General features: G+C 45.3%; 1 protein-coding gene and 1 non-coding gene across 5 annotated transcripts; one reads left to right on the top strand and one right to left on the bottom strand.

The window, feature by feature from the left end:
- Positions 1 to 33,418: 33,418 nt before the first annotated feature.
- Znhit6 (zinc finger, HIT-type containing 6) lies at positions 33,419 to 64,684 on the bottom strand. Of its 4 annotated transcripts, XM_039101879.2 has the most exons (11): positions 64,457 to 64,683; positions 63,879 to 64,024; positions 62,855 to 62,920; positions 62,662 to 62,768; positions 62,488 to 62,573; positions 58,069 to 58,172; positions 48,167 to 48,235; positions 46,914 to 46,994; positions 45,365 to 45,442; positions 37,164 to 37,288; positions 33,419 to 33,606 (listed from the first exon to the last, which is right to left on the bottom strand). In XM_039101879.2, exons 1-11 carry the CDS (start codon positions 64,505 to 64,507, stop codon positions 33,566 to 33,568), a joined length of 954 nt encoding a protein of 317 aa, XP_038957807.1. In that variant the 5' UTR covers positions 64,508 to 64,683; the 3' UTR covers positions 33,419 to 33,565. The 4 variants fall into 4 exon arrangements, with proteins under 4 accessions (XP_038957807.1, XP_038957808.1, NP_001099673.1 ...); XM_039101880.2 differs by lacking the exon at positions 63,879 to 64,024 and having other exon boundaries at positions 64,457 to 64,684; NM_001106203.2 differs by having other exon boundaries at positions 33,423 to 33,606; positions 63,879 to 64,540.
- On the top strand, positions 51,216 to 51,322 carry LOC120101145 (U6 spliceosomal RNA). The gene has a single exon (XR_005501542.1). It is a non-coding gene; the product is annotated as a U6 spliceosomal RNA (small nuclear RNA).
- Positions 64,685 to 71,905: the final 7,221 nt, after the last annotated feature.

Here is a 71,905-nt window from a genome sequence, read left to right as displayed (position 1 = left end):
GCCATCCTTGTAAGATCTGTCTGAGAAGTCCTCATCTTGACCTCTGAGATCTGTTCTCTACAAACTTCTGAGCCTGGACTGTTCTCTCTAGCCCCCAGGGTATTGGTGAAGTTGTATCCCACACACACACACACAACCCCTCCCCAGGCAGGGAACAGTGCCCAAAGCTCTTAAAAAGACCGTGTTGCTTTGTGGGTCACAGGGTGAGGCTGAGGAGGACTTCAGTCAGGAGCACAGGGTTCCTGGGCAGGGCTGCATTGTCTGACTGAAACGTCTGCTGACTTCCTTGCTTAATCTTACATCCCGGGTCCCTCATCATCCCTGGTTCCAGTATCCCTGGTCCCCCGGCTGCTCCTGGTTCAGGTCTGAGAATTAGAACTGAACAGTGTCTTCAGCCATGGAAAGTTCTCCCAGTCTCATTTGCCACACTTGTAAGACTAAAGGTCAGCAGAGGGGGAGGTCAGCTGTGGAGGTAGTGGTTGTGTGCAAGCATGGGGATAGGACTGATCTCTAGTAGCAGGTAAAACCCTGGGTGTGATGGCCCACACACATAATTTCAGTGCTGGCCAAAAAGAGTCAGATCTTGGCAGCTTGGTGTCCAGCCTAGTCTACCTGGTGATTCCAGGCTAATTATAGATCCTGTCCTGAAAAGAAAGGGGTCAGTGTTTGATGAAGGTCATATGAAGTTGTCCTCTGGCATGCACTCTCTCTCTCTCTCTCTCTCTCTCTCTCTCTCTCTCTCTCTCTCTCTCACACACACACACACACACACACACACACACACACACACACACACGCACACACTCAGAACTCTGGATGAATCATGTGACTCTATGCTTGGGAAAGCAACCCTTGACTCCACTGATTGCAGGATCTCTTTCCCACTTCCTCAGCAGGAGGATGCTCAGGCCCTTGGCTTTGGCAGAGTCAACGCCACTCTTCCCGCTGGGGCTCACTTGGAAGTGGTTGGAAGCCTTCTGAATACTTTTTTTTTAAGCCTTCTGAATATTAAGTGGAGACCTGTCTTCCTTGACCTTCAGTGACTGGTCATGGTTCTCCTCCTGATAGCCCACGGAATGAAACTAATCCCTCAGCCGCCATCTTGGAGCTATGCAAGCCATGTGGTCCCGTCTCCAGCATGGCCGCTGCTGCTCTCCTCGTCTTTCGTTTCCCCTCCTGGGAAAAACATGTGTCTATCATGATCCTTCCCACCATCTGGTCTGTGGGTCTGTTTCCCAGCCTGCTGCCCTCAGATTCACCCACCTCCGTTTATCAGAGTCACTCTACAAAGTAGAGAGCTGGGTCGGCCCTCCTGATATTCTCTGACAGGTGCAGCAAATTCCCAGTATCCTCAAGGCCTTTCAAGTTTCACTTCCTGGACACATATTTCTTCCCATAGGAACCACAAGCACTTACTCTTGGGTCCCCCGTGACCCAGGGTAAAAATGCATGGGATAGGAGAATTGGACCTTCACTGGGTAACCCTAGCCCCTGTCCCCAAACCTGGTAACCAGTAGGTGCTCAATTACTGAACTGTCTTTGACTTGAGCTTCTGAGCAGAGTGTCAGTCTAATGGCTAACTGCCACAGGGTTTCTACCATGGCCTCCTATAAGGAGAAGGATGCTTCTGGTGGCACTGTTGACTTTTGAGTGTAAATGTAGGGCTTGACTCATAGCAAATCTTTCCAATTTTGTGTCTGTGACTGACTTGTTTTTGTCACAATTGTCTTGACTGAAGAGCTTCGGCCTTGAGGGAACCCATTCAGCTCTGGACTGGTGGGGCTAAAACATCCCAATGACCTTCTGTTCTTCTGTGGTCTTTCTTCTCATAGATTCTCATCATTCCATGCTGTATTCGGTCTAAGTTTCTTTTTGTTAGCGTTGGTGCCTAACCCTGGCTGACCTGGGACTTGCTATATGTACTGGGCTGGCTTTGAACTCACAGAAATCTGCCTGCCCTTGTCTCCCACAGAAATGCTGGGATTAAAGGTAATCATTGCCATGCCTAGCCTAGCCTAAGCTTCTTCACCACAGAGAACTGGCTTCTAAGATAGAGTGCTCAAAATGGACAAAGCCCAGCACATGAGTCCTACTAAGCACTCCTTGCCTTGCACTTACTAGTGCCTTCAAGGAGCCAAACCACTCAGGGTCAAAACCAAGAGGTGTGGGAGGGAACTGCTCCAGGTCACTTGGAGAGGTTGTTCATTGTGCCCAGAAGGTTCTCCTCTTCCTCTATTAGTTGTTTATTGATTGATTTATTAATTGATTGGCATTGGGGATTAAACTTAAGGTTTCCTGAAGAGCTAGATAAGGACTCTACCACTAAGCTATATATCCTTTAAGCCTAAGCCTTTTTCTTTTATTTTAAGGATTTATCTTTGTTTTTAATAATGTGTGTATAGAAGGGAGACATGGAAGGGGTGGTCTGTGCATGTGAGTATAGGTTTCTACAGAAGCCAGAGGAGTCAAATCCCTCTAGAGCTGGAGTCAGAGACAATGGTTAGCTGTCTAATATTGGTACTGAGCACCGAACTCCAGTCCTCCGGAAGGGCAGAACGGACACACCAAAGAGTCTCTCCAATGCCTTGTTTTTACCTTTACCCTGAGCGGCAGTACGGTGCTCAGGCTGGCTTGGAATTCACTTCAGCCTAGGCAGGCCGTGCTAGGCAGTCTTCCTGCCTCGGCCTCTGCAGTCGCTGGGATAACAGGCTTAGACAAAGGCTTATTCTTACTACAGCGTTTCCAGAGGAAAAATAATTGTGTCTATAAAATTCAAACTTTTTTGTAGTTGGGCAATCCCAGAGATGCTGGCGATGGTGATGGTGATGGTGATGGTGGAGGTGATGCGGTGATGGTGGTGTGGTGATGGTGATGGTGGTGATGGTGGTGTGGTGATGGTGATGGTGATGGTGGTGGTGTGGTGGTGGGGTGGTGGTGATGGTGTGGGTGTTGATGGTGGTGATGGTTGTGTGGTAATGGTGATGGTGATGGTGGTGGTGATTGTGGTGGTGATGGTGGTGATGGTGGTGGTGATTGTGGTGGTGATGGTGGTGATGGTGGTGTGGTGTAGTGTGGTGATGGTGTTAGTGATGGTGGTGGTGATGGTGATGGTGGTGTGGTAATGGTAATGGTGGTATGGTGTGGTGATGGTGGTGTGGTGTGGTGTAGTGTGGTGATGGTTGTGTAGTGATGGTGTGGTGATGGTGGAATGGTGACAGTAGGGTGGTGATAGTGACAGTTGTTGGTTATGGTGGTGGTGGTGGTGGTGGTGGTGGTGACAGTGGTGGTGATGGTGGTGAGGTGATGGTGATGTTGGTGTGGTGTGGTGATGGTGGTGTGGTGTGGTAATGAAGAGACAGCCTTTGTTATTTCCTTGTGTCTGGTTATCCTTTATATGGTTATGATTCATATAGGACTCATACAGACATTATTTCCAGCTTATATGCAGGGAAAGTGAGGTTCTTAGAACCTCACAAATTTCCCAGAGCCACACAGCTAGCAAAAGCAAAATTTCAAACCTTAGTCCCCACCTCCTAAGCCTTTCCAATTGTCCTCAGGATATGCACTTCTATTTCCGACATGGAATGGCTCTCTTTGCAAAAATATTGAAAGAATTCTACTAGAGGAGCTAGAAGATAACTTTTTATTCTCTGGGATTCTTCAGATGTTTAAATCTCATTCTGTCCTGGGGCACTTTTGTCCTTTCCACTTTCCATAGCTGGCTCCCCTGAGTAACAATGGCACCCTAAAGTGTTGATCACACAACAGGACTGGGATGTTCAGATATCCGAAAGAAGGTTCCAGTAAGACTTTATGCACACAGCTACGGGGCAGGCTCTCTATTTAAAAAGGGAGTTTGAACTTGAAGCCAGTCTTGGTCTGGGTCACTGGTGTAACTGGACTCCAGGTGGAGAGCTGTGCTTTTTTCTTTATCTACTCTGGTAAATTATTAAAGGACTCTTCTGCCCAGGGGAGATCATTAACTACTGCAAGGCTTCAGAAGGCATCCGCCAGGTGCTACCTGAGGAACCAGGGCAGCTTTGGTGTAGTAGGGCCGAGCTTCCTCAGGTGGCTCCTACCTGTCGGCTGGTGTAAGGAGAAGGCCCCCACCGTGTGTGAAAAGGGTGGGCACTGTGGGCAAAGAGTGCAAACAGATTTCAGATCCAGTAGGTAACACCAATCCAACTTCCCCAGTGGATTGTATGACATGTGCACCTGCACCAACCCACACGCCTTCCTACTTCCCGGAGGGCGAGACTCCCGGCCGGGTGGCAGCTGTTACCTGGGGAAACAGAGAGTGGGGCAAGTTCCACTGGTCATGGGGCAGAGCCTGTGTTGTTGACACAGGACAGGAGAACTGTGCCCAAGTTACAGAACCAGAGCTCAGCCTTGTCTCCAGTCCAGCCTCCTCGTGACCTTCGTAGGGGACACAGAGAGTGGGGTGGCATGGTCAGGATGCCCTCCGTAGATTACAGATAGAAGGAAATAGAAGACACCACAGAGAGATGAGCCCAGGATTTACTTATATCAAGTCAAATCCAAATAGGCATATTTCTGAACTGGTGGAGTGGCAGGGCACCGGGAAACACAAAACCGTAGCAACTGTCTCAGGCCTTTCTAGCTATGTTACCTTGGGCAAGTTCCCTAATCTCTCTCTCTTCCCTCTCTGTTTCTCTCTCCTCTCTGTCTCTTTCTCTCTTCTCTATCTCTAACTTCTCTCTTTGTCTGTCTGTCTGTCTGTCTGTCTGTCTGTCTGTCTGTCTGTCTGTCTGTCTCTCGCTCACCCAGGGTGAGAGTTGCCGAGAATGACGAGAGCCAGGAGCCACGAGCCACGGAGAAAGCTTTGTCTGTCATATTTAAGTCTACTAATACACCCAGACCTACACTCTGAGAATGGTGCCTTGGGTTAAGGGTTCTTGTACGTTAGGGGTGGGGCGGAGGCTAGAGATAGGACCAGTGTCTCCATCTCTGGCACTAGGCTGCTCCTCCTCCATGGTGGAACTGTTGCCGGTCTCAAAGAGTTAAAGAGTGTATAGGCCCAGCTCACTGAAATCAAGTGTTTTCCAGGGCCCACATGTTGGGCAGTGAGAGGCATGGCCAAAGAGAACGCCATGGAACCTAGAGTTCAGAGACCTTGCTTCCTTCTGGAGGAGCCCGAGGATGCTACTCGTCCCCAGGGCCTCAAAGGACAAGCTGGGCTTGGCCCAGGGAAAGGCATTTCAGGTATTGGAGGGTGTGGGGCAGCTTAACAGAAACTAGGAAGCTGTCTGGGTGAGCCTAGGGGGTCTGATAAGGTGGGGTTCTGAGCAGTGCAGAATTCAGAATCAGGAAGAAGTATCAGACAGGTAGATCCTCTTTCTGCCTCGTGGGAGGCCTCCCAAGGACACTGTACCTCAGGTTCTTATTGTCTGAGGTCATGGAACCTCCTGAAGGTATGCCAGGAATGTGGACGCCTGACTCACTCTTCCTTGAGAGTTCACAGTCTGAAGTTCGAGAAGCCTGGCTCTCCCTTTCAGTCATTCCTCAAACATCTGCCCATATGCTTCCCAGCTGGAGCCTACAGGAAGACAATGGGGACAGGAAAGCAAAATAGGAATCGAAGAGACCAAGCTAGCCCCTTAGCACCGACAATGGCCGCCTCACAGTGCAAATCTCCCACAGAGAAGCAGGGCTGCAGAACACAGCCGCACTGCACCCTGCCTCGGTTTCCTCACTGTACACAAGGACAACAGCATCTATCTGAGAGACCCGTGTAGAGGACTCAGTGAGTAGAGGTGTAGAAGGTAGTGGGGGCACCATCTGACTATGACTGATGCCCAGTACACGCTTATTAACATGCCACTCACTGAAGACAAAGAACGAGCCTTCTAAACACCAGGCGGGAGCGAGGAGGCCTTCCTGGAATGGGATCCTGTGGGACAGAACAGGATTCGAACTTGTGTCCTGCCCTGTGTGCAGCTGTCTAGGCGAGGAGGAGTCATGACCTGTCACTCTTAGCAGGAGGGCAGGGAGAGGACAAACATGAGGATCAGGTATGGCCTGAGACCAGACTCGAAGTTCCCACTGGTGATGTATTTCTTCCTTTAGGAAACAGTCATCTCAAGGCCTGGAAATGCAGGCTATGCAAGAGAGAGGTGGTGTGTGGGTGGGTCTTGCAGTATCTGGGGACTATGTGAACCCCTCGTTTGTGAGGAGACAGTGTTTTCCTCCATTCCGACCCTGGCACACAGAGAACTGGATGTACTGCTCTCCAGACATGGCTTCTACGAGGCGCTCGTCAGACACATCCATACCGTACCGTCCTTTGGACTTTTCCAGATCTGTCCATCATCTGGGATCACAGACACGGCTCAGTCAGTAGTGGCAGAACGCACGAGACCCTGCCAGTTCAATCCCCAGTCCCACCCAAACACAAGCCTAGAATCTGGCACTCAGGTGGTAGAGACACAAGATCAAAAAAAGTCAAGGTCATTCTCAGCTACAGAGTCATTTTGAGGCCACCCTGGGCTACAGGAAACCCCCTCTCAAAAAGAGAGAGAAAAAAGAAAAAGAAATTATCAGTTGTCTTGACTCAAAGGTCTGAGCCTAAGTAGTCTTAACCACGAAGGGTCCTCTAAGGTAAAAGACTAGTTCTCTGTCCTTTGGAGGATTTTACAAGTTATGTTTTATTCCTCCCTGACAAGGGAAGCCCAGCAAAGATATTGGGGTGTGAGGCAGTATACCCCATGGCCCCAGGGTGTGCCTTTGGGCATCCTGCTTTATTTGTCCCAGCTCACAGGTCTCTATCCTTATCCCATTCCTCAAGGACAGGATGAAAGTCGGCTTGTGACTGTGTCTGTCTGGTGTGAGCAAAAAGTAGGAATCTCATACATTTGAAAGGTCTTTCAAGTTAAAAAGAGTTCTAGTAAAAGAGAGAGGTCAGGGGCTTCACTGAAGAAAACCAGAAGAAACCGGCTTAACTGGTGGCAGAATAGATGAAGGAAGTGGTCGTCCTACCCTAGATCCGTGGGCCCTTGTCCCCATTCTTCAGTCTCACAGTGTGAAAAGTAACCAGAGAGGGGAGACGCCGTGATTCCTGAAATGTGACATTATTAGATTCCTTACTATTAATCATTAAAGCCCCTCGTTTTTATTAACTAGAATTTTCTAACAGTAAATACAGGCTTATGGTAAATAATTCAAACAGGGAAAGAGTTAGTGGGGTGAAAAGTAAAACTCCTGGGCCAGCTAGGTGGCTTAGTAAATAGACTGACGACCTGAGTTCGATCCCTGGGAAAGAGAGAACTGACTCTTGTGAGCTGTGTTGTAGCATGCATGTGTCTACACACACACACACACACACACCCACACACGCGCGCGCGCGCGCGCGCGCAGAGAGAGAAAGAGAGAGAGAGAGAGACAGACAGACAGACATGTAGAGACAGAGACAGAGACAGAGAGAATACATACACAAATAAAATATAATAATATAATAAGTGGTTTTTTAAAGTCCACTTTCTCCACACCATGTCCCCAGCTCCTTCCCTGGGCACCATTCCCAATGAAACCTCCTCCAAGACTGTCGTTTCTTTCCCATCTTTCTAGAACTGTCTGTGTGTATCCCAGTCTTCTCTCACACTATTTTCCTGAGCTCCGGGGACCTTTCTCGTTGCTTTTGCTGACTTGGAATTCTTGTGCCTTTGCGTGACAGGCTCTCTCTGTGTTCTGTTACAACCTACTCAGAATTAGCACCTACTCAGAGAGCTTTTCTATGGCCTCTCTATTGGAACACCCCATCTGGAACATTGTTTGTCCCAGGCTCCAGGCTGCTGGCTATCCCATCCTTAGCACAATGTCGGGGATGCTGAAGCCGTCGGCTACATGCATGGTGGATGTGTGAGTGAGCATGTGGGCGGGGCATGTACACACTCAGAGTCTTTCTGCAAATATTAACGGAGGGTATTATATACACAGAATCCAGCAACTTTCTTTTCTACTTTCTGAAAATAACGATTAGTATTCCTTAAGTGCCTAGTGTCCCAAACATACTTTTGCTTAGTTTTAAAACCACTCCATAATACTAGCACATATCTAAGATGATAAAGCCAGAAAAATGGAGGTAGAAACACCCTAGAACCCTCCCTTGGGTCATCCCATCTGCAGATGGAAAGACGTATAGTACATATGTGTGTATATACTTGTAAGTTTATATATTAATCCTGTGGTTGTTTGAGTACGAGTGGCTCCCATAGTCTCACATATTTGAGTGGTCATCAGGGAGTGGCACTGCTTAGGAGGAGGGGTTGGGAGATGTGGCCTTGTTAGAGAAAGGATGTCACTGAAGATGAGTTTGAGGCTTCAGAAAAGCCCATTCCAAGCCCAGATCCTCTTTCTTCCTGCTGCCTGCAGCTCTGGATGCACAACTCTCAGTGGCCTTTTTCAGGGCCGAGTCTGCCTGCAGGCTGGCATGCTCCCCGCCATGATGATGATGGACTGAGCCTCTGAAACTGCGAGCCACGCACTCGTGTTCTTGTGCATCCTCACTGCCATCCCCTTCAGAACCTCTTCACCACCTCACCCGGCTTCTGGTACCCGGCCCCTGGTGGCCACCATCCTTTGCTTCAGGACTACAGGTTTCACCAGCTGAGGTCTTTTAGTGTTTATCCTTTTGTGACCGGTTTACTACGCTTACTCTAATATATTCTTTTAAAATAATGATTTATTTTTTATTTTATGTGCCTGAGTGTTTTGCATGTATATCTGGTGTTTGCGGAGGCCAGCAAAGGGCACGGGATCCTCCAGAGCTGGGGTTAGCGGGTGCTTATGAACATCTTGATGTGGTTGCTGGGAATAGAACCCTGGTCCTCTGTGAGGAGAACAAGGCCTCTTAGCTCCTGAGCCATCTCTCTAGGCCTCTAATATATTCTTAGTTTATTAACTTTGAAGAAAGGACATTAGATAGAACCTCTCTCTCTATATATAATCCACTCCAGCCTCAAACTCTTGATTCACCTGCCTCTGTGGTATGTGTGTGGTGTATGCATGTATGAACATGGGTGCTCATGTCTGTGTGCATGTATGGGTGTGTATGTATCTGTGTGTGTACATGGGTGCTCATGCCTATGTGCATGTATGGGTGTGTATGTATCTATGTGTATACATGGGTGCTCATGCGTGTGTGTGTGTGTGTGTGTGTGTGTGTGTGTGTGTGTGCATGCTTCCATGGAGGTCAGAGATCTCTCTTTATTGTCATCTTTCAAGTGTCATCTATCGTTTATTCATTCATTTCCTATTTTATTCTATTTTTGATAGAGTCTCTCTTTAGCTTGTAATTCACTGATTCAGCTGGGCTGACTGCCAGGGGGATCCAGGACTCTTCTTGTGAATAGCGTGTTGGATCAGAAAGGGCCCTGCTGCTGGGAACAGCCCCTCCCTGCTGGCTTGAGGTTCTCTATGTCCTACACAAATCCTCTCAGTCTCACACTCTCCACCCTTGAGCTCCTTCAAATGACTTTCTCGGTGCTTTAAAAAGTGCACATGTAGCCACATCTCACCTCCAGATGTCTCCAGTGTTGAAAACCAGGAGTCCTGGGTTGAGATTTGTGAAGAAAGTTCTATCACAGCGAAGAAGGGCAGAATGACAGCCTTCCTTTCTGACCGCCCTCTCGCAGTTCCTGGCAAACTCTTTAAGCCCTACCTCATTGAATCAGCCTAGAGCTTCAGCCTCTTATTCCCCAAACACGGGAGGAAACATGACAAAGCATTCTCTGTCCTTACAAAGGCCACTTTTGAAACAGTCAAAATGACCTCCAAGGGAAGAAACAGCAGCATTAGCCAGTGTCAGCAACGAGTTGAGAGTTGAGACCAATACATTCCATGGACTCCTTCTGTGAGTTCCAAGATGCAAGGACAATAGAAAATTGGGAAAGGTGCTCAAACACAACCGGTGGAGCCAAGCTGGATACAGCGTCCATTTTGAGTTTGCCTTTTTTATGAATTTTGAAATCCCAGACTTTCGCACTGGTCTCCAGCACCACCGCCATCCCAACTCCAACACAAAGAGAACATCTCCTTGCAGAAGGAGCTCATTCGGGGCTGTTGGGGGGAAGGGTGGGGTGGGGTATCCCAGAGGCTGTGATGCCTCAGCAGGCAGCAGACAGGACTGCATTCTTGTGGTTCCTCCTTCCAGAAAGCCATCTTCCAGGAATTGTTGCCTGTCCTGCATCCAGCAGAAGAGGAGCAGAGGATGTTCCCATGGGGCCACAACTCTCTCCTGCTTGAATAATAAAACTCCAGCTTTGGCCCTTACATTTTAATTCCTTACATGTGCCCCAAAAGACATCTAGTACGGCTGGAGGGGCAGCCTAAGAGTTGCTTGCTGCCTTTGAAGAGGACCCGTGTTCAGTTACTAACATGACAGCTCACAAAGGTCTCTAACTCCAGGGTTGGGGATTTGGCTCAGTGGTAGAGCGCTTGCCTAGGAGGCGCAAGGCCCTGGGTTCGGTCCCCAGCTCCGAAAAAAAGAAAAGGAAAAAAAAAGGGTCTCTAACTCCAGTTCCAGGGGATACAGTGCTGTCTCTGGCCTCCGCAGGCATTTGGTGTCTACGCATATGTAAATTTTTTTAAATAATAATTTTTTTTTTTAGAAAAGACTTTGTGGTGGCTGGCAAACAGGTCTCCAGGTCTGACCACGTTTAGCTATTCTAGCTGCAAAGCAGAGGCAGTTGAGACGTTGTGTAAGATACAGGCGTGAGGAGAAAGAAAGAACGTAGGCAGGAAAAGAACAGTGAACTCATGAGAGACGTTAGGCGTAACGGTATATGATGCTTCATCTATTCCTGCAAAAGAGAACAGAGGTAAGACAGACCTACAGAGGAACTCTCATGGGGTCACAGAAGCTAGTTGTATAGAATTGGAAGAAGACAAAGAGAAGGAACGTTAACTTGGGGTGACTGAACAGAAGACCAACACCAGGGGACAGGCCAGACAGAAAATACAACCTGCTAGCTCTGGGAAGGGCTGTGGTGCTTGAACTCCTGTTTACATAAAGGAATGGAGGCCTTCCTTGTGGTTTCGTATGTAAGTTAAAACCTCAACCATTAAGAAATAAAGAGAATGGGGTTGGGGATTTAGCTCAGCGGTAGAGCACTTGCCTAGCAAGCGGAAGGCCCTGGGTTCGGTCCCCAGCTCCGAAAAAAAAAGAAAAAAAAAAAAGAAATAAAGAGAACAACTTGTCTTTTATTCAAGATTGGTTAACGAATGCCAGGCTGTCATTGACATTTACATCCAGAACAATCTCAGAAGACGGCTGGTTCAGGTCAGAAGAATGCTGTCCTGGGTGGAACCACTCGCTTAATCAACACAAACTCCCAAAGGCTTCTGATGCTCTCTAGCGTATGTGGACAGACAGCAGCCCAGCAAATCCATGAATCCTTTAAAGAACGAAAACCACACACACATGTGCAGAGGACTCCCCACCAGACTGCAGTACAGGTGAGTGGACTAGAAAATGCAGGTTTATGCACAGGATGATGCGCACCCCAGTACTTGGAGATGGGGCTTAAAGGATCTGAGTTTGAAGATATCACATGAGGCTACACAGTGAGTCTGTGGCCAGCTGGGCTTACTGAGGCCTTGTGTTGAAACGAAGGAAGGAAGGGATGGGAAGAAAGGGGGAAGGGCACATGGAGGAAGGGAAGAGCAGAAGAAGGGAGATCAAGATTTAACACTGTTGCAATTATAACAGTTACGTTGTCACCCAAAAGTGCGCTTTCAGGGTGGGTGATAGACACGAGTACCTGGGGGTTGGATCTCTGTCCTTCCACTTACTGGGCCTGGGAGTATACACTCTTGGTGGCAAGTGGTAAGGTGGGCAGATCTCTGCCAGATACAGAAAGCCACAGTACAACAATTTGCCACTGAACACTCATCTTCTTCCAAGAGGACAGCTCCCCGGGTGGTGTCTTCTACGATCATCTGGTCAGGTCACAGCAGCCCACAGGACGGCCATGTCTAAAGTCCTTGACTTTCCTCAGAGTGCTCCAGGCACAGTCTGGTCGAGACCAGGGCACATTTCTGAACAAAGCCACCCTGGTTCTTGTCGTGGGCTTGAGGTGCTAACTGCCACTCCAGAGTGACACCTACCACCGACTGAGTACCGACTGCCCACCTCCTTCTATCCCAACAGCACACAGAGGTGCACAGAAAGGTCCTTGCTTCTTGTTTCAGAGAGGAGGACAGCAAAAGCCACTCACAACCCAGCTGCTGGCCAGAGATGACACAGCCAGTAAGTGACAGAGCTGGGCCGCGCTCTCTACTTCTCAACCCTTAGCTTCTCTACCTCCTGGGGGTGTGGGGGGAGGGAGGACAGGCTGAGTGGCATCTTTGTACTATGGTCTCCATCTTAAGTTATTATCAAAAGATTCAAATGATCTTCACTCATTTGAGATGTCACACTTGTTTTGTCATGTGTGCTTGTAATCTCCTGCTCTTTCTGTGCATATTTCCATCAAATAAAACCATATGGGGTTGGGGATTTAGCCCAGCGGTAGAGCTCTTGCCTAGCAAGAGCGCAAGGCCCTGGGTTCGGTCCCCAGCTCCGGAAAAAAAAAAAAAAACCAAATGCATTGTCATAGCAACACACACACACACACACACACACACACACACACACACAAATGCGTGTGCGTGCACTGCAATCTCTGCAGTAGAGAATTGCGAAGATCTGTGGGAATTTTCCTCGTGCCGTTTGTTTTAAATAAAAAAGAAACTCCCTCTGTCTATGTCTGAACAGAGCCCATGGCAACGCTGCAGACAGGCATGTGCCCGGTGCCCCTCATGCACCCTGAGCGTTTCCTCCTTTGCAAGTGAATCGTTTTAGATCATCAGAAATTTGGCTGCAATGCTTGTGATTAAGCAGGGAGCCCAGTGAGCCACCAGACTGATCTAGACCTCCAAGACAAAGGCCACTGCCTAGAATGCCAGCTCTTATTCACTGGTGCTTGTCACATGCAGAGACTCTGGGAACACGTCCTTGTGGAACCCTAGAGCTGGTCAGGTCTCAGGCACTCCTGCCAGGAACCACAAGTCCTCGTGTGTGTGTGTGTGTGTGTGTGTGTGTGTGTGTGTGTGTGTGTGTGTTTTCAAGCCCCTCAGAGAAGTCTCATCTCAACCATTACTACGGCATCTTCTACAACGTCCCATCCCATCCCGTGTTACCTCATCAAAGTGATACCAGCATCAGCTACATTTCACAATCGGAAACCTCCAGCCTTGGGGATGGTTAGCAACTTGCCCAAACCAACAAAGTAGAAAAGGCGACATTGAAAGGGCAAGAGGAGAGGTGTGAGTCCAGGCTGTTCTTGATTTTGCTTTATGCTGGTCAGTGTGGCTCCTCACTCCCTGGGCACGCTGGGACTCACAGGTTCGCTGCCTTGAGCCTGCGCCATGATTCCGACTTGCCTAGCTCCTGGGAACAGCTGCAAGAGACGGGCTGCCTTTGGAGGAATTCTCTGCCTCTGGTTCTCGGTCAGGTTCCCCTGCTGTCTCTCAAGTCCCAGGTCTTATATTATCATTGTTAATATTATCATTCTACTACTACGATTTTTAAGGATTTATTTATTTTTAACTTATGTGTATGAGCATTTTGCCTGCATGTGTGCCTGGTACAGACCCTGGAAATGGAGTTACAGATAGTTGTGAGCTACCATGTGAGTGCTGGGAATCAAACTCAGGTCCTCTGGAAGAACAGTCACTGCTTTAAACTGTGAGCCCTCTCCCAGACCCATCATTAGTATCTACTCTATTACTATTATTAGTTTATGGTTTCCTATGTTCTAGCGAATGAAGACTGAAATAAAGACATTCTCGAGCCACAAGGGACTGCACAGCTGTTCTCGGAAAGGAGAGCCTTGGCTGAAGGGGAGGAGGTCTCAGTCATCACGACCACCTTGGCTGCGTACCACTAAGCTTGTGTTGGGGTTGTCCACGGCCACAGAGGTTCAGAAGGAATGCTGAAGGACAGCTGTCAGTTTACAGCAAGAGGACTTACTCTTCCCGGAGTGCTCGGCCCAGAGCCAGGTGTGGGAAAAGCGCTTTACAACACAGCCTGCTCACACACCCAGGAGACAGACAGGGTTGGTGTTACAGCTTAAGACATCCAGGAGCCAGGGTTGATGCTTTAACTGGGCACTCGTCCTGTCCAAGAGTCAGCGGTGGCAGGGCTGAGAGTCCGGGCCTGATTTCCCAGAGCATGGGCTTGGGGTTGCCCAGGGGGGAAACATTGCTAAGAATGAACCAGGAGGAATTCTGCAGACTCAGGCTGACTTTAACCAACTGTGGGACTCAGACAGGGAGGAAGGAAAACACTTCCCTGTTTCCTTGCCCAAACTTAGAGGGGATCCAAGGTTCAGTCGGGAAGGCTCTTTGTTTAATCAATTGTTCTTGTTTTCAGAACTAAAGTGGAAATGACCCAGTGAGGAAGGAACATGAGCCCAGCTCGCCCTGGTCACACGATTGAAAGATACACACTGGCCAAGAGGTACGCCACTACTCCACCCATCCCTTCAGAGGAAGAAGGACTCCCTTTTGTCCCGGAAGCCTATAAAAGCATTCCTACTGGGGAGTCCCTGCTCCTTCTCAAGGGACACTGTGAGAGACCTTGTTCCTCAAAGTTCAGCCACACAAAGGGTTCTGTGTGGAGATGAGCTATTATTCTAGACATGCAATGAAGCATGACGGATATTGTATGCACAAAGGTTGGACAGAAGACGCACGCCCAGATGCTGCCTGGGCCAGGTCGCAGCGGCAATGATCTAATGTCTTCTGGCTCCTTCTTTCTTTGCCTTTCCAATTTGGTTTGAGTATTTGTATCACTGTATTATTTTCCCTGTACAAGAGCCGCCGCTGTACACGATGAGGTCATTTTCGCAGTTGGGTGAGGAGACACTTCAGAAATGAGATGCGCTATGGCTGCCAGCTGCCAGTGCTGGGATGCACAGCACCCCTCCTTCCTGTTGGTCTCAAAGACGCTACTCACACCAAGGATCACATTCTTACCTTTCAAATTTACTTTGCAGTACTAGGGAATGAGTCCAGCATCTTGGGATCGTAGGCCGAGTGCTTTCCCACTGAGCTACATCCCCAGCAGAAGACTCAGGTTTTAAGAGCTACGATATCTCCTTAAAGGCAGGGTGGGCGTGTCTCGCTTTTGTATGCGTTGGGTTGCCCACCTAGTAACCCAGTTGTCAGGGCTAAATGTAGCCCCATATTGAGAGGCTCCTGACAACAGAGGCCTGCATTTCATTGGCCGGGGGCTTGTGGTCCATGGTGGAGTACACCCTGGGCAAGGGAAAAGGGAAAGAAGTTGTAGAGAAAGAAAAAAGGTACATTTGCCCCAGAGGTGACTCCAGAGATGTATGTGGCTGCTCAGTCACTGTAACTGAGGGCTAGCCACCCTCACTGCTGTGAAGTCTCATGGATTAAATCCCCCCACTGAGTAGTCGTCTCAGCTCTCAGTGGTTTGCGGACTTTTGGTAAAACCAAGGCTGAAGTCCATGTTGTGCTATCTCTGAAAATAAAAGTGGGATAAATGAATGGGAAAGTGATAACAATGAAAGTCACCGGGAAGATCTCTGATGCTTCCAAGATTTTTATCACAGTCTTCCTTATGGATGGGGTCAGGGCGCGTGATGAAGTACACATGTGGAAGTCCAAAGACAAATTATGAGGGTCATTTCTCTCAGGGGCCAAACGCAGCTCACCAGGCTTGTGGACAAGTGCTTTACTCCCTGAGCTCTCTGGCTGGGCTCTTCTTTGGTTCTTAAAATCCTTTGTGATCAGTCACATGTGTCGAACAAATGCCCCCTTCACAGGCAGAACCACCTCTCTGGCTCACTGCTAATTCTTCCTCCTGCTTCCTCTCTCAGGGTTTATAGCTAAATCTCGAACACTGGCTTTTTCTACACGTGTGGAACACATGCGATGCGATAGAGTAACTCAGCAAGCGAAAGCAGAGTTCTGCTCTCAGGCAGTCCGTAGTCTAACGAGGAAGACCGACAAAGTGTGGTGGGCATCTCAGGAGAGGGATCCCAGTCTGAGTGCCGAGTCAGACTGAACGTGAGATGATGAACCCACAGTTCACACGGACACCTCACCCCAGTTCTCAGACGCCCGATGATGTGGCCGGAACTGAATAGATCAGTCAGGATCAAACGCCTGGATACCCGCCATCACTTCCTCTCCGCAGATTCCTGGAGCCCCACCATTGGCTTCTTGACTGGTTTTTCCTCATCAGTTGTGCGTATCTGTGCTCAGGCTTTCCCAGCGCTGATCTGCTCGCACCACAGCAAGCTTCACGTTTGTCAGGAAGGCCAAGGAGCCTGCCCTATCGCCTCCTGGGGGCAGATGAGCTGATAAGTCGAATCAATAGGGGTAAAAGTGTTTAGAGAGCGATACGGAAATGAAAACTGAAGTGTCCAAGCCATGATGTCAATAATGTATTGTTTCAGCTGATGAATCACTGAAGGGATTGATCACCGGTTAATAGTAAAGTTTAACAATGCATTTTCAAATGCACTGCCAAACTCTTACAGAGACGTGTCCAAAGGCTCATGTGCACACACATGTGCACACACACACACACACACACACACAAATGCACACATGCACACACAAACACACACATGCACATACATACCATAGAGACTGAAAACCAGAGTGGTGAACTTCCATTGAAGCTCTTGCTACCTAAGAAAGTCAGTCTCGTGTTTATACTGAAGCACAGTTTTAAAGACCATGTAGAGGAAGGAGACAAGGTTTAGTACCTTCAAACTGAGACATCTGCATAAAGATGAGGCCACAAAGGAATACACACCCAGTGAAAGGGTAGACGACAGCAAAACAAAACAAAACAAAACAAAAACAAAAACAAAATCCCCCCCAAAAAACCAAAACTCCCAGAGAAGTCAAAACTGCTTGCCCTTGAAGGCAAAGAAACTGGTGTGTCTCGGCTTGGACTCAAGGTATTAAAATCACAGGCTTCCCTTCACTTAGGTTTAGTGTTTGAATTACACTCCCCATATGAGCTGAGAAACATTAACTAAACAAATAACTAGTCCCAGGTTGGTAGCGTCCCAGGATATGGGCAGAAGCAGATGTTCTCCAGAGGGACAGTCAGAACAGCTTCAAAGAAATCTAACAAGTGCAGTGTCACCAAGCCTGAGGAGGTAGCTTGTCACTGCAGTAGGGAATGAGACGCCATGAGTGGAAGTGAGCATAAACCAAAGCAAAGCAAACTAGGTCTTTGATGAAGTATTAATAAAGTATAAATTATAAAGTAAAGTAATTGATTTAGTATTTAATAAAGTATAAAAAAATTGATAAAGTATTTAATAAAGTATAAAGATTAAGAAACCTAAAATGTAGTGAAAACACTGGGAAGAACTGAGAAAAAGAAAACAGTAATTATATTGTAAAATGTATACTAGAATATGTAAAATAACATAATTATTAAAATTAAAGGCAATGGTTGAATAAAAGTAGAGTAGATATGGTCAAGGGAAGATCATGGAATCATAAAATTAATCTGAAGAAATCACTCAGGTTATAAGCAAAAGTGGGGGGAAGGGTCGAAGAAACGTGAGGGTCAATAATGCAAGGAAGAAAATGAAAAGAACATGAGAAAGGTCGGCAGTCATTCACAGGATGAAGTAAGGGCAGGAGTGAGGCTCCTGTAACATTCAAGCAGTGCACCTGTGAGCACCTTGCACCTCGGAGATGGCTGAGGTACTGCATTGGGCTGACCCATGGCACCAGGTTCTTCATATCATATGGTATTTATTTATTTATCTGTGAAACATCCATCAGAGATCCACTAATGAACAACACATGTGTTCTGGACCAAGATGACAAATACTGAGAGGGGGTGGGGAGAGAAAGTGCAGGAGAACACATGGTGGGGCTGGAGTGAGGACCATGACTTTGCAGTTAAGAGCACTGGCTGCTCTTCTGGAGGAATCTGGTTTAGTTCCCAGAACCCATCTGGTGGATCAGAACGGCTGTAACTCCAGGCTCCACGGATCTAGCGCCCTCTTATGACCTCTGCAGGCACTGCACACATGGGGTGCACATTTACACATGCAGACACACACACATAAATCTTTAAAAAAAGTGGACATATTAACATTGGAGACACTTTTATGTGATATGACGTGGGCTGTGGAAGAAAGAGAAGGGCTGCGTGACATTGGCAACAGGATCTCACTAAGAAGTGGGGCCTCAGGGTAAGAACTCACAGGCAGGCTTCTCAAGGAAAGATAACCTGAGTCCAAACGCATCAGAGTGCTCGAGGAAGAGAGGAGGCCAGAGGGGAGTCTTCCGTGACCTTGGAAGGCAAAGGAGATGTGGTCTAACAGGTGGGCAGGGGGACTGGCCTTTTACCCTTTTCTGGGAGCTGACAGATGTTGTGGAGTTCTAGGAGTGGCGTGGCTGGTCACTCTGCCTGCTTGTTGGTAACGGACTGTGGTGGGGCATGAAGGGAGGCTGGTTGGAGATATCGGGTGTGAAGATCTTGCAGCAGCTTGGACTCCACGATGGAAGCTGGGTGTGTGCCTTTAGTACATCCTGGGAGAAAGGACTTGCCTGATTAGATGTGAGGGCTGAAAGAAAGAGCAAGGGAAAGCAAGGAACGGCCTTCCTCCTCCTCCTCTTTGATTGAGCAAATGGGTAAAGATTGGACATTTACCAGCATGGAACTCTCGGTAGAGTTACCTGCGGGCGGAAGTGGCATGGGAACTTGAAGCGAGTGCTTTGCTTCCTTCAGGCCTCAGAGGCCGACCAACTTTCCACAGACAGCTACGCAGAACAGTGGATAATGCCAGGTAGAAGACCCTCAAAAGTCAAATACTGCTCACATTTTGAGACTTTTATTTCCCTTAAGAGCAGATGTCGTCAGGTAAACAACACCCAACCCATGGGACTATAGCCATCTAGAGCTACCAACCCGATGGGAAAATGTCAGTTAAGAGTTCGGAAGACTCCCTGGCTGGCCCGGAAGTGCAGCCTGGGTTCGATCCTCCAAGCCTATTGAATGGATACTTGTGGTCATTGGTATACTGGTTAGCGTTGTGTTTCTGAGAGATGTTAAGGGATCGTGCCGTGACAAACCCAGCTCTTGTCTTGGGAAGGGTGGGGGGAACGGTCACACAATCTGGCTCCCACCCACTCCCGCCTACCAGCTGAGAACACTGTAGCCAAGAGGTCCAAGGGAGTAGAGGCAAGAACGTGACGTGACGCACCCGGGAGAGACAAAGGGAGAGGAGGTCCCAGCATGAGGTAATGACTGAAAAATGTCATAGCCCATTACATAAGCGAAAGTGAAACCCGGGGAGCAAATAAACCCAGGGTATCAGATTGACATGAGCTCACAGGCAGCTTACTCTGTGGTTGCTGACATACATCACTGTGGAAACACAACCGTATCCAGAGTGACCACAGTTCGACCTGGAACCGCATGACAGTGGCTCCAGGGCCTCTCAAAGACTCAAGAATAACTCGATGAGGGCTGGGGTACAGCTCAGTGGTCCAGCGCTTGCCTAGCGTGTGCAAGGCCCTGGAATCTGTTCCCGGTGCCACACACAAAACAACCAAAAGACAGCTCAACAAAGTAGCCGCCTCCCGCTGGCTTACCCTTTAGGGAGGAGAGGAACAATCTTCAGGGGAGAAAGGGCCGTGATTCGCAGAGGACAGAAGACTCTGGTTATCCCATAGGGAATAACAGAGCAAGCAGTGCCCTTGAGTGGACACAGGCTGTCAGACTACACACGGTACAATGGCTTTCGCATCAGTTGTATGTAATAAATGGTAATAACATATGGTCTATATACTCATATCCACTGGGAAACTGCACTCCTTTCCTTGCAAAAACTCCAGGCTGAGTTAGGTAGGGTGATTGATGGATGAATGCCTGTAACCCCAGTACCTGAGAGGTCGAGGCCGGAGGACCAAGAGTTCAATGTCATCCTTGGCTATGTAAGAGTTTCAAACCAATCTGGATACATGAGACTGCCTAAGGAAACCAAGTGAGCCGGGCAGCGGTGGGGCAGGCCTTTAATCCCAGCACCTGGGAGGCAGAGGCAGGGGATCTTTGTGAGTTTGAGGTCTACCTGTCCCACAGAGTGAGTTCCGGGATAGCCAGGGCTACACAGAGAAACTTTTTCTTCAAAGATAATTGAAAGAAAGAAAAGAAGGGAGGGAGGGAGGGAAGGAGGGAGAGAGAGAGAGAGAGAGAGAGAGAGAGAGAGAGAGAGAGAGAGAGAGAAGCTCACTCTTTTTTCCTTTTTCTTTTTTTCTTTTTCTTTTTTTTTTTTCGGAGCTGGGGACCGAAGAGAAGCTCACTCTTGATCATGTCCACTTTGAGCTGGCTTCAAAGAAACTCAGAACCAAATTTGTGGCAAACCTTAATTTATTAAACATATAAAACTTTAGTTAGATACTGTGTGAATATATGTCAATCTCAAGGCATATTAATTTTTAAAAATGTCTGGCGTTTGTGGAGCAAGGTCTCACTTTGTAGCCCAGCCTCGAACCCACAGCGATCCTTCCTCCTTAGCTTCTCAAGTAACAGGATTACATCTGCAAACCACCATACCCAGCATTAATTTTTATGCCCTTAGTTTTCTTTTATCTCTACTTTTCATTTTAAAAAGTATATTTAATGCACTATGTTTTGGAATTCTGCCCAAACAAGGAAGCATGAAAAGCAAGCACCTGATGGGAGTTGTGACATTGCGGTGAACTGAAGAGGTTCTAATTACTGTCGGCAGACACCCACGTCAGAGCCATTACGTTCATCAGACACAGTGGAATCTGTCTTTAGTCTCTACAGGGGAGCAAATTAAATGTTCACAGACTAAAGGAGGCAGAGCCAAAGAAAACCATCAGAAAAGTAATTTGCACCATAGTGGGGCTTGATGCCCACAGTGGCCAAGGAAGGGTTCGGGGTGGTCCCTTTTGCTTGCTCTGGTGTGTGTGTGTGTGTGTGTGTGTGTGTGTGTGTGTGTGTGTGTGTGTGTCCTGGGTGTGGCTTGCTCTGGTAGGCGTGCCCTGGGCATGGTCTGTCTTTTTCAGTGGATGGGTTAAAACCATCTCTGCTTTCCCGAAGAATCAGTAGTTGTGAGCTGGGTGTAATGGCAAGCACACACCTGTGATCTGTGCTAGGCCAAGAGGCAGGAGGATGATGAGCTTGAACACATCTGGGCTACATGGTGAGACTGCCTTAAAGGAGAAACTCAGCAGTAATGAAGGAGATTGGAGAACAGATAGTCTAGAACTATCTGTCCTTTAGGAATGAAGAATGACAATGGTTTATAAATGGTTCTGTTTGGAATATTTAATGAGACCCGAAATAGAATGATTCGAGGGGAAGTCTGGAAAGGGGAAAAATGATCAAAATATAGTATATGAAAAGGATTAAATTGTAAAAGAAAACTATAGTAAATGTAGTAACATAATCAAGTTAACTATTCTTTTAAGAAAATAAGAAGTCGGGGCTGGGGATTTAGCTCAGTGGTAGAGCGCTTACCTAGGAAGTGCAAAGCCCTGGGTTCGGTCCCCAGCTCCGAAAAAAAGAACCAAAAAAAAAAAAAAAAAAAAAAAAAGAAAATAATAAGTCTACTCAGGTGTTAGCAGGTTTTAGTCTTTCTCCCGGTGTATGAGCTTAGCCTTCTTTGGTTAATGAAATTTCAAGAGAAAATTTTCAGATCTTGTTTCTCTCTTGGCAGAGCTGGTTGAGAAAGGAACTTTGGAGATGGTCCCTGGTGCTGGGGGTTGTGGGGGGGGCAACAAAGGAAGAGTTATGGGGTAGTCTACATCACTTTGGGAACACGTGTAGTCCTAGGCAGCGTAAGTTGCTAGAAGTCTGACTCTGACGCTGAGGAGAGATTGCGTGAACCTGTTACGACAGTTGTTCCAGGGTCAAAGGTTGGCAGAATGCCCTACCCCCAACCCCAAGGAAAGCATAGAGAATGAGCAGAGCTGTCACCATTGAACTCACAGTTCAAATGAAGAACCATGGGATGGCTTCCTAGGCTTTAACTTGAGCTGCGGCTGTAGCTCTCAGAGGCCACGTCTCTGGTCGGTCCATCATCTAGGCCAACTCACAGAGACTCCCAGCTAGTTAGCCCTATTAGTCTCACCTGTCTGTAAGAAGATGTGGCCCTAGCACGCTCAAATCCTCAAATTGTCCGGGTCAGTCTGCACCGTTGGTTCAGTGGCTTGAAGGTTCCGGGGACTGGTAGACCCAGGGCTACATCGGATTTCAGGTCGTAGGGATGGGATAGCATCCTTTCTTAAAAACTGACAAGCTCAGTTTCCCTTCAACTGTGTTCTGGACCTCAGTGACATACTTGAGGACCCCACTTTCATCGCACAGTCCTGTCTGGTCCCTCTTCACTGTCTCTTCTTCCTCCATTCCTTATCTCAGGGTTAGGTTATCCAGGATTAGGTTACTGGATAAGATTAAACTGAGACTTCATTTTTCCCTGTACTGGAAATTGAATCCAGGGCCTTGCGTATGCTAGCCAAGCACTCTACCATGAATTACAGTGCTTTGCCTAAAATCATAACTTTTGAGTTTTTTCTGTTTCATTCCTTACATACTGGGGAGGGAGAAGACAGAGAAGACAGGCGTGCACAGGCTGATCTAGATTTCCAGCAGACAAATGACTTAGGGATTGACCAGGTTCAAAGAGAGTTAATATTGCCAGGAGTGCTTCAGAAGGCTGGGGATAGGAAGAAAAGACCAGACACCACAGCTGTTAAAAAAAGTTTTGGTAAATATATGCACAATTTAAAAAGCATATTTGCAAAAATCTAGGTGTCTCCGGTCCAGCCCTTCCTATTAATCAGAGGAGGCTCTCGGCTCAGTCTCTCTGCCCACGGAGCCTCAATGAATTCCTCTCTGAGCCTCTAGACTTCCTTGGCTGGCTGGCGACTCCTTCTCCTGGGACAGCTTTTGCCAGAGCTGAGCAGCCTGGCCCCCAGCTGCGCCGGCTCTCTCCGGTAAGAGGAAATTCTTTCAGCTCAGTCCATTAACGCAAACATCCAAAAGCAAACACTCTAAAGCCACAGGTCGTGTTCGCATAAATAAAATGCGATCGAGAAAAGCTTCACTCCGAGAAACCAAAGGGGTGTTTTAAAGAACTACCCTTGCTTTCCAAGGAGGCAGGCAACAAAGCCGCAGCAATTCCATTGGTTTGTGTGCTCGGTGGAGCTGGGTGGCTGAAGCCACAGGCCTTTGAAGAGGAAATACCATCCAAGGTACAGCCAGCCAGTTCTGAAAGTTAACACAACGGGGAAGGGGAAGGGGGGGGCGTCACTAGGAAGGGAAATGTGGAAAGGCAAGGCAGATAAATAAAATTCTTCCCATCTGGGGACCTCATCCCGCGACCCAAGGATAGGGTAACTCTCTGTGCCCCTGAGACCGAGCTGGGGCCTGGCAAATCCTAGGTGGCGGGCACAGCCTAGTGACTAAGGCCTCAAGGAGGGGGGGTGTCCGACCTTGTTGAGGGGTGGAGAGGGGTGGTGGTGTCTGGCCTGAGCCATGCCTTTGCTTTGAAAGCTTCGGAGGAAATTAACTTTACAAGGTGCCTCCCTGTCTCCCAGAGTTATTAAAAGAAAGGAGGGAACAGAGAAATGGAAAACTGGTAATACTTCAGGGAGGGCCCTGTGATCTGAGTGAGGAAGTGGGAGGCAGATGAAGTGACGAATGGGGACAGACAGACAGACAGTCCTTTGATTATCTAGCGATGGATGACTAATTGGTCAAAAATCCCCAAGGGAATAAACTGTCAGAACTCCCTTCTCAATATGGTGATACCAATGCTGAGAGAACATCGGGTGAGTGAGTGGGAGAGCTGTGCCAACCATGGGGCCTCTGAAAGTATTAACCCCGGTAGTCATCTTTATGGTTTGGGCTACCAATGAGTATTTAGGTGCCGACTGCTCTTCCACTGATGGAGAAGAAAGTGATACACCTCAAAAATCTTAAGAACAAAGAAACTACAGAGCTGTTAATAGAAGCTATTTGGCAGGGTGGGAAGCTTGTTTTACTGCCTTTAATTGGATTTAATTTTTAAAACCCTTTTGCCTAACAGTAATCCTCGGATCAGGTGGGACCTTACCCAAGACTGGCAAGCCCAGTCTGTTTGGAAGCACAATGGGGAGACTTGAGCCTGCCCAGGTACATGTAGTCAGCAACTTCATGTTAAAAAAAAAAGCATCCTGGGTAGGTGGGGGGCAGTGATGAGGATGTAAAGTGAATGAAATAATAATAATAATAACAACAACAACAACATCATCATCATCTTACTGGGATGGCAAGTCAGTGGTCAGGAAAAAAAGTACATTGGAAAAGACACAGTTCTTTTTCCACTTCCTGTCTGATCAGTTTCTTCCTTCCTGTCCAGCAGTTCTGCAGAATTACGTGTTGGAGGCTAGCGGCATGCTGCTTCCTTCCTAGGTGACATTGAATAGTGGCTTTTTAATACGAGGCATCTGGGCGCCTTCCAGATTGTTGCTTAGCTAATAGTGGTGAAAGAGAAAACTGCAGCTGGTTCCCACTCCCTCTTCCATGACCACTGTTCTCAGATCCTCGTATAGTCCCTCTCCCTTTAAACCGGGAAGCTCAGGATTGTGGGATTTCATCAAATTAAAGCATCCTCACACAAGGGCTTCAGGGTAGCAACTGTTGATGGATAGATCTACCCCATGTGGGTTAATTTTATTTTCAGTTTTAGAATTACTATGCATCAATAGACTCTGGGCCACATTATCATCCACTGTACATAAGTGTTGATGAGCGGAAATCTTTATTATGCAGAACTTATGAGAAGAGAATCGTATTATTCGATTGGTTAGTAGAGCCTTATAGAAGAATATCAATTAGTAATTCTAATGCTAAAGATTGAACTCAGTCTTATTTAACTTCCAAATCAGTTCCTTTAGTACAAAGACAGCTGGTCTTTGCATGGGGCGGGGCAGGGGGGTAGGTATAAGAATTTCATGTAGAATCAGGCAGGCATGCATTCTGGGCACTCACCACTAGGGGTATTGGCTGGGCAAAGTTAGGCCAATGAATTCTTCATACTGAATTCTTTATACTTTTAGTCTATATCAATCTCTTGGATAAGACTAGATTGCAGGTTTTTAATGTCCTTTGCTCATTATACATGAATAAAACCTATTTTCGTTAAGTTTTTATGGACACTCTCAAGGTCTACCTATGGGTTTAATGAATTGGCTGACAGAATCAAGGTGAATAAATTAGGAATTAGAGATGGAAAGTTCAATCACTCAGTCACTTGACTATGGTACAGGCAACAAAGAAACACAAAACAGGACTGTGGGTTGTGACTGGGAGGGAGTGGCAGGGAGTTTACCTAGCACACATGAAACACAGTTTGATTCCCAGCCCTGGCACAGGGAACAGGAGCACGGGAGGGCTGCAAAGTAAAACGATTACTGCTGTTATCCAATGTTTAACCATGGGGTATGATGCGCTGAGGCTGCCTTCATAGAAACCTAAGGTCCAGGGCAAAAGCTGGTCTAGCTCTGGCTTATTCTGTACTGCAGGTAGTTCTAGATGCAAAGGAAATGTAGAGGCAACTGAGTATTGAATCAAAGGATGTGAAAAGGATGATCAGAAGCCATCGGCTCCGATGGAGTTAGGAGTGTGCTGGGAGGTGCAGAGGCATGGCGTTGACACACCGAAGGTGGGTGGCGTCAGGGGGCAGAAGTGGAGTTAAATGGAAAGATATTTCAAGGGGTGCGGATTCTGGCTCAGCAAGAAAAAGGCCTTTCTACTTAGACTTGTCAAATGCTATGTGTGCCCCAAGTGGTGGTAAGCAGCTCGTCCTTGGACACAGTCAAGCAAGAAGCAAGATAGCCACACTGGGGAGAATTCTGATGTTGAAGACATCAGATGAAGGTGGGAGCAGGATCTCCAGGAGCCCTCAGTTTTTAGGTTTTCATATTTAGTATCTCTCAACCTTCACTTGCAACTGGGCAATCCCTTAAAAAAACTAAGATTTGTTTTTGTAACCTTTATTTTCTCTTCCAATAAAAGCATTGCACCAAAACCCATAAAATTGTAAGTTTGATGTAAAAAGTCTTATTTTTCTGTTAATCATTATGATATTTTCTAAAATTAAAAAAAAAAAAGTCCATGAAGCACCTGAAATCGTCTCGTTCACCTGAGGCACACAGAAAGGCTAGCTGATCTCAACAACCCTTTTGGTTCTAAGGTTTAGTCATTTGCAGTTTCAGTCATGCATCTGGGAGGGAACACTTTGGAAAAGATGGCAAGCCCTCTATAAGGAGTTGCTTGTTTGAGTCTCCCCACACCTCCTCTGTTACTCAGAAAATGTCACTGCTGTTGCTGGAACACATCCCAGAGTGGCAAGAGTGGAAGCAAAGTGCCACTGAATTAAATCGCTCGCTTCTCTTCGTGGTACCACAAATGGTTAGAAGGGCTCTCACACTCACATCTGCCCAGAAATAAGCCCAAAGGGCAGAGGTGGTTCGACTGTAATAGTCCATCTTACCTTGGTGTGGACTACTGCTACGCAGACAGCAGTTTGCATGGGGATGTCAATCTCGACCAAATGGTGAGATTGGGGGGAATCACTTTCAAGTCGAAGCAGAGAGTGTAAATTTGGTAGCATAAGCGCTGTATGCATCAGCTCACTGGCTAATACAATCCTACAACTTCCACATCTCTCACACAGTGTCTCTAAGGAGCAGCATTAGCCACTGTGCTACCAGAGCTGGTTATGAAGGCAGTCTTCTATGTCAACTGACTTTTGGTTCTGGGACTTGTGGGTAAACAAATGTAGTTTACATTATTACAGAGAAGGAAAATAGGACCATAACAAAAAAAATTCTAACTCCAAAGAGACTGTGAGACAATTTATGGTCGTTGTTCCTTCATACACATCACAATCTTTGAAAACCAAAGGCTGAGACCTGCTGCTCTGGAGTGAAGTCGGGGTTGTTTCGGTCTCACTTCCCCAAGGGAACTGTCCTTGACGATTCCTGACTTCTCTTCACAGCACTAGCTGCCCATTGCTCGCTGGTGTCAAAGGGGCAGTGAACGCTGTCGCTGAGTAAGAGAGGATTCTTCTTTCCTAAGACCTTTAACTGAGACACTGTCTCTGATGACTCTCTAGCTTGCCGACAAACCTGTAGTCTTGGGACTTGTCACATCCCACAGCTGGGAGTCACCCCAATACATGAACCTCTTCTTTTCCATTCATATGCTTACTGATTCTGTTTTCCAGTGCCAGAGGCTCTCAGTAGAAGGGACTAGTTGACTCTTGGCTTTTTATTTAGAATCCAGGTTCAGGTGCCAGTAGATGACCGGCTTCTGCTTCCATGCCGGTCTCCACTGAAGCATGGCAATAAGCAGTGATCTCGTCAGGGAAGGGAGGCCAGATCCACCTACACACGGGCTGCAGCAACTTTCCCAGGAGCATGGGTAGCCCTGCCAGACTAGAAAGTGCAAACTGTGAAGTCTTAGGGCTCCACCAGGCCTCCCTGAGTTTCCTCTGCTCTTCTTTCCATCTGACTCAGTCTTATGAAGGAATCCGCCTTCACAGGGATGCAGCTGACTGGGACTGGAGGTCACAGGCAGTGTTCTTGTATTACAACTATTTCCTTCCTCTCTTCCCCCAAGGAAGGCACCAGTTTCAAAGTGAACTGGTCTCTTAGAAGATTTACAATCACCTTCAACTTGACAGCAATGATATACTTAGTTTTACAATTTTGAGAACTTCATATATGCATACGATGATCACATACACCGTTTCCTCTTCCAACTCCATTTTCCCATCATGCCCTTCTTCCATTTCATGCTTTTGTTTGTTTGTATAAACACTAAGCCTAGCTAGTGTTGCCGGTAAAGAATGATTCTCCCTTCCCCAGCAACTATGCTCTCCCAGTAGCTCCTCCTATGGGGCAATCCTGAAGATCAGCTGACTCATGAGTTTGGCTCAACATGAATTTTTTTTTTTTGTCAAAGTCTAACTTCTTTTAAAAGATTTACTTGTATGTATAAGCATTTTGTCTACATTTTATGTATGTGCACACACTTGCCTGGTATCTACAGAGCTCAAAAGAGAACACTGGACATCCTGGAACTGGATTAAAGGTGACTGTGAACCACAATATAAAGGTGCTGAGACCAGAACCTGGGTCTTCTGCAAGAGCAGTGAGTGCTCTTAGCTACTGACCAAGCAATCCACTTCCTGTCCACATCTCTCAATGCCACAGCCTAGCAGGCATATGGATTGAGGGTCTCAATCTACATTAGTAATAGAATAACCAACTATTGTACTGTATTACAATGTGATTTGCCAGTGAGCAAATGTGGTAAAGACTGTAACTTGTGTCTCAATACCTTATTGAACTTCTGTCTTAGTAAAAATATTCATAATTTTCAATAAAAATCAAGAAAGCCACTGGACTCTTTCTCTCTTTCTCTTCCCCCTTTGTCCCCCCTCTCCCCGTTCCCTTCTCCCCTTTCCACATGCTCATGGCTAGACTCTACTCTTCTACCCCACCCAACCCCCACCCTTTTCTGCCCCTACTACCCTCTTAACTCCCTTCCCCATGCCCTGAATAAACTCTGTTCTATACTAAAAAAAAAAAAAAAAAAAAAAAAAAAAAAAGCAAGTCTTGTCTACAGAGTGAGTTCTAGGACAGGCAGGACTACACATAGAAACTGCCCCCTGTGCCCCAACCAAAATCAAGCCATTCTTCCTTTCATTTCTGCCCGCCAAATACCTGAGGTGAGAGGTAAGCAGAAATGTTCTAACACCTGGAAATTTCTTACAGCAATAGTTAGGCCTGTTTCTTTGTAAGCCAATCCAATCCTTATAGTCTAGAATATTGAGGTTCTTCTATTTTATTTAGCAAGTCCCACAGTCCAGTGGCCATCATTTACTGCACTTCATTCCCGTTATTAAATTCTAGCACAATTGCAGGGGGTGAAGGAAAGCAGTATTTTGGCTAACGTTATTGAACGCTTCAAGGGATGGATGTCATGGTTTACCACAGATACAACTGGCTTCTTTCTAGTGTCCGGCAAGCCTAGCTTTTCTCAGTAGAGTAAAACAGGTATCCATCTTCAGCTTTCTGGCAGAGCGGGGTCTGCACCTGGCACATCTGCACGGTTCTGACCTAAACAGAGGAATGGGAGACTGAACAGTTTAGAGCAAAGTCCTATCAGGAGGAGAGGAGTCAGATATTTAAACTCAGTGCCTAAGAGCAGAGAAGCAGTCATTCCCAGAGGCGGTAGCAGTAGCAGTGGGGAGCACACAGAGCAGCAAACAGCAGATTTCACCATGCCGTGTAATGTGGCTGAGAGGTCCAAGCTGCTCAGATGGACTACTGTTCTTTGGAGAAGTATTAAAAGGCAACGCAGGAGGTTATAGAATAGTATAAAGTATTTTTGATCTAACTTATTGAAATTCAAATAAAAGTTTTTTTTTTTTTAAATGATTTTATATATGTGAGCACTCTGTAGCTGTCATCAGACACATCAGAAGAGGGCATCAGATCCCATTACAGATGGTTGTGAGCCACCACGTGGTTGCTGGGAATTGAACTTAGGACCTCTGGAAGAGCAAGCAGCCAGTGCTTTTAAGTGCTGAGCCAACTCTCTAGGCACTAAAACACTTTGACAGGACAGAAGACTCGGTGTTTAACTTGCCTCCCCTCCTCTCATTGCTAAGGACACACAAGCTGGTCAGGGGGAAGAACTGCTTTGAGAAGAATCAACTCAAAGATAACAACTGCCCTCCTTGCCGCTTAGGGAAGCAACAAAGGAACACCTAGGTCATCCCTTCCCTTTGACTGTCTACACAGGACAAGCCACACAGTAGCTTCCTTACAGAGTCCATTACCTGAAACACTGGACACCTGCTCTCTTCGCCAGCTCCACTTTTCCATTTCAGTGCTTACAAGTTCTGTTTGTGAGGGTCCAAATGTGGTGAAAACTATTACAGGCCTCTAAGCTGCAATGGCTGCAGAGGCCCAGGATGCTGGCTGAACAACTGACCACTCTTTCCAGGGAGAGCTGAAGCGGAGAACTTGAAACACAACTTCCAATCTGTCAGGGACGTGGAAAGGTCACTGTCTCTCTTAATAGTGGTGAAAGTTCTAAAGTGGAGGATCCCAGTGCCTGGTTAGCCAGTCCCCCATAATTCAAAACCCAGAGACTGGATTCTTTTATTTTTCTTTAGGAACACAGAGTACCATTCAAAAGGAGGAGCACAGGGCTCTAGGGAAATACAAAGTTACTGGGCTTTAGGGACTCTGTTCACACTACAGATTTATGCCATATGGACTTCAACCAGAACCACTGTTCGAGGAGTCAAGGAATTAAGACACCAAGAGGTAAATTGTGATGGTTTATTCTAACAGCAAAAATAACTAGAATGCTAAACAGAAACTCAAGAGGAACTTGAATTTCTGAAATAAAAATGTGAAACCACCAGGTAAAAATCTGCATCTCCTGAGATAGGAAGCTAGCTTTTAAAAATAAAACCTACATGGATTGGTTTTCTTGGGTGCTTGTGTCAGAACACGAACATGTCTCTTGTCTATGAAATGAACATTCATACAGTCTGCAAGACCTTCCTTTTGTTTGCTCTGTTATCTTCATGGATTTCCTTCAACCATTTGATTTCTGCTTCTGAAGCCTTTCCGAAGAATTCTAAGTCCCTAGCTCCCATAGCTATAACAGCTCCCACCAAACTCTGCCCCTTAAGCTGTCCTGTCTCAAGGCCATGGCCCAACAGTTATAGCTGGATTCACCAGCAGGCCAAACACATGAGTCTTCTGATGTTCAACATGTCAACACAAGCATCATCCACTGTTATTTCTGCACCTTCTGTCCTTTCCTCGTGGGCCCACTGACTGGCATCTGGGATAGCAGCCATGCTACCTCAGGCCTGCTCAATAGACCTCAGCAATACTTAGTTTAGCAGTGGACAATTCACAGCAGACAACGAAGACCAGATGCCAGTGTTTGGAGTACATCAAAGAAACTGGTATTAACATAAGCGGGTGACTGAAGTCACTGAGGTTTTTATGTCCAAACTAGCAAAGAGTTCGAGTAGTAAGAATAAAGGCACAAGACTTGCTAGACATATTGGGAGAAATGGAGAAAAGTGGTTTAACAAATTATGAACAATTTTCTTTAAAAAAAAAAAAAGTGGTGAGTTGGGTGTGGTAACAGGTATCTGCCATGCTGGAACTAGGGAGGTGGAGGCAGAAGGATCGGGTGGTGCTCAAGGTCATTCTTGGCTACAGGTAAATTCAAAGCTAGCCCAGTATACAGGAGGTCTTATCTTTAAAAAGAAAAACACAAACGAACAACCCAACAGCTTTATGGATGAGAGCAGCTCTCAGACCTCATTCAGGAAGTTTTTTGCACAGTGGAGGGTGGTAAACACAAAAACCCCCAACTGGTCACAGTTATGAAGAACGGAAAGTCTGTGGCAGGTTTAGCCACAGTAACTTGAGACAGCAGGAATCCCAGATAGCTTGATACAGAGCCTACTTGAGATTGTAGCCCAACAGTTAAGGGTGGAATCTAAGCAGCTCAACTGTCTTGGCTTGAGCGCTGGCTCACTTGTAATCCAAATGGTCTTGGGTACAAGCTGGACCTTATTCCTCTCCCTGTGGTGATGCTGTATTTAAGTGACTCACTCTAGTGATCATAGGTGAAATATCACAGCAAAGAATGGAAGGAAAACGGGCCTCTGGAGCCTGAATTATTCACCAAGGGTATAAAACAGGAGTGTAGGCTCATACAGCTGGCTTGTCAAGGGCTGAAGGATGCAGTGTGTGTGTGTGTACGCAGCCAGAGGATGACTTTGTGCTCCTCAGGTGTGGACCACCTTGATTTTGAGACGTTTTTCACTGACCCTGAAGTGACAGAGTAAGGCAGGCCAGGTTGGCTGCCCAGAAAACCCCAGAAGTCTATCAGTGTCTGTCACTGGGATTACATGCCTAACAGCTGTTGCTTCTTCTGTAAATGTGGGCTCCTTGTACTTGCAAACTTTTATGTTGTAAATTATGATATTAATCCTATACGTGATAATCAGCAATTTATGAAAAGCTACATGTTGTCTTTGAAATCATTGTTTAAGAAATAAGAGGCCAGGTGCAGCATCTCGCCTCTTAGAAGGTAATCCATGGACAGACTGCAGAACAACAAACTTGTCACTGTCTCAGCCTGTGTACTCCAGACAGAATCTAAGAGTGAGCTCCAACAAGACTGACTGCCTTCTAGGGCTCTCAGCAAACTGGTCTAGCCTCACCCCTTTAAGTACAGTGCGATTATTCATTATGACAATGATGGTTTGTGTGCTCAGCCCAGTGGGTGGCACTATTAGGAGGTGTGGCCCTATTCGAGTACGTGTGTCACTGTGGGCATGGACTTTAAGACTCCCACCCTAGCTGCCTGGAAGTCAGTATTCTGCTAGCAGCCTTCAGATGAAGTCTTAGAACTCTCAGCTCCTCCTGCACCATGCCTGCCTGGACAGTGCCATGATCCTGACTTAATGATAACTGACTGAACCTCTGAACCTGTAAGCCAGCCCCAATTAAATGTTCTTTTTAAGAGTTGCTTTGATCATGGTATCTGTTCACAGCAGTAAAGCCCTAAGACAATACATGTTCACTATAAATTGCTTGGAAATAATATGCACATTAGTCAAGTGAGCTGGCAGCTGTATTTAGGTGAACTCTGCCCTCTTCTCCTCCTGGGAAGCAGAGGAAAGCACAGGATAACTTTTTTCTTTACTGTCCAGTTTTTTAGTCTTTTCTTAGTCTTAAGAGGAAAGCATTGGATTTCACTCCGAGGAGTCCACACTCAGAGCCACACGTTCTCTCTGTATACTTTCTCTCTCTTCCCAAAAAACCTCAGATAATTCAATTTACTTCCTCTACCTCTCCTTCCTGTCTGTTTCTGTGATACAAACTTCAGTTTTGGATCAATCTGACCCTGTGAAACAGCTCCAGCATCTTTCCAGTGGTCATGGCCAACCACGGTTCCATATGAACCCTCTGTATATGACATAAACCCCAACAGGAGGACAGCCAACTCCTGGAGGGCTGCTTCTCCCTGACTAGATGCTTTGCTGTGAGGCATTCTCTTGAGAGGTGAGACCACAGAGAATGCCATCTTTGAGGCTGACATAGGGGATCCTTGGGTTTGGTCTTGTGACAACCTAGCAAATAGAGCATGTTTTCGTCTTAGAGAAATAAGCATCCTAAATGTCTGTAAGGACCACACTAGGCAATGCCCCAGGAGCTCATCCTGTGGAAGAAGAAGTTTTATAAGTCACTTAATTCAAAAGGCAATAAAATGCACTTTCTCCTCTCCAAAAAAGTAATGCTATTTAATTACTTTTCAGACAAACAACAGACTCCGAGCTCCTGACAGACCCAGTCGCCCGCAGTCCAGCATACACAATCTTCTTGACCCCGGGGGACGGACTTCCACCTTCTTCCACAGGGCTTAATCTCCATTGCCAAGCTTCTGGGCAGACTCACTTTTCACTGGAAAAAACCACGTAAACAGTCAGTCAGATGTTTATACTGCTCAGCCTGTTTTGTTTTCTCTTCATCTCTCTTCCCTTCTGATGCATAGCAACAGCACTGCGCACAGGGACAGACAAACCATGTCATGTCCCAAGCAGCCAGTCCACAATTCTGGACATAAGAAGCAGAGAAATGATGGTGAGAGTGGCAATTATTTTCTGTGAGGTTACATCCTCCCTGACTGTGGAAGAATTGGGATCCGACATCACAGTTCAGCTATGATCATCGTACATGATACCACCCGTTACCCCGTGGCCTGCCCATGTGTACTTCAAAACATTTTTACAAATGTGCATGTCTTAGACTTAAATCTATCAGTATGTGTGAATGAATGTGAGCTGACAGAAGACCGAGTGCAAACGGAGCACCACTGAAGCTTTTATGCCAAGGATGAGTAACACTGAAGCCAGTCCTTCATGACCAAACCCAACCTCTCCTGCCTGGATCTGTCTCATAATGTACAGTATACTGAACCCTGTAATTGTATGTTACTCTGTCCTTATAGATCACGAAATTAAAAGGAAGCAACACATTTAAAGCACTTTTAAGATTGTTAACATTAGAACAGGATTAGGGTCTGGTTTGGGGATTAGCGATGGCTTGGGGTTCCCAGTACTCAGTAGCACATGAGGCAGGTACAGGGAAATTCACAACTGCCTGGAACTTCAGTCCGAGGAGATCCAACATCCTCTTCTGGCCTTTGAGAGTACTGTGTGTAAGTGTGAATGTATGCACACGTATACACTTAAATAAAACTAAATTTTTAAGGAATTAAAAAAGATTATTTTGCTTCAAGCTAATCCTGTTTGTCTCCCTGAGGTGGAGAGAAAGGAGGAAGCTGAGAGGGTACGCACGGGCTAGAAAGATCAGCCTGGACCTGACTCCTTACCCACTGACCGGTTCCTTGGGGTTATTTAGGTCTACAGTTGTACCAGCAACCAAAACATTTGGTGAGTCTTTCCTATGTGTAAGGCACCAAAATACTGCCACCTCAGGCAATAGCCACCTTGGGAGTTTTATAAACTCCAGAACCTTTCAGATTCCTCCAAGACCCCGTAAGTTAATTGTTTTGTCCTGGCTTTCTCTGCAGGGGTTTATCGTGGCACCCACTGTACACCTCACCATCACCACCACCTACACAATCAAAGGTAAAGGAAGCAGAGAGGGTTGAGGAAGCACGAGGGAGGGGACTCAGTGGCAAGATTTATTTCCCAACAGGAGACTGGCATCTGAAAGGTGCTCTGCCAGGTACTGTCACTGCTGACCTGCAATGCTCAGCAGCAAGGAAGCTGCTCGGCTGACCTCTCACAGGGCTGTCTGCTCCTCAGAAGACAGCACAGGCTGCTTTCTCCAGTCACTCGCATCTGCTACTGGGGTGTCTGCAGAGGAGGTCCTGTGTGGGCTCTTACACTGTTCTCAGTGTTCTCCACAGGATCCAAAGGTGTGTGTGTGTGCGCACACACACACACACATGCTGCCCCCGCCCCCTTCCCTCATGAGCCAAAGCTAACTAGCACTTTCCTCTCCTGCCTAGCCCTTGAGCAGTACAGTCAACCCTTTTCATTCCTTAAAGAGAGAAGGAAGGACAAACAAGCAAATACCCAAACCCCTCACCTATGAATACAGGCGGACCTAACTGTGGCCATCTCCAACCAAACACCGTAACAACCATCAACTGTAGACTACTGTAGACTACATTTTCCAGAAACACATTTTCTCCCAAAAGAGAACTCTATTCTCAGGATAAAAATTCAACTGGAGAGAACAAAATTTTCAATACTTTCCAAAGAAAATGTCCTGTTCTTACAGACCCTCCCTCATCATGAGTCACCTTGCAGAAGATCAATGCTACAGGACTGCATAGAGAAACATGCACCTTGATGTGCTAAGGATAATAAATGCATGTCCACAGGCCTGCCCTTACTGCTAAGGGAGTGCACTTAGGACATGACAGCCACGGCAGGACCCTTGAACTCTGTCAGATTCTCTTTGCAGCTGTGGCCCTAGACAGCCCGTTATATAGAAAGAAGAGTCACCTGTGTGTGTGCCTGTAAAGAAGTCCAAAATAAAGTAACAAATTCTACCTGAGCTTCCAGTACAAGATGAATTACCCTTTCTTACAGCTTCGTCCAGGAAGCCTTGCTTGACCTAAGTGTTATTCCTAAGCCAGGTGAAAGAGAAGCTGTGTGCTGCTTGTTTACACAGTCCATGTTTGCCCTGGCTAGGAACTCACCACACAGCTTCCCCTGAAACCAACATGAGAAGACTTAACGCTATGTTAATCATGTTGAAGAAAAAGGTTTTTACAAAGTTTAAAAAAGAAAAAATGACTACTTAAAACTGAAATTTCTGATGTGAAAAAATGGGCTATTATCAAATGGTTAAAAAAAGAGACAAGAATAAATACACGGCTTGGAGATTCTTATTTCTAAAAAGCCTCAACATGTGTGAATCAGAATCCAATTTTAAGATAAAGCACTGAAAGAATCTTCAAAAATTTTTTTTTCATTAATTTTATCCAAGAAAGAAAAAAACCCGACATCAATACATGTGGAGAGAACACCTTACAAACAGGCCACATTCTGTTATGCAACAAAACACAAACCATACTTGCTGAATAAAACTGTCTATACGCAGATTCACACAGTCTTGTCTGCTGCAATGCAGTGTGGCCTGTATCACTGTTCCTCAGCTGAAGTAAGACTGGGGTCCTGAGGAATCTCCTTCTAGAAGTAGTTGCTGAGCTTTAACCCAGCCATGGACTCCTGTATTATGCAGCACAACTAAGTGCTTTGATCAATGGCTGCCATGCAGGTAAGCGGTTCTTATGCACCAAGAACTCACATGCCACTCCTTGTTTTAGCAGTTTTAATATCCTCTCACATGGACAAAGAATCAGAAAGGGCAGGAAATAAAACCAGTGAGTTTAGAGAGGTAAATAGAGAGGTGTAGCCACAGCAGCTTAACTAAGCACAGCCCAGATTTTAGACACAACGTCCCCTGCAGAAGCACCCTTTCCTAGAAGGGAGGATATGAGAGTAATTTCTCATTTCATGAATCTCTTTTCTTTTTTTAAAAAAAGATTTATTTATTTATTATATAAAAGTACACTGTAGCACCAGGAGAGGGCATCAGATCTCATTACAGATGGTTGTGAGTCACCATGTGGTTACTGGGATTTGAACTCAGGACCTCTGGAAGAGCAGTTGGTGCTCTTAACCACTGAGCCATCTCTCCAGCCCCTTCATGAATATCTTGAGTTTTCAGTAGACAGTAAACTATATCTTAACAATTCAAATAAGCCAAAATACCCTTTCAGCCAGACTCTGACCGACCATTCCAACAGCATCATGAAGGGCACTCTTTCCAACAGGGCAGAAAAGCCCGTTATTTGGTACGTCACACGATCAGCTGCTGTACACAGTACATTCTTTTACATCTACAAACACAGGCACATGTAGTAGCAGTCACATTATTGCGTGTCCCTTTAAAAAGGTACAAAACAAACTGCTTACCTTGGTGAAGAAGCTGCATGTCATTACTGCAGCCTTTCAATACCACATGCAGAGTCGGATACTCAATGATCACTTTGTTCCTCAAGTTGTTTACAAGACTTTTGGAAGGATCCAGTTCATAATACCTTAAGAAAAAAACCACACTTACGTCTTCTAAGAATCCAGGCAAAAAGACTAATATTGAAATGACTGGACAAGTACATCAGTGCCTATAACCGAATCCATGAGCAGCCGTGACAAGAGGCTCGTGACTTGAGGGCAGCCTAGGCTACACATCCAGTTCCAGGCCAATCTGGGTTCCATTTAGACCTTGTCTCAAGCGATCAACATAACAGCAAACAATCAAAATGTATAGCAAGCAGGGCGCGGTGGTACAGGATCTGTCACTTACTTGGGAGGCTGAAACAGGAAGTCTGAGGCTAGTCTAGGAAATGACTGCAAGATGCCATATTTAGAAAAAAGACCTACCAGATATTGGCACTTGAAAAAACTTAGACCAAGTCCCTAGTTTTCATATAGACTTGGAAATGAACAGTTTTATGTAAAACCAATGTTCAGTGCATCATGAGCTTTTCTTTGACAGGTGAAATTCAAATTCCTCAAATCTATTTACTTTGAACTTTAAAAGAATAAGTGGCTACAAAATACTTTTATAGAAGGTCAAATTTACTTATAACTGGATTCCAGAAGTTTATATTGCCATGCAATTAAATATAGTTTGTCTTCATCTTGACACTTTAATACTTTTGATTTGTGAATGTGATGTGAGAAATCTAAGAATTACAGACTATTGGTCACGGTATCAGACATAGCTGATAATACACAACAGTTAATTACCAACACGCACTAAGGAATAAGACCGCTAAGTTCTTAAAAGACAGAATGGGCCAAAGGTACGTCGTCCTGAAGTCTCCTTTGCCTGCTCTCTGGGTGCTGTGTCAGCTGTGCAGTAATAGTCTGTGCTGGAACACGCTGGCGTCTGAATGTCATTTCAGACCAACAGGAAAACACCAAGAGGAGGCTCACCAGCTTCACTCTCCCCCACGGACAGCACAGGACCCTCACAGGCAGACAAACCCACGGCTCTTCAGGGCATCTGCTGTCCCTGCAGAGGACGCGGGTTTGGCCCCCAGCACTCACACTGGGTGGCTCCCAACCACCTGACTCCAGCCCCAGTAGGTCCCATGCCTCTCTGGCCTCCACAGGAACTGGCACTCACATGCACAAGCCTAACGGTACACACAAGGAAGGTAATGATGACAGAGTAAGTCTTTAGAACAGAAAGCGCGCTGGATTGTGAAGGCTCCAGAGCAAAGACGTCCCCTGGAAGCACTACCCCTGCTGTGATTTGGCATAAATCACTGGCGAGTTTTGGCATCTCTAAATTTACATCGAGTTATTTGTATATGGAGTTATGAACTCCCATAACAGCAATTTCTCTGTTCCAAGGCTGTCCTGTGCAACAGGGGAAAGGGTAAGTGCTTTACGAATGCCAATCCAAGTCTCCCATGATAACAGGTCTTCCTTAGGGGATGACACTGAGAGACTGAGTGTAAAGGAAACCTGTGTGTGAGCTTTTCTGATGATCACTCTACCAAGAACTGGATGGAGTATTTACTTCAGAATCACAGAGCATTACAAAGAAGCATGAAAAGCAAAGTAACTGTGTTTTCTGAACCAGCATCTGTGTTCACACACCATTCTCTCCCTGGGTAACAGAAGACAGATGTGCAGAAAATATTTACAAGTGGGTCCAGGATTTAAGGATCAAATGCTTCACATCTTTCAAACATTATTTCCCTCAAAAATAAACAACGTGGGGCTGGAGGATGGTTCAGCAGTGTACTCAGTGCTTTTGCCCAGGACCTGGTCCATTCCTGGAGGCCACAGGGCACCTCACAACTGTTTGTTACTGCCCTTCCAGGAGATCTGACGCCCTCTGCTAACCTCCGCCAGCACTCCACACATGTGGTGCACTGTGTGCACGCAGGCCAAACACTCAGATGCACAGAATTAAAAATACATTAAAAAGAAACAGTTGTAGTTACACTAAGAAAAACAGGAGATTATACTAGATAACTGAATATAAAATTAGTGTACAGTACACAGTGATGCACCTGAACTTTTCCTAGGGGAAAACACAACCAGGGCTCTCAGAGGTCTCATCAGGCATCAGGGGGTCAGCCTTGAAAGAGCTTACCTTCTACGCACACTTAATCCTAACCACAAGGCTTCCTCTAAGACACCTCACAAATGAAGGGATGTTTCTATTGCGTAAACCAAGCTGGCATAATGCAAAACACTTACTACACAGCTTTTTACAGAACTGTCAACTAAAGAGTTTTTTAAAACATTTTGTTCAAATACGACAGAAAGTGGGTTTGTTGAATGTCTTTTTTTATTTGTGTGTTTAAGTGCATGTCCCATCTAGGAGGTGCCCTCAGAGGCCTGGAGCTATAGGTGGCTATGAGCCTCCCAACATGGCTGAGAATCAAAGTCTGGTCCTCTGTAAAAGCAGCATGCTCTTCTCACTGCTGGGCTGCCTCTGTAGCCCCTGTTCCAGGGTTTCAGTTAGTGTTTGCCCTGCACAGTTACAGCCTCTATCAGAGGAACATTTCTCTTAAGGGCCAGCAAGCATCCAGAGCACTGCTTGGTGACTGTGAAGTTCATATTTCAAAGTAGACTCCCTTAGCTCAAAGTCAGAAATTCTTCAAATTCTAGGACACCAGTGTGCAGCAGTGACTAAAAGTGTACTATGAAGTCATACATAAAGAAAGCCCGTCCAATACATACAGGGTAACATCTTATGGACTTAGAATTTGGCTATAGGAAGCAGTAAGCCTAATAGGAGTTAAAGCCCTTCTCTGCTACTGACTGGTCTGATCCTGGATACATCACTTCTAAGTGTTTAATTACTTTACTTAAATTTATTTACTTGGCATTTACACAGTCTTGAGGGTCAGTCCTTACCTTCCACCTTAAGACAGGGTCTTTTGTTGTTTGCTGATGCCCATAACATACTGGCTGGCATCTAGAAAGCCCAGACATGGGCGACCGTACCTGGCTTTCCCAGGGTACCAGGATTCCAGCTCAGACCTTCACGCCTGTGTAGCAGGTGCTGTCCACTGAGCAGCTCCCTGGCTCACTTCATGCCTTCAATCCTGTTTCCTACTTGCAAACAGGGATGCCAGTGCTTCTTCAGAGCCACGAGCGCTCTGTGACTAAACAGAGATTACTAGTTCACAAACTCAAGTCTGACACAGCTTTTACTTTATTATAACTACAGGACACAGTCTCAGGACTCCCTTCACCTCTGTGTCTATTCTGCCTAGGTATAAGAATCTGACTTCTAGCACAACTCCAAGCCTCTGTGGTATTGTCATGCTTATTTTCAAGGGTCTAAAGTACCTAAGATGCTTTTGTTTTCAATACCCTGAGGTGAGTTTTAAAGTTCAGTTTTGGCCCTCTCACAACACGCAGCTCAGATCCTTTGTAAACCATTAGGGTCACCTAATCCCAAAGGACACCTTCATCTTTCTGAAATCCCTGCAACTCTGTTATTTCCATCAGCCGCCCCAGCTGAGGTAAACGACTCAGGCCTGGAGAGATCACAATCCTATCCTGCCTGTACTTTCCTCCCAGCCTCAGGGACACGGGCAGACATTTCTTGTGTGACTTTTTCAGCCTCCTCTAAGCCAGCTGACCCTGCTCCCAGCAGTCACACAGGGACATCGGCAGGGCAGCAGGACTTACTCAGAAGGCTTAACAGGTGTCTCAAAGATTGATGTTAAATAGGGTCCTGATCCTCAAGTGTAACCTTGGCCTTGTTTCAACCTTACAAAGCAATCGGCCAACTTCTTCCCCTTCTCTGTCTGTCTAAGCAATGAGGGTGGCAGGCTTCTATTCTTCACATTCAAGAGACTTAAAAAGAGGAGGGTCGGGGTTGGGGATTTAGCTTAGTGGTAGAGCGCTTGCCTAACAAGCGCAAGGCCCTGGGTTCGGTCCCCAGCTCCGAAAAAAAGAAAAAAGAAAAAGGAAAAAAAAAAAAAAAAAAAAGAGGAGGGTCATAAATGGTGCTCCTTCCCATCCAGGTGGTGAAACCCTGGATGACCACCCTTCCACTGTCTAAAATATATAACAGCAAGGCCAGCTTTCCCCAGATGTAACAATTTAATAGCTGGCTCTAGTACATGGTTTTTTTCTGCTTAAAAAAAAATGTCATCGACTGAGGCGACACAGCTGCAAAACCACAAGTTTTGATACACATCTGCCACAGACATGATCTAGGCTCTAGTAGAGTGGTATATATCTCTCCTCCTAGGTTTCAGTGAAAACAACTGATCCTAAGAGCACAAAACTGAAGCTCTGACTGTGTGTGTGTGTGTGTGTGTGTGTGTGTGTGTGTGTGTGTGTGTCTGTGTGGGGGGGTAGTCCAAGACTTAATACAGTATAAATCAGCTTATTGTTATCTGGTGGCTAATTTTTTTTTTAAAATAATGGCTCATTCTAGAATAATGGAATTCAGTAAGATGCTGGAATAGATTTTTAGTTTGCATATTTTAAATATCTATTGTTTTAAGGTTTCTATCTGTTTTTAATTAGTTTCCCCTCTTATTAAGAATTGTATAAATGCATTTTGATCACATTTATCCCTCCCCACATCTCATCCAGATCACCCTCCTCCTTCCTCTTCCTTCTTAAAAACCATCAAGTCCAGCTAACGCTGCCCATGTGCTCTTGGGTGTGTGGCCACTACCTGGACTGTGGTCAGCCCATCAGGGGTCACATTCTTACAGACTAACTCTGAGCTCCTCAGTTACTGGTGGGACTTAGTGTCTGCTTCCTCTAAGTGGATAAAACACCGGCTGTGTAAGCATAGACTTGAGTTTAGAATCCTACAACCCATGTAAAAGCAGGCACCATGTAAAAGAGGTTGGCCACCAGCCATCCCAACACTAGGGAGGCAGGACAAAAAGACTGCTGAAGAGCAGCCCAATTGCTGAGTCCTCAGTTGGGCGAGAGACCCTACCTTAATACAAGGAGTGCAACACACACACACACACACACACACACACACACACACACACACACACGCAAACACACACACAAACAGCCCCCCCCCACATACGTGTAATAAAAAAGGGAAGGAGGAAAGGGAAAGAAGGGCTGGGAATACAGGTTAGTGACAATGTTTGCCCAACTTACATGAGGACTTTGTTTCTATTTTTTTTTTTTTTGTTTTTTGTTTTTTTTTGATTCTTTTTTTTTTTTTTTTTTTTTTTTTTCGGAGCTGGGGACCGAACCCAGGGCCTTGCGCTTCCTAGGCAAGCGCTCTAACCACTGAGCTAAATCCCCAACGAGGACTTTGTTTCTAAATGAGTGTTCTTAACTGCTGAACCACATCTAGTAATCTTCATTTTAAGAGTTTGTTATTTTTTTCTGGACTGAAAAATTCAAGCCATTATTATATTACTAACACTTAATTTTATTGGAAATGGATCTCAATACAATGTATAAGCAGTGTGCACTAGTACTGAAGCTGCTTATCTTTGTTATTATTGATTATTAGGCTAATTGATTCCCCCAATCAGCAACCACTTAGCAGGATCAAATTAAAAAACAAAAGAAGTTTACTATACCTATTCAAATAGCAAATCCATAGTCTTCATTAAGCCTCCCTTTGCCAGATAATTCTAAAGAATCTCCAAGGTCTAACTGCCTTTTTAAACACACACACACACACACAAAATTTCCTTTTCAAATATCTGCAAAGTATAGTTTTCAATTTCTTTATAAGTCTAACAAGATCATTTAATTTTCCACTTCTAGTTCGAACAGTGTAAAGACTAGCTATACACCCCTCCCCACACATGCATGCACACACCATACACAATACACTATATCACACATACACACCCCCAAATGAAGATACACACAGGAGAAATAAATATGCTGTGCTGATATGCAGACACACTGAACTTTAGATTCAATAAAGATAGGGGTTGGGGGTTTAATTTAACTCAGCGGTAGAGCGCTTGCCTAGCAAGCACAAGGCCCTGGGTTTGGTCCCCAGCTCCGAAAAAAAAAAAAAAAAAAAAAAAAGATAGCTGGAGACCAGGCCTGAGAATTTGGGAGAAGGGTGGCAAATACATTTAGCTCTGGGAGCCATTTGTATAGACATGACAGTCGCTGCCACGAAGAACTCTCATTGCTCCAAGACCCAATTATTAGAAAAGAAATGTAAACCGACACGAGCAGTGGCAACCTGTGGTGAGCAGCCTGCGAGCGCAGCTCACACTGACCTTAGTGTGCCTCCTAGAAGGAATTACTGGCTAAAAGCTGTTACACAATGAACTTCGTACAGAACACGTGTCCTCCTTTTACCAAGGAAACAGTCTCTAGGAGGCTAAAGCCAAAAAAAGAGAGAAAAAAACCAAACTGAAACGACAATCTTTTACCTTCACACCATTTTCGTATGATACTAAGCTGAATGTATCTTTTGCCAAGTTAAAATAATGGAATATATATTTATTGAGAATAATATAAGCAAGAAATGTGGCCTATAAGGTCAAATATGAAATGTTTTATTTTATTTATTATTTTTTTGAAATGTTTTAATGTAGATAGGGCTTTAAGTTCTCTGTAAATTGTGTACTCTGGAAAGACAATGCTGTTATCTCTCACTAAACAACATTCACTGATAAGGGATCTCAGTCATATAACTAATAAAAACAGGCCGTTCTCTTAGGAAATTCAGTTGTAGCAAATGAGGTGTAAGCTCAGGCTCACTGCTGGGACCGACTGTCTAAGTCTTCCCAAGTTGACTGGTTCCAGACTGACCGTTCACTGACCTGCTCTCCGCCTCATGTCCTCTGACAAGCACTTCTGCTGCTCTTCTGTCTTCTACAGTTTGTCTTTGTTAACACAAACTTCTAGTGTTAAAATATTTACCATCAGCCCAGCCGTCTGTACTGTAGTCTTGAGTATCCTATAATTATCTTTTATCAAAAATACACTGACGTCCTTGAGTTTTGGATGTGAACACTGTGCCCAACAGGCAGATCTGACCAGTTTAATGAGCACTTCCTACCTTGGTTCACTGTCCACAGACCAAGCTACCATGGCTTAAATCCAAGCAGAATAAACCTCACCTTACAGTTAATGAAGGAAAATGGGAACAATATAGCAACCTAAACAAACCAAATAACCAATAAACAAACAAGCCCAGAATGCAAATAATTTCCTTTTGTTTTTTGACTGCATAAGAATGATCCGGGCTGCCTTCCCCAGGTCTGGTAAATTATCAGGCTACCTGAATAGGTATGTATAAGGTAACCACAACAAGTTCATACTAAAAATAACTAAAATGAATTATTATTTCACTTTTAAAAGTAATCTGGTGTCAGGTTCAAGTACTGATGCGAACAACAAGCAAACCATCTGTACAGTCCCTGAACGGTGATGTCTGCTTCTTGCAGTTACCTCAGATAGCACAACACCCCCCCCCCCCCATACTTTCTTTCCTTTCAATGCAGAAGATTAAAGCTAGAGATTTGAGGAACCAAGATGGCCAGCACTTTTACTATCACCCATCAGTAGCAGCCTAGCACAAGGAGTTGTTGCAGCTTAGTGGTGGAGAACTGGCTCCAGAAGTGATCTAGTCATTGATGAGCAAAGCCCAGTGATCCTTTCTCAGCTCATGGCTTGCCCGAATCCCTCTTTGTCTTTCTATGTGGCGGTCTTTCTAAGACAGCGTGTGCAGCAGTAGCCGCCTGATTATGTGAGTTTGAGCTTCCAAAACTATGAATGAACATCGGAACTCACATTCTTGAGATATGCGGGACTTTTTGGCTATTCCCGAGGATATGTTAAAATGCTCAGCCCAGCATGCTGGCACATACCTTTAATCACACCGCCCAGGAGACAGGCCAGTGGATCTCTGTGAGTTTGAGGCCAGCCTGGTCCAAGATCCAAGGCAGCCAGGACTACACAGAGAAATTCTGCCTTGAAAAGCCACAAAAACAGACAGGCGATTGCTATAAAACTTGTAAGTGTGGGATTATTTAGTATTTAAACTTGAAAGTGGTAAGTTTAGAGTTCTAGATTTTTGTTGACAGCAAAACAAATCAGTATAATAGTTAGCTACTTAACCCAATCAAGCTAGTTCATTACACATAGAGAAACAAGGGAAATCATTTTACCTTATCAAATTTTGTTGCATATTTTCGACCCTCATTAAAATTTGGACCCCAGTCTGGGACTGTGTGTAGGCTTTCAATCTGAAAGAAAACAATGCATGGAGGAAGCAAAATTAATTTTTTTCCAAAATTAATTTTTAATCTATTTCAAGATAGTCTTTATAGAGACTAAACACATTTATGAGTAGCTAATGTTTATAATTCGTTTATCCAAAAATTGAGAGAGAAAAAAAGATGTTTTCTAAGCAAGATGTAAAAGCAATACCTAGCTAGAGCTGGTTGCACATCTGAAGTCTACATGTGCCTAACACACTTGCACCAGCAGCCCGCTGCTCACAATACACTGCCTTCGCCTTAGTAACGAATGCTTCCCACCAACGCCAAGTATCTGAGCAAGGATAACCAGATTATCAGCTGATCATCTCAGAGCTGCCCCATAGACAAGGCTAGCCCCTGCACAGCCTGCAGGAGTCTGGCTGGCACTGTCTTCTTCAATAGTGAGAGACAACAGGATGACATCAGACACTCAGGGTCCACCTGGTGCAAACTTCAACCCTCTGGGAACCAAACCCGCACTCCCACCTCCAGAAGAAAGTCGCTCCACTCCTGCCCGGGAACACTGACAGGAGACCAACCCACTACCAAGCTTCACGTCTGAGCACTGCTGAGAGAATGCCAGGCCCTGAAGACCTGATACTTCTCTCTCTCACACTTCCTGACGTTTCCTTGGTATTATTCTAATTCCACTGATGGGGAAAGGAAAGCATGGTGGTGAAGCAGTCTGCTCTGACCACACAGTTCCCAAGAGGCAGACAAAGATAGCTATTTAATTTGTATATCCAGGATCAAACTGTCCACTAAGCTGTGCTAGCCACTTTTGACCATGCTGTAGTTCTGGAGGCAGAGTATAACCTTATTTAGTTCTTTGAGGACTTGGCTGAAATACAATTTCCTGTCTTTTTTAAACAGTTACTAGAAAAGCTTTAAGTTTTAGAATTTTTGGTTCAATGTGAACGGCAGTCTGGTCTAAAGCTGAGACTGCAGACTTCAGTCCCAAAAGGATCTGAATCCCAGCTTCCTTGCTTATTGGTTCATAGGGGGTTATTTAACCTACTTAAGGCTCAGTTTCTTCATCTGTAAAATGGGTATGAGTTAGTGTCTGACCACACAGAGCTGCTGCAACAGTTAAATGAATTCCAATACTATCTATCTGAGGAGTATTTGTGGTACAGTAAATGGCACTAGTTTTACAGTGACTGAACCACAGCAATTTCAACGACATATTTAAATATAGCCACAACTTCCTGTAACAAATACCACCTGAAAACAAATACCATCCAGCAAGATGACCCAGCAAGTAAGGATGCTTGTGGTGCGGCCTGGGGGTCTAAGTTCTAACTTGAGAGCCGCATGGTGAAGGAGAGAGGCATTCTCCGAAGCTTTCTGTACTCCATATGTGTTCTGAAGCAAGTGTGTGCAAAGTGCAGTCATACAACATTTTAAGTCAACATTTTAAATCTTGTCAGAAAGCTACAAGATTTTTGAAACATACCTCTGACGAATCACAGGATCAGACTTTTCGGGATCGATGTAAGGTTTTAGAATTTCATTAATGGTTTTATCATCTGGTACTCTTTCCAAGAGAGAAGAAAAATAGCTACATTATTACTTATAATTGCTACGAAGTGTTAACTTAAAATTACTGAATTTGGTGTAAAAACTGACAAGGACCCTTTAAGGACTCTTGGCAAGATATAGCATAAAACATTCTTTCATGATAAGTTTTTGTAGAAGGGAAGCACAGAAAAACTTCCTAGGAACAAAACTATAACAATAAATATAATGATAAAAATGATAGAGTCTTTAAAAATTTAGAAACCTCCTTATCAATCACTTATAAAAACATGAAGCTGCTTTTAATGGACATCTATGTTCAGACTTTAAAGATACATCTGAGGAATGCCCAGGCGGCTGCCATGCAGCCAGGGTTCCAGTCAGAGCCACAATCAGGCTTTAAAGAGGACACCAACTTCCCCGGAATGAGGCACTTTAGGTTTTCACACTTTCCTGTACATGCACACAGCTATAGTATCCATAAACACTGCGGAACACATTTAAGGCTCCTCTGAAACAGAAACTTATGCTCGCAACTTAACTCATGGAACCACTTCTGTCACACCCCTGTGTATTAGGCAAGACCAGTCCTGCCTTCTGCTGGGTAACACAATTCTATGCTAATTCCCCACGAGGATTCCAAAGACAGAATGCACAGTGGGGACGGATGCTGAGGACACTACCTAACTTCCACGCAGACCCACACAGCACATGGTTAATAAAATGTGAGTGGTACTTGGATATAGACCTTGTCAGAAATCTTAACAGCCTTAATATTAAGCTAGGATGTATTTATGTATCTCATGTAGCTGTATTTTGATGTATACCCATGTTTCATACATATACCTACAATATTTTCTGAGGATTCTATCACTACAGAGGAGATTTTCTATAGAATTCTTGGTTATCTTCATGCCCTGTGTAATCACTCAGTTTCAGACCTCCTGACTCAGATCACGTCCCTCCTTAAATCACGCTCTCTGCTCAAATGATTACTGCCACAGTCTATGTTAACCTTTGCCCTTTAAGTCTGACCCACTTTGCAGACGTTGCTGGAATGGTTAAAATTCTGGAGTTTTCCATACTCTGAGATGGAAAGAACCACATCAGAATCACAGCTGATTCGATGTGCGTGCTGCCGCGCTCAGATGCAGGTTCCTCAGGCCCGTCATGGACAGTATGGTACCGTACCTTTTCTCTACATACTCCGCCTGGCTCTGAGGGAACTGGAGCTTTACGTGCCAACAAAACTGCTGATTCCTAGGAGAGAGCAGTCACGAGCGGTTAAGGTGGTTAAGGAGAAGAGTCAAAGCCCATAGGTCAGATCAGAGTTGGTTCCCACTGCAGGGTTTACAATGGTGGGTGTCAAAGCTTAAACTACTGCTTTTATTCAGTGCTACCCGCCATTTCCTAACGCCTTGGGAACCATGCTCTGGGGTAATGGACTTGTGAGGTCGGTAAGAGGAAAAGACAATTCTGAACTGGAGGACGTTGTCTTTTCAGATTGGTGAGTTTGCGTTCAGAGTTCACACTTTTCCCCAGGATTAGGCGCAGGCAGTTGGTGTCCTCGCCTGACTAATGTAGAAAGCAGGTGAAGGAAGTCCTGTCCAGTTGAGTCCAGCTGGCTGTCCACACACTTGTGAGGACGACTGTGTGCATTCAGTAGCGAAACAGGACACAACAGCCCGGTTGCTAAGCAAAGTGCATCAAGTGCCTCTGCGTCCCATCTGGACTTTGGTCTCCTGGGACCCGACCGCAGCTCACTAAATGTCTGCTTCAGAAGAGTGACCACCTACCCACCAGACCCAAACCAGAAAACCCGAAATCTAAAGAACCCAGCTAAGCGCCATCACAGAGATTTAAATCTCTTCACGTGGAGTCATGGCCTTATACATCTCCTCTGTTTGTTGTTGGTTTTTTTCTTTTTGAAACAGGGTTTCAGGGTCCAACTATGCAGCCCTGGCTAGACTAGAACATTTGCTATGTAGGTCAGTTTGTCCCTGAAGTTAGAGGTCAGTCTGCCTCTTACCTAGCCTACATGCATTTTCTTGTTTTGGAAGAAAACTTTTACCATCCACTTGCTATATCTTTTCTAGGCAATGATCAGTAAGTTTTTTGAAATTTACCCTGTAATAAATAGTAGAATTCCAAATCTATAACTACTTAAAAAAAAAAAAACAGACAAACCCACGCAACTTTAGTAGTATTTATAGACTTAGTGAGGATTCTTTGGGGAAGGGAGGGATGACTGTATGCAGTGAAAACCTGTTCACAGGGTGAGCTACCTTTTACAAAGGTCTCAACACAGGAGCAGCAGTCACCTGCTCTGAGCACCACAGGAGGAGCACGCAGCTGTGACCGCTGAGGCTTCTCACGGCTCGTCCCTGAAGGCTTTTAGTGTGACTGAAAATCATGTAGGCACAACTGATAAGTAATAACCAACAGGAAATAGATGCACACAGACAATCACACCTGCTCTGGAGACTCTAAAGAACTGCTTTCAAATTTTCATAAATATATATGGTGATATACAAATGGCCTAAAATATAAACGAACATATACTAAAGTCAGAATGCTACCTGATGTCTTCTAAGGACACACTCTGAGAAGCGCTCCTATCATCAGGCTAGTTCGGTGCTTCTCAATCAGGCAGGGCCACCCCACTGTGCCTGCCTTAGACCCACGGGAGGGCGTTTCCGAACCCCTGCCTGACTCACTGGATGTTAAGAAGCTCAGGCTTCCAGTTCTGACCACTACTGTAACTGAAACTGAAAATGCTTGCTGGCATCCCCGGCAGAAAAGCCACCACCACAACACAGTGCTGGGACAGAGGGTAGCACTTACTATCAGTCACTTCAATTCACTAGGGCTTCTGTTCCCCCAAAATGTCAGATACATCCAACAACACAGCCATTGCACCCTTGGCAGACCCACTTTCTCAAGAATGAGGATATACCTGGGACATTCCACATAACTTAACACAAAGCTCTTGTTTACAGCGATTAGATCAGTGAAGCTGTAGGGACAATTTCTGACAGTGTCATCCTGTTCTGGACAACTCATAACGCAGTATCAGTTCTTGGAGTCCCATGAAGTCAAAGGTATGAGCTTTCCCCAAATATTCACATGAAAACACACACACACACACACACACACACACACACACACACGCACATACACATGTGCACGCACACGCACGCAGGCACGCACGCGCATTCAATGGAGTCAGTATTGTCCCAGTGTCTTTTGGAAAATCAACTAAACCTTAGTGCACGAGTCTCTGCAGGGGTGATATATAAACAGACCTCCAGTGTGCGAGAGCATCATAGAGTGCAGTTAGGAGGAGAATGTCTGAAAGGCTCCTGGGGAGAGGGAGGATAATTAAACACATGGGAAAATTGATGGCACATGTATAAAACAGGGGATATATATAGATATATCAATAATCATATATCCAAGAATTACTTGGAACTTTGAAGGAGCATACTTTCCAAGTTACAATAAAATAATATGTCGACGAAGACACTGGCAGAGGTTTCTATGATCATGTAATCAATTATTCTTGACTTTATTTCTTTTTTTTTTTTGGTTCTTTTTTTCGGAGCTGGGGACCGAACCCAGGGCCTTGCGCTTCCTAGGTAAGCGCTCTACCACTGAGCTAAATCCCCAGCTCCTTGACTTTATTTCTTAAAAACTACCATTTAAATCTGAAGATCTATCAGAATCCTAAGGAATATACAAATTCAAAGTCATCGGCTCCTGATAAATGGCACTACTGCTCATGCTACAGGGTTGTTCAAATGCAATGAAAAACGCACTCAGAAAAGAAATGTGGTTATCAGACTTGCAGATACACTCTGAAAATTAGTAATACCAGGAAAACGGAGTCCGTTGTTGGCCAAAATACACATAGATAAAAGCCTCTGGCAGTGCAATTTCATAAAAAGCTATAAATACAACTTTATCATTTAAACAGTATAGGTTTTCGTCCATCGTTTTCATTCCTAGGAATTTATACTGAGGGAAGGACTGGACTAGTAATAAGGTATGTGTAACTGTCCACTGTACCGCGTGCTGCACAGGGCTAGCGCAAACAGTCTCGGTCCTCAGGAAACAGAAGCACGCAGTGGAGTTAACTAGTTACGCGGGGAGGCAGGAAGAGCACTGCTGAGTGATGTACTGCCCAGCCTCAGAGTGCGACCTGAAATGCCCTAGCTCTTACTTAGGAATAGGTCTGCGTGTGCTCGCTTCGGCAGCACATATACTATAATTGGAACGATACAGAGAAGATTAGCATGGCCCCTGCGCAAGGATGACACGCAAATTCGTGAAGCGTTCCATATTTTTTGAATGCTTCACTCCTTCTTTAAAAGGGGAACAAGAATACCCTTGGCAGGGAATAGAGAGGCAAAGATTAAAACAGAGACAGAAGGAACACCCATTCAGAGCCTGCCCCACATGTGGCCCATACATATACAGTCACCCATATAGACAAGATGGATGAAGCAAAGAAGTGCAGGCCGACAGGAGCCGGATGTAGATCTCTCCTGAGAGACACAGCCAGAATACAGCAAATACAGAGGCGAATGCCAGCAGCAAACCACTGAACTGAGAATAGGACCCCCGTTGAAGGAATCAGAGAAAGAACTGGAAGAGCTTGAAGGGGCTCAAGACCCCATATGAACAACAATGCCAAGCAACCAGAGCTTCCAGGGACTAAGCCACTACCTAAAGACTATACATGGACTGACCCTGGACTCTGACCTCATAGGTAGCAATGAATATCCTAGTAAGAGCACCAGTGGAAGGGGAAGCCCTGGGTCCTGCTAAGACTGAACCCCCAGTGAACTAGATTGTTGGGGGGAGGGCGGCAATGGGGGGAGGACGGAGAGGGGAACACCCATAAAGAAGGGGAGGGGGAGGGGGATGTTTGCCCGGAAACCGGGAAAGGGAATAACACTCGAAATGTATATAAGAAATACTCAAGTTAATAAAAAAAAAAAAAAGAATAGGTCTGCGTTGAAGAAATCTTTCATGTATGATTTGTTATTTTCCACTACTACTAAAAGATATTTTTTATGAGAAGTTCCAGATAATAGTGAGACAAACATTGGAAGTAACCCTCACATTTTTAAAAAACTAAGCTACTTCCTTACTAGAAGTTCGACTGAACATGTCTCCTTACAAATAATTACTTGGGACTGCTGGGGTAGATGGGTTAGCTGGCAGATGATGTGCTTGCTGGATGGCCTGGGCTCAGACCCCTGGGGCTCACTGGCTGGATGGCCTGGGCTCAGTCAGTGAGCTGCACAGGAGAGATACTTTCTCAAAAACCAAAGCAAACAAAAAATCCCCCAAGCCCCAGAAACAAACGTAGAGAGTGACTGGGGAACACTGACTCCTGACCTGGACACTCATAAACGCACAGGCCCAATAGGATTGGATTATGTATGTAATTATTTTGATAGCCTCAAAGGCATTTTGCTGAGGAATATGATAAAATAGCTCAGTTGCCAAATGGGAAGGTGGTGTATGGATACAGAGTGTCATAACCCTGGATCTGCTACAGTAGAGAAAGAAATACTTCCAGAAATAAAAATTCAACAATAAACCACTTATATGTCAAAAGTGCTAATTCAAATATATCACAATTACTTTTTATTTTGAATATCTACCTTCATTTATGAACAATTTTCAAAAGACACAGTGGGCATTATAATTGCTTTCTTGGCCACCATTCAACCTGCTCACTTCCATTTTCCTAATCCATAACCACACTCTGGCGATGGACTCGCACCCTCCGTCAGAATACTTTCCTGGATATAGTATCTCGGGGACTGGGTAGTTTCTGACTTCAGGTCACCCCAGGACTCCTTACTGCTATCTGCTTTAATATAGGCTGTTACTAGCAGGGTTTTATGACCATGCCAATTAAGCTCACACCACAGAAGACACAATCAAGGCCTTCGAACCCCCTGCACACTGAAACAAAACAAGAAAAGCAAAGGAGGACACCATGAAAAATCATCAAAGAAAGCAGGTCCTTGATGCTGTGAACACATCACTGTACTGTAACAGCCTTCAGTCCATCCTACCTCTGAGCAGTCTGAATGCCAACACATTGCAAACTGTCAAGCTGGTCTGACCTGGGTATTCTGTTTCATGCATCATCAAGCAACCTATCTGATAAGGGACTAAAGTGTTCTCTTCTCAGATGCTCTAGTTTGCTTTCTTTTGCTGGGACAAATACCAGGACTACAAACAAGAGAGAAGAACATTTATTTCTCTTACAGGTTATAGTCCATCATGGAGGGAAGCCAACACAGAAACTCAAGGCAAGAGCCTAAAGGCAGAAACGCAAGCACAGACCATGGGTGAGCCCTGTTCCCTGGCAGCACAGACCATGGGTGAGCCCTGCTCCCTGGCTTGCTCACTGCTCTTCTGATAGAGCTCATGCCAGCATGCCTGTGGATAATATGCCCCATAGAGGGTTGAGCCTCTTACATCAACTAACAATCAAGAAAACATGGCAAACATGCCCACAAGCTAGTTTGTGGAGGCAATGAATTCCATTGCCAGTTGAGGCTCTTTCTTCCCAGGTATGTCTAAGTTTGTGTCAGGTTGACAAAAACCAAGACACTACATTTCACCTTTCATTTATAAGCAACAGACAGGAAGAGAGATGTAACCTGCCAACTGTTAGGACATTTAGAAACATCAAGTAATATCTGATGGAATTTTAGGAATATAAGCATTTTGTTCCACTTGCAGCCATAAAATCTTATTTTAATTGAAAACTGAAAGAAAATCTACCAAATTTGGAAGCCCTTGAAGGGCAAATGCATGAAACAGCTACATAATCCTTCACTCACAGCCTCCTGACCTTTAAAGTATTTTTCATGACGAAAACCTAAAGTCTCTCAGAAATAAATGCAACACTTCCTCATAAAAATAATTTATTAGGATTAGTACCATGATTAAGTATTTCTGGAAGCCGAATACAAAGATCTGCTCAGTGACTTGGTTTGGGTTAAAGTAACTACGTCGGAGAGTGCAAACCAGTTTTACATCTCACATCATTATGAACATTCTTTCAAAAGGACCAGTTGTAATTTTGCCCATGTAGTACTGTACTACGTGGTAACAGGAAACAGGCTAGGTAGGTGGTGCTGGAGTGAGTAGATGACATATTAGAACATGCGTGTCATGGCTATGCATTAGAAGGAAGTGGCATTTGGAATAGCTGGCTAATTCTTAGACTGGGGAACACAGAGCCATTTACTAGGTAAGGTTCAGGAATACAAGTTTTTCTAGAAAGTTATCAAAGTTATCACACACACAAAATGTGCCTTTCAAAATACCTAGAAGTCCCTCGCAACAACACTGTGAAGGAGGAGGAAGAGCAGATACACACATCCCAAAAGGAGGTGTTCAACGCTGACATCTGCTTCATGTTCACTGTGGAGGGACTTAGCAAAAGCGAAGTAATGGAGAGATGAGTTCCGTGTACACTTGCACAGAAGAAGAAGACATTGTAGGAGTCAGCAGGATCATCACCCTGGGTCTACTTCAATTCAGCAGGAAGTCAGGAGGGGACAGACTACAGATCGCCTGTCCATAGGGGTTTACCTCAATAAACTCCCTGGTGTCCACAGCCCACCATGACTCACTGCCCCGAGTTCTAGACACACAAAACTTCCTCCACTGTCTTAAACTCCCCAGGCATACCAGGAGATCACAAAACTGCTTTCCTTCCTTTTAAATGTGTCCTGTCCTGTTGACGAGGCCTGGATATAAAATGCTCACACTTAACTCTGGCTGGTGGTACAGTCTGGGGAGGAGATGGAACCCTAACAGGGGGGATACAGCTGGAAGAACTGGTTGCTGGGGTTATAGGTCTCGAGCATTACAGTCTAGATCCACTTCTAGGCTAACCCCAGTTTTTCTGCACCTGATCTACCTGGATGAGATGTAAGAAATCCTAGGCAAAAGCTCTGGCATGAACCCCGCCATATTTTCCTCACCCTAACAACTTACCCTCCTCTTAAACCATGATCCAAGGTTAAGTCCTTCCTCCTTTCATTTGCCTCTTGTCAGGGATGTGGTCACAATACACACTGCTCTTACTGGTTTTGTTTTCTGGCAGTGACACTTGTGCATCTACTGCAGCCTGCATGTAAGCACTCCAGTCAGTACTACCCTACTGTGCAGAGCCTGCCAAATAGTGGGCAGGTGCTAACTGGGACAGAGGCCAGTAGTTTTCAACCAGAGGCAGATTTCAAACTCATCTGATGCTTTTTAAAATTAAGGATACCCTAAGGTCAATGAATTAACAGGTCTGCTCATCAAGCCTAATTCTGAGGTTCAGAACTGGTCCACAGTTAGTTCTGAAAGGCACTCTAAACTGAATACCACTCAAACCTGACAGTCCCATCACTGGATGGGTCCTCTTTTACACCCAAGGCAATAGGCACAGAGAAGTAACTTGCCAAGAAAACTCCCCTCACGTAACACCAGGCTTTACCATGGTGAGCACGAAACAAGCAGAGACTGTGACCTACGCTAGCAAACACACAAGGCGTCTCCCATTACTTACGAGAAATACCTGAAACGGTCTCTGCTCTACTTAAAAGGTAGCAATTCAGGTTGCAGTGAATGAAAGCAGACGCTAATGTCTGGCCATGGAAGGATAAAAGCATTGCAGTTGCAGACACAGATTTAGACTGCTGGCAATACCGCCAACGGCCAACAGAGCCATCTGGGGAACTGATTACAGTGGGCAAGAAGCTGTACTATTCTGAGAAGGTGGCCGTCATGGTCAAAGCATGACGACTGAAGGTGACCAGAGTGTTAGGTTTTCTGTAGAAAATCATTTAGCAGCACTATGGGAAGGTATATCTAGGAAGCAGTGTCACAGAGCTCCCCTGCTCCTGCTGGCATGGCCACAGTCAGGAGAGGTGGACAACCAGGCTTCTACTTCTTCACAGTGCTTTTGGAAGACCCTGCAGCCACTCTGAAATTCCTCCATAATGTCTAAAAGCCACACAGAAGGAATGGCAGAGTTCAACATTTCAATGTAGCTGTAAGTCTGCACCACACACCTATTACATTGCCCTCTGAGCCTCTCTGTAAAGCCCACTTGTTCTCCACAACTTAGACTCCCCATTTCACTCCACTATTTCACTCATCCTTGCTCCTTTCAGAAGCAAAGTTATAGACAAGTATAAACTTGCATGTATAGATGCCATGTTAAAAACAATCCTGTGTTTAAAGGAAGGCATTGCCACAACTATTCAAGGAAACAAATGCAATCATGTTAACAAGCAGCGGATGGGCATGGAACATGATAGTGAGATATTTGTAACTCTGTAAAATGTTACGTCTTTACAAGAGGGACACCTAGTGGCTAACTTCTAAAGCAGGACTGGAACACTTAGATACTAATTCATTTTTTAACAATGGGCATGTCTCTATGATCTTAATTCTATTACGATGACAGATGCAGAAAACCAAACCAAACCCTAAGTCCGGAGGATGGATAAGGAAGTTGAGGACTCAGAGCTCTAAGCAGAAGGTGGAAGAACAATAATAAGCACAGGTTAGGGGTGTCTAGAACTGGGGGTAGAGGAAGCTTGGCCCTTTTTGGGGAACAGGTGGTTAGGTCACACAAGAGTACAGGTTGAGAGTAGAGCTGATCACACACTGGCTGAGGAGTCCTAATGGATGACTGGTGCCTTCATCAGTCACCATCAGAGAGGCTTCTGTCTGCAGCAGATGGGATCAAATACAGAGACCCACAGCCAGACACTACAGAGAGGGAAGGAGGGGGAGGGGGAGGGGGAGAGGGGGAGTGCACATCAGACACTCTGCGGAGACGGGGGGGGGGGGGTGAGGAGGAAGGCACTTGGAACGCACAGCTCTAAGCAAGGTGTCTTCATCAAATCCCTCGTCAGGGCTCAGGAGAAGCAGAAGAGGAGGCAGGAGAAGGGGAGAAAGAAGAGAAAGGATGGAGAACAAGGTCCTCTAAAACAACTAACTGACCAGAGTTCATAAGAAGTCAGACGCTACAGCAGCAATCAGGCCTCAGAGGTCTGGGGTGGGATGTGCTGGAGCCAGAACTCTGAGATCAGTCTGGGTAGCACAGTGAGACCCGCCTATGAACCCAGAGGCAGTAAGTCTCTCAGGGTTCTAACTTTCTATCAAGGTACACAATGCTGAGGAGGATTTCATCAAGGAACGCCCATGATTCTCTAGGTCTCAGAGAAACTTCACAACGCTATTACTCAAAGGAAGATTCTCAACCATTAGCACTACTGGGCAGCACTAGAAATCCACACTATCAAATCCCAGCCCAGCCACAAATACTGTTGAGGCACCATCAGAAGCACATGCTCTCAAACTCCAACTCACTGATTAAACCACAAGTGTATTCACTGGTTGGTCACATACACTAACATTTGAGACACTTCTCCAGGTACAGCATATATGTCCTTGGATATCCACACCAGTCACAGGACATGCAATTCAGGACATGCAACTGTCTGTTTCTCTTCTCATCCAGGGACAGTTCACAGGTCAGTCTTTTGTTTACAATGTTGTAAAGCAAATAAACCTTACAGGTTGTTCCTCATCAAAGCACACAGCTATGAATGCAGTGAAGGTGAGAGACCTACCTATGGTCAAAAACTTAAATACAGTAAAGGTGAGAGACCTACCTATGGTCAAAAACTTAAATACAGTGAAGGTGAGAGACCTACCTATGGTCAAAAACTTAAATACAGTGAAGGTGAGAGACCTACCTATGGTCAAAAACTTAAATACAGTGAAGGTGAGAGACCTACCTATGGTCAAAAACTTAAATACAGTGAAGGTGAGAGACCTACCTATGGTCAAAAACTTAAATACAGTGAAGGTGAAGGACCTACCTATGGTCAAAAACTTAAATACAGTGAAGGTGAAGGACCTACCTATGGTCAAAAACTTAAATACAGTGAAGGTGAGGGACCTACCTATGGTCAAAAACTTAAATACAGTGAAGGTGAGGGACCTACCTATGGTCAAAAACTTAAATACAGTGAAGGTGAAGGACCTACCTATGGTCAAAAACCGTCGAGTTCTCTCTCCTCTTGCTGAACCCACTGGGTAGCAGCCTCAAGTAAACACCTTGCTTCCGGGCACGATTCTTCAAAAAGAGCAGCTAACAACAAAACCAAATATAAGTTATTTCAGATGCCTTACAATGCACATTCAGATAATATACACAGGGGACAAAATGGGATAAAGACATCTGTTTCTAACATATGTTACTCCATCTGAGTTAGTTGTTAAGCTCAAGGAGGACAGTCTCACAGTGACCCAACTAAGCCTTCTACTGAACTAAAGAAGGAAAAAGATCACCCAGAGGAAGGGGAAAAAAATTGAGTTTTCTGATTAAATAGACAGGAATCTAAGGTTGTAATGCCAAGTTGGAGAGCCAAGTCATAAGTCCATGGAAAAGGGTTAGCAGTCACAAGCTAAGTCAAAAAAATTACAAATGTAATGGCATATAATTTTTTAACTCATCAGACTTTGGTTTTATTAATGACAGAGTAATAAAGATGAATTTTTCCACTGAAAACATAGCCAGGCAATGGGAGAAATACATATATAAAGATAAACATATTTTAAAATTGCCTTAAAAGTGTTATGAGCTGGCAAAACCTCCCAAATTATCATACTTGCTCAAGAGAGAACACAACTGTGACACACAGATCTATCAAAACATAAGGTAGGAGAAGTAGAAATAGAAAACATACCACACAAACACCATGCAAAGCACCGGCACCATTTAATTAATATTGGGCAAAGCAGACAAAAGCTTTGAGTGGGGGTTCCCTGTAGCAGGAATGGCAGGACAGGGGCTGCCTCTATGTAAACGCTGGGGGCTGTGCAGCTGCAAAAGCATCTCCTGTAGGAGGACCTAATTGAGGACTGCCTGAAAGAGCAGGGATTTCTAGTGCAAATAATGTCAGCCAATCAAGAAGTGCTGTTTAGAAGAGATGCTTTCTTGGGACCAATGGGGCATGGGTGGAGGGTATTAAAGGAGCCTGCGCAGTGCTCAAAGGAGCCAGCTGCAGCATTTATTACCTGCTCCCAGAGTCTGTGTCCTTGACTCTGCCCCAACTTGCCCCCAACCCCCCAGGGCAGGTAGGGTTGGGTGGAAAGCTGTGCAGGGCATGGACAACAGTTCTGAACCTTCCTAAGTCTGGCCTTTAATACAGTTCCTCATGCTATGGTGATACCCTACCATAAGATTACTGTCATTGCTACTTCATAGCTGTAATTTTGCTACTGTTAAAAATCTTACTGTAAATATCTGGTTTTTCCAATGGTCTTAAAGGGGTAGTGGCCCTCAGGTCAAGAACCACTGACTTAGAAGAAAAGGTAACCTCATAAAGTCAAAGAACTAATTCCTGATGCAGTTAGTAATTTAGCTTTAAAGTAATGAAGCAAAAAATTAACTAAGCCACAGGTGTCAAAAAGTAGTTTTGCTTTTACTCACTAGGAATACTGTAAGCAAGGAAAGTGGAAATGGTTTGAGTAGCACACTCAACAAGGCTGACTTTAAGAGAGCACGCTCTTTCCTCTGAGAACCACTGATGGACACCAGGCTTTGCAGATACTCAAGTCCCTCACATAAATGGGGTAATACTTGCATCTAACATTCGTACACTCTGTCTATGTGAAATAATCTTTATGCCCAACATTATGTAGACAGGAGTCAAGAGGTGACGCAGGGAATAATGGTAAGAAAAAGGGTTGCTCAGTACGGACTGAATTTTCACCCCAAACGCCTCTGATCTATGGCTAGCTGAATCTGTGACAGGCCCAGTGCGTACAATGACTCTGTCTTCTGAGTAGACAGGTCACATGTTGTATGAGGCACACTGCAATAAATCAGAGTGCAGCAGAGATACGAGGTTGATAAACAGACTAATAAGATGGCGTAGACAGGCTACAACCTGACCAAAGCGTTTGTCCTATGGCTGCCTGGCTTATAAAGAGGCAAAAGATGACCTTTCCAGGAAATGGTGCTATGAAGAGGAGTTATCTACATGGAAAATTAAATGGCAGTTTCACTTCCAATTCCAGGAAAAGACAAAAATGTGAAATGTAACACCATAAACCTTTCAGAAAGCAGTCCTCTCTTTAACTTCAGGATAGAAAACGCTAGGTCCAAACAGCAGTGCTGCTGACCGTGAACGCACAAACTACCAACTATAAAGGAGGCAAGCAAAGGTAAAAGTTTGTTCATCCAAACAATGAAAAGATAACTATATGAAATAATCTTATGACACTATCACACACTGACCAGTATCTAAAAACTACAAAAAATTCTTAAAAACTGTTAAAGACAAAGACAGCTCTCCAGGGCTGATGATGCCTCAGCCAGTAAAAAGTTTGTTGTACAAGTATGAAGAGCTGAGTTTGAAATCACAGAACACACAAAAAGCTTAGTGTGTTAGCAAAGCTTTGCTATCCCAGTCTCCTATGGAGGGATGGGACTAGAGGCAGGAGAAGAGATCCCGTCTCTAACAAGGTAAAAGGAAGCACCAGAGGCTGTCCTCTGACCTCCACAAACATGTGCCTTGGCCTGTGCTGCTCAGAGTCAGAGATAACAAGCCTGGCCAACAAAAAGAACAAAATACTTAAGCACATACCCACAAAGAGAAATCAAATGGCCACTAGGGAGATCAGTCATCTCAGAAGTGTAAATTAAAGCCCAACACAATCCTATAGCAATCAGACATAAACAAAGTTAGCTGGACCACATTTAGATGTAACTGGCCAGAATGAAAACGGGTAATAAGTTCTACTAACGTCTAGTCACACTAAGGACATGACACATGACAACAACACAATTTCACGTTTAGGTGTATATCCTAGAAAAGCATAGACAAACCAGAATTCAAACCCAAAAGACCCCAATAATATTGTTTCAAAAACTGCAGTTTTGTTTTTCGTTAATTATTGAAAAATTCAAAGTCTATAAACATCAGGAAGAGCAAAGATATGGTTGTAAGACAACCCTTTGGAAAGGTCACCAGGTCACTGTCCCACACCAGAGGGTAGCAAGATTTCCTAGGAAGCCAGGAGTGCTCCCCTCACCTCCCAGAGCAGGTTCTATCATTACACTATACTCCCACTGTATGATTTTTAATGTACACTGTATTTTACAGAATAACAGTATTTAGTGATGTTTAATTTAATCTGAGCAATAGTAAGAACTGTTCCCTGGTAAATTTCTGCTGTATGTAATATCGTCTCTGTACCCATAATACACTTGTGTAGAAAATCCTAACCTTCTACTGAAATGGTCTCTGATTCAATCATGGTATTAATCAATTTTTCACTTACCAATTATTACATGTTTAAGCTTTAAATTTTCTTGTGTTTAATTATTTTGTCAAAACTGAAACCAAACCACTTTCCAATAATTTCTAACAGCATACCCAAGCCACGAACATCAATGTCATGGCACCCCCCACCCAAGCCGCCAGCATCACTGCCATGGCACCCACCCCTGCAACTGTTCTTCATGTTTTCGTCTTCCACTGTTGCTCCCCGACACCAAGTGAAAGCCAACCTTTTATTAAAATTTACTTTTATTCTATGTGTGCATCGTGTGTGTGCCTGGTACTACTGGAGGCCAGAAGAGGGCTTCGGAGCATTTAGAATTAGTCTCGGATTTGTACATCTCTGTGTAACCCATGTTTCCTTGCAAGACCAAGTGCTCTTAACTGCTGAGCCACCTCTCCAGGCTCAAGACATTTTTACCTTTTCGAGAAATGGTTGAATGTAGCCCTGCCTGGGTTGGAACTCAGAGAGTCACCTGCCTCCATCTCCTGAGTGCTGGATTAAAGGCACCACTGCGCCCTGCTTCCCTTAGTCTCCTTTCTGCTTAGAATGCTTGGAAACTCTTATCGGCGCCCCTCACCCCTGTTCAGCATCCCTCCTCACTCACCATGCTTCCGGTATCCTGCCCCTCCTAATGCCCCACGGGTAGGCATCCTGCTCCCAGCCTGTGTCTGTGCATTTCTGAGTCAGTCTTGCTATGCATTCCAGATCTGTGTGGATTCTGCTGTTTCCACCCGCGCTTCCCTCCCAACGCCTCCAACCATCCAGTTCACACCATTAGGTCCACTGCCTAATGAACCACCCCGCTCAGGGAAGCTCATCTCTCCCACTGTGCTGACAATTATGCTCTGAGTGGTCTACACCCCTCAAGCACCCTGTTCCCTTTACTCTCTTGAACCACCTTAACTTCCTACATGCACTTAAATCTATAGAAGGAATTCTACCTGCTGTTCTAGACCTCCACTCTACAGTACAAATGCCTCAGGCTAAGTACTTGGCTCTGTCTCAGATAACCACAATAGCCCTGCATCGCCATGGCCATTTGACACAGCCGGGAAATGAATTAACTGAGCAGCAGAGATTTGAACTTGGGAAGATCGGAAGAAAATACTTACATATTTCTTGCGCTTTGGTCTTGTCAAGAAAATATCTCTTGACACCCGGTCTGCTGTCCTCGCCACGTCTTCCAAAAACCGATAGTCTTGTAATCACAGAACAGAAGAGTTAACAGGTGACCGGTGGGGTCAGTGGGCAGAAACCATTCCCGTGTGGCGCACACGGCGACTTACCGCTCAGGAGGTTCATCTCAGTAAAGCGCTGCAGAGAGACATAGGCAGTCTTATCCCGCACGCCGCTGCACATCAGCTCTGCTTTGTGTCTCTTCACACAGGGCAAACTGAAGAGACAAACAGGAGGCGGTTCTGTGTCTGAAGCTAAGAGGCGCACACAGGTAGGGAGTGAGGTAGGAAGCTACGTATGTACCTGCAGGAGTACCGCATGCAGCGTGGACATCTGTACTTTGCTTCTTCCGTGCCACAAGTCTCACACCTGTAAAAGTGCACCTGCAACTTAGTACCCCAAATTAACTCTACTGATGCCCTTCCGGTCTTAGGATGCCGACTCGAGGGCATTTCACAGTTTATATAGGTGGGCAGTCAAAGCAACTGTGATGAGGTATACGATGGCTGTCAATGGAAATTATCAAAATGTTTCATTTATGATGACGTGCGACTCAAGAAAACTGTACGAAAGACCCATTTTTTTCCCCCTACAGTACTTAGAGAATCGCACGGATTGGTGATTTTTGAAATTGTAATTCGTGGAGATTTTGTGTGTGTCTAGAAGTACAATCCATGAACTACATACGGATATTTTCAAAGCATATACGCCAGAGAAACAAGATAGGATGAGACCCAGCCAAATTTAAAGAGCGGCAGCAATGTATGCTTCCCCCCCAGTTCCACGGCTAATTTAGAAAGGACACCCAAAGGACACCTGGTACAAGTCGGTTCTATCAGCTCAGGGTGTCTGAGACTCAATCGGATCACAACCTGACCTTCTGTGCTGTCACAAGAGCACATTAAAGAGACTGCATCCACGGAATGACCATTCACAGGAGACAGGAATAAATTCAAGAGTCAGTTCAAGGTTGTCTATTAGTCTACCTACTTGCTGGTTTTTGGTTTGTATTAGATGCCCCCTAATTCCTATTTTCTCTAAAAGGCAGACTGAGCGAGAGCTTCTTATTTAGCAAGATCTGGTCCCACAAAGGTCTCCCGATCCCCAGAATCTCCACTCCCTAACTTGACCATACCCTTCTGGACACTGTCACTTGACAGTGTCCAAGAACTTGCTATCTAACAGTATGCTTTCCAAACCTAACCTGAACACCGTCATTCACTTCAGGGACCCACGTCCCGGGTGCTTTAACTTACCTCACTTTCTGCTGTTAGGAACTTGTCCACCCAGTATTCTATTTCCCATCTGGGTTTTCTCCCTGCCCTACCTCGACATGGCCAATTTCCTCTTGCAGCCCACTCGGGGATTCATCTGCGGCTCTTCCTTCACCTTCGTGTCTTCCGTCACTTCTCTCTTGAAGCAATCCTCTTCTTTTACGGGCACTCTATCCATCACCTGCTCCTCCTTTACGTTCTGACCAACAAACAACTCCTGTTTTACGTTCAAGTCCTCCTCCTTCGCTTCTTCCCAGTCCGTTACCTCCTCCTTCACCTTCACTTTCTCTTCCTTTACTTCTGGCTCATCCACCTCCTCTTCTTTCACCACCAGGCTACTATCCGCCTCCTGCTTCACCTCCAACACGTCTTTCTCAGCCTTCACCTCAGGCCCGCCCTCCACCTCCTGCTTTACCCAGTGGCTATCCGAAATATCACCGTCTAAATCCGACCAGTCCACTACTTCCTGCTTCACCACAGCTAAGTCCATCTTTATCTCCTCCGCATCCTCTGTGGTCTTAATTCCTGTCAGTCCGTTCCTCTCCTCTCCATCGTCAGCTTCGGGGCTCCCACCTAAGTCCCCGGCTCCCTCCCCACCAGCCGCAGGCCTCGGCCGCGCCCCCTCAGCTACCCTCTGGGGACCTCCTCCCGGAGTCCCTTCTTTCTCAGCTGCAAACTCCATCAGCTCACGAGCCTAGGCCGAAGCTGCCACTCCGTTCTTCGCTGAGGCGCTACCACGCCAACAAGAGATTACCAAACAAATCACCGACAGCGCCACACGTGCAGCAAACCAGAAGCCGCAAGCCCTGCACGCTCGCTGGAAGCCGAGGTAGCCGTAAAGCAGCTGTGCCGGCCACGACTCTTCACGACCGGTATAGCGTTCTTTACGGCTCGGCGGCTTTACGGTTCCACCCCTTAGAGCCAGGAGAGGCCACGCCCACCGGGGCTCCCACCCAGCGACAGGGTTTTGCACCCTTTCTCAGGCTCTAGAACTGGTGTCCTGGGAACAGTAATTGTAGTCTAGAAATAAGTGATCCACTTCAATCAGTATTAAAGATTAAATCTAATAATGTATGACAATAGAGGACGGGCCCCCATGTTCCTTCTAAATTCAGACTGCCTAAAAGCAGTGGTTCCTTAGTCCTAATCATGTTTCTCATGTTGTGGTGATCTCTAACCATAAAATTATTTTTGTGGCTACTTCATAACTGTAAGTTTGCCACGGATATGAATTATAATGTAAATGCTTTTGGGAAGAGGGTGGAAATTTAGTATGGGGGGTCGCGACCCGCAGGTTGAGAACCCTTGTTCTAAGCTTTCTTCACTCGTACACTGTGGGATGTGGTATTAGAAAATGCCTTTAATCCTAGCATTTAGTTGCCAGAGGCAGGAGGATTTCTGTGACTTCAAGGCCAGTCTGGTCTACATAGCGAGACCCTGTTTCAAAAACAAAGAGGAGAAGGAAAAGGAGGAAGGGAGGAGATAAAATCTTGGGGTTGGGGATTTAGCTCAGCGGTAGAGCGCTTGCCTAGGAAGCGCAAGGCCCTGGGTTCGGTCCCCAGCTCCGAAAAAAAAGAACCAAAAAAAAAAAAAAATCTCATCTGCTCCCACAAAGATTACAGGAAATCAATTACAAAAAGATCTACAGCCAGCAGCTGAAACTCTGGCTATTAGAGGAGAGTTGTATAGACTAATAATCATATGTTGAAGCACTTAATCCCTAATTTGGAGATAAGGCCTTTTAAAGGCATAATAGTTAAAATAAGGCCTTTGAATGGGCCCTCACCCAATCTGACTGGTGTGTTTAATAAGAGGGAATTTGCTTATAAACGGGATGGATGCACGTAGAGAGGGATACTGAAATGTGAGAAGTTAAGTCTTTGGCCTTTGACTTCTTCTGTAGCTTCGTGAACCTTGAGAAAATTAAAAAAAAAAAAGTCTTTTTGCCTAAGTCATCCAGCTTTTACTATCATATCATAGCAGCTCCAGTAAATTGACACACTGGTCAATGACCATAAAGAACTGGGACCTGTTGTTCTGTGACACTATTTCTGGGAAATAGTGAACAAATGCCTATTCGCCCCAGGAAGGAACTGACGACAGACCAAAGGGTTCCACCCAAGTCCAACCTGGTGAGCTAGTGAGTGCATCGAGGTTACTTACAGAGGTGTCATCCATACACCATGTTAATATCCATGCATATAGTAATAGTAGCAGTAGCAGTAGCAGTAGCAGTAGCAGTAGCAGTAGCAGTAGCAGTAGCAGTAGCAGTAGCAGTAGTAGTAGCAGTAGCAGTAGTTTTGAGAAAGGGTTTCTCTGTGTAGCTCTAGCCATCCTGGAACTCACTCTGTTGACCAGGCTGGCCTTGAACTCAGAGCTTTTCGTACCTCTGCCTGTGGCCCCACAACTGGTAGAAACAATCAGATTACTGTGTAGTGCGATGACTTCGGTTCCTGCAGGTACTTAGGAAGATTACAATTTTAGGAGAAGGTGGTGCCTTTAATTTTAGTTTCCTGAGGAACCTCTATACTGAGCCCTGTAATGGCTGTGCTATTTATGTTCACACCAACTGCATTAGTCAGGGCTCTCTAGAGTCACAGAACTTATGAAATGTCCTTTCTATATTGAAGGAATTTATTGTGATGACTTCTGCATGATGTCTGCAGTCCAGCTCCTCAACAATGGGAATGGGAAGTCCAAGAATCCGGTAGTTGTTCAGTCCCATGAGGCTAGTTGTTTCAGATGGTCTTCTATAGAAGTCGATTCCAACAGACGTGCTGGCAAGTAAGTGCAAGCAGGCGAAGAAGAGCGAACCTTCCTTCTTCCAATGTCCTTATGTAGGTCTCCAGCAGAAATGTGGCCCAGATTAAAGGTGCACACCACCACACCTGGATCTGGGACTTGTTGTTCCAGGCCGACCTTGAACTCAGAGATCTTCTTGCCTCAGTCTCCTGGGATTAATGGTGTGTACTACTTTGCCTGGGCCTAAGGTTTTCATAGCCACTGTGCCTCACGATCCCCATGCCAAGATCTGGGGCAGAAATTAGTGTCTTCCAGCCTCAAGATCTGGATCACAGATGAGCCCTCCAGTTCTGGATTGTAGTTCATCCCAGATATAGTCAAGAGGACAACCAGGACTAGCCATTATACCAACAGAAGATAAGGCTCCTTTTTCTCAGTCTCCTCGTCAGCTTTTGTTGTTTGATTTCCGGATGGCAGCCATTCCCAATGGAGGGAAGATGGAATCTCAATATACTCTGATTTGAAATCTTCTGATGGCTAAGGATGTCAAATATTTTTTTTGCCATTTAAATTTTGTTTATTTACTATTGTGTGTGTACGGGATGCATGGATGTGAGTACACACATGCTACAGTGTACATGTTGGAGGACAACACTGGGGAGTCAGTTATCTCATATGTGCCTGTATGCGACTTTGGGGTGCGGTGGGATTGAATTCAGATTGGCTAGTCTGCAAGGCAAAAGCCTTTACCTAATGAGCCATTTTACTGGCTAATGTGTTGGATGGACATTGTACTTTTGAGAATTGTTTGCTCAATTCATTTGACTTTTGTTTATTGGATTTTGTTGTTGTCGTCGTTGTTGTTGTTTTTGCTAACTTAACATCTCGATCAATGTTTCCATGTTCTCCTTCTTGGTCCCTCTCCTACATCACCTCCCCCATCCCCTTCCCCTTCTCCTCTGAGAGAGTAAAGCCTCCCCCACCATCCCAGTATCTCCAACCCCCTCAGCCCTGGCACATTAATTCTCCACAGGGCTTCTTCTCTTACCGAAACCAAACAGGATAGCCACATTAGGGGAATAGATTCCACAGACAAGCAGCTGGTTTAGGAATAGTCCCAAATCCAGTTGTTTGGGACCTACATGAAGACCAAACAGCACATCTGCTACATATGTGCGGAGAGGCCTAGGTCAAACCCCCGTACGCACTTTAGTTGGTGGTTCAGACTCTGAGAGCTCCCAAGGGTCCAGGTTAGATGACTCTGCTAGACTTCCTGTGGCTTCCTATCCTCTTTGGGTCCTCAATCCTTCCCCCACGTCTTCCTTAAGAGTCCCCAAGCTCCATCCAATATTTGCTGTGGGTCTGTGCATCTGTCTGAGTCAGCTGCTGGGAGTCCCTATCGCTCCACTGGGGCTCCTGCTTTGCTACAGGAGGTGGACTCTTCAAGTTCCATATCCCCACTGCAGTGAGTCTCAGCTAATGTCACCCACATCGATTCTTGGAGCCTCCCTTATCCGTAGGTCTTGGCACATCCTCGAGATGTCGCCCACCCCAACACCTGCCAGCTGCATTCATTCTCATGGCCATCTGTCCATCTCCCCTGTCTCTCCCACACCCTCATTCCCCTCCCTATCCCCTCTCCCACCTCATTTCCTATCTCCATCTGCCTCCTATGACTATTTTATTCCCTTTAGGTGAGACTCAAACATCCTTGCTTGGACCTTCCTTCTAGTTTAGCATCTTTGGGTCTGTGAAGTGTAGTGTGGATATCCTATGTTTTATGGCTAATGTCCACTTATCAGTGAGTACCTACTATGCATGTCCTTTTGGGACTGGGTTACCTCACTCAGGATGATATGCTCAACTCCCATCTATTCACCTGCAAAATTCACGATGCCTTTATTTATTAGCTGAATGGTGTTCCATTGTGCAGAGGCACCACATTTTCTTTGTCCACTCTTCAGTTGAGGGACATCTAGGTTGTTTCCAGTTTCTGGCTATTAAGAACAAAGCTGCTTTGAACATAGCTAAGCAAGTGCTTTTCTGGAGTGTTGGAATCTTTTGGGTATATGCCCAGGAATGGTATTGCTGGGTCTCAAAGCAGAACTATTCCCGGTTTCCTGAGAAACTGCCAAATTGATCTCTAGAGTGGTTGTACAAGTTTGCACTCCTGTCAGCAGGGAAGAATGTCCCCTTGCTCCACATCCTCATCAGCTTGTGCTGTCACTTGACTTTTGATATTAGCAGTTCTGATTGGTGTAAGCTAGAATCTCAGAAGTTAATTTGATTTGCATTTTCCTGATTACTAAGAACTTTGAACTTTTAAGTGGTTTTTGGCCATTCAAGATTCCTTTTTTGAGAGTCCTGTACCCCATTTTTTAATTGGGTTACTGGGTTGTTGGTGTCCATATTAGTTAGGGTTTTACTGCTGTGAACAGGCACCATGACCAAGGCAACTCTTTTTTTTTTTTTATCTTTATTAACTTGAGTATTTCTTATTTACATTTCAATTGTTATTCCCTTTCCCGGTTTCCCGGCCAACATCCCCCTAACCCCTCTCCCTCCCCTTCTCAATTGGTGTTCCCCTCCCCATCCTCCCCCCATTACTGCCCTCCCCCCAACAATCACATTCACTGGGGGTTCAGTCTTGGCAGGACCAAGGGCTTCCCCTTCCACTGGTGCTCTTACTAGAATATTCATTGCTACCTATGAGGTCAGAGTCCAGGGTCAGTCCATGTATAGTCTTTGGGTAGTGGCTTAGTCCCTGGAAGCTCTGGTTGCTTGGCATTGTTGTTCATATGGAGTCTCAAACCCCTTCAAGCTCTTCCAGTCCTTTCTCTGATTCCTTCAACGGGGGTCCCATTCTCAGTTCAGTTGTTTAATGATGGCATTCGCCTCTGTATTTGCTGTATTCTGGCTGTGTCTCTCAGGAGAGATCTACATGCGGTTCCTGTTGGTCTGCACTTCTTTGCTTCATCCATCTTATCTAGTTTGGTGGCTGTATATGTATGGGCCACATGTGGGGCAGGCTCTGAATGGGTGTTCCTTCTGCCTCTGTTCTAAACTTTGCCTCCCTATTCCCTGCCAAGGATATTCTTGTTCCCCCAAGGCAACTCTTTTTTTTTTTCTCTTTTTTCTTTTTTTTGGAGCTGGGGACTGAACCCAGGGCCTTGTGCTCACTAGGCAAGTGCTCTACCGCTGAGCTAAATCCCCAGCCCCCCCCCCCAAGGCAACTCTTATAAGGACAACATTTAATTGGGGCTGGCTTACAGGGTCAGAGGTCCAGTCCATTATCATCCATGTGGGACCATGGCAGCATCCAGTCAATCATGGTGCAGGAGGAACTGAGAGTTCTACATCTTCATCTGAAGACTGCTAACAGAATACTGACTTCCAGGCAGCTAGCATGAGGGTCTTGTAGCCCACACCCACAGTGACACACCTACTCCAACAGGACTACCCCTCCTAATAGTGCCGCTCCCTGGGCCTAGCATATACAAACCCTCACGCTCCACTTGCTAGCCCCCATAGGCTTCTTCAAACACATCGGTCTATGTGGGTCATATTTAGCCATAGCATAATAAAAATGTACATTTAGTCCAACTTCCAAAGTTCCCATAGTCTGTAGCAGTATCAACAATGTTAAAAGTCTAAAGTTCAAAGTCTCTTGTGAGATCCATCTAATCACTTAACTGTAATCCCCAAAGTAAAACAGGAAACCAGTTGGGCAAACTCCAAACTTTGCATTTCTGTGGCTTATATCAAATCAGTTTTCAGATCTCCAACTCTTTTTTCATCTTTCATCTGCAATATACTTCTTTTCCTGGACTGGTTCCACTCCCCGTTAGCAGCTTGCCTCAGCTGATAGCCCACGGCTCTGGCACCTCGAACATCTTGGGGTCTCCAAGGCAACTTCAATGTTACAGCTTCTTGTTTCAATACCTGGGATCCACACATGATCTCCTCCAAAGGCCTGGCATCACTTCTTCAGCTCTGCCCTCTGAAGCACTCTAAGCTCAGATTGATCCATTCCACCGCTGCCGCTGTTCTTGGTGATCATCCCATGGTAGTGGCATCTACAATACACTGGAGTCTTCTGCTGCAACTAGGCTTCACCAATAACCTCTCTTCATGGTGCCAAGCCTCAGCTTCTTTGCATGACCCCTTCAGTCCTGGGCTGTCAACTGCATCTGAGGCTGCAGCTTCACGGCCTCTCACATGAAGCCTCAGCTGTTCTTCATGATCCCTTCATGGCTTCAAAACCAGTATCACCTGGGTGACGCTTACACATTACCAAGTATAGCTGCAGTTTCTAAGTATATGTAGAGGTTCAGTCCATCATCATCAAGGTGGGAACATGGCAGCATCCAGGCAGGCCATTGCTACACGAGTTGCTGGGAGTTCTACAACTTCCTCTGAAGGCTGCTAGCAGAAGACTGGCTTCCAGGCAGCTAGGATGAAGGTCTTAAGGCCCACGCCCACAGTGACACACCTGCTTCAACAAGACCACACCTTCTAATAGTGCCACTTCCTGGGCTGAGCATCCACAAACCATCACAGTGTCTAACTTGAGTTCTTTATAAGCTTTGAACATTAGCCCTCTGTCAGATGTGGGATTGATGAAGAGCCTTTCCCAATCTGTAGACTCTGTTTTTTCTTACTGACAGAAGCTTTTCAGTTTCACGAAGTCCCATTTATTAAATTAACTGTCCATGAGTCTGTGGGTTTATTTCAGGGTCTTTGATCCCAATCCAACCTGTCTGTTCCTATACTAATACCACACGGTTTTTATTACTTTACTTCCAGTTCTTTTATTGTTCTGGACCTTTTTAGCTATCCAGATTTGGCTCACAGTTTGAGGGTAGACAGTTTGTCTATCATGCCAGAGAAGACATGGCCGCTGGAGGCTGCTGGCTACACACATCGCCCATCATGAAGCAGATACAGATGAATGCTAGTGCTACTGTTCGAAAGTTCCCAGAATGCTTAAAAGTTTTATGGTCTTTATGACTTTGAATCAAAATGGTACTGCTCATACTTGAGAACCATTTGGTGAAATTGCTATAACCATACATTTCACTGTGACACCTCCCCAATGACTATTGAGCACATGAAATATGATCTGGACTGATCCTAGTTCTCAGCATAAAATATACAACTTAATGCAAAAGGCAATGTAAGTTACCCAATTAATAATGTTTTATGTTGGATGGTGGTGGTACTCACCTTAATCTCAGCATTTGCGTGGCAGAGGTAGGTGGACCTTTGAGTTCAAGGCCAAACTGGTCTATAGCATGACTTTTAGGATAGCCGAGGATACACAGAGATTGAAAAAGCA

Source organism: Rattus norvegicus, chromosome 2 (assembly GCF_036323735.1).
Source record: "Rattus norvegicus strain BN/NHsdMcwi chromosome 2, GRCr8, whole genome shotgun sequence".
Lineage (NCBI taxonomy): Eukaryota > Metazoa > Chordata > Mammalia > Rodentia > Muridae > Rattus > Rattus norvegicus.
This window is presented reverse-complemented; position numbering and strand designations above follow the sequence as displayed.

Coding starts and splice junctions, on each gene's coding strand:
- Znhit6 (NM_001106203.2), bottom strand. CDS start 64,507: ATGGAGTTTGCAGCTGAGAAAGAAGGGACTCCGGGAGGAGGTCCCCAG. Junction 62,769..62,854: donor TGCATGCGGTACTCCTGCAG/GTACATACGTAG, acceptor TTGTCTCTTCAG/TTTGCCCTGTGTGAAGAGAC. Junction 37,289..45,364: donor ATGCAACAAAATTTGATAAG/GTAAAATGATTT, acceptor TTTTTTCTTAAG/GTATTATGAACTGGATCCTT.